Below are 55,889 nucleotides of genomic sequence, written 5' to 3'. Positions count from 1 at the left end.
AAAAATCATGTAATCTCTCGCTAATTTTCATTTTCCAGAAGCAATAGACTGAAATTTCAAGGTTTTTTTATATCTTTTTACTCCTAGCCGCAATTATTGTATTTGTTTTCCATTTCTGTTTCGGGTACCAGAAAAAAAAAATAAAAGAATTGATTTTGAATTTTTTCGAATAATAACAATAAATGTTTCGTTTTAGTTTTGAATAAATAATAAATAAAAAAACACTCTTTTTAGTTCGAAATAAAATCACCCAAGCCGTTTTCACAGTAAAGATACAAATAAAAAAAGAGAAGGGGTTAGATATGTTTACTTTTGAGTCGAAAGGAGGCTTCGACGGGTCGTTGGAGTCTAGGGAAGTCGAGCGGTTTCGGTTAGTTTAGGGGTATTTTTAGGTGTTTTTAGCCCCCCTAAAAGGAATCTAGGCTAGTAGATCTAGGATTTTCGGGTGTTTTGGGTTTTCCAACCGCCGTGTGCGTTGGCCAGAGTGGTGCGAGGCGGCCTGCAGTGGGTCGACTGACGAGAGAGGGGAGAGCTCTCTCTATTTTTTCCTGTGATTTTTGTTTCAAATGAAAAAAAAGAGGAAAATGTGTTATATACAGAAATAATTTAGGGGGAAATCACGCTAAGGTCCCCACTTTTAGCGTGTATTTGCATTTTGGTCATGTGTAGGGACCAAAACTGTTATTTCTCCTTTTCTTTGCATGCTATATATTTTTTTGGTAAATTTATTGTTTAGTCTCTGTAAGTTAATCGTGTTTTTATACTTTAGTCATGTGTAGTGACATTTTAATTTTATTTTAATTTGTATGGACTGATTTTTTTCTTTCCTTTTTTTAGTTAAACAAGTTATTTTAGGCTTAAATAAAATGGATAATTATCTTTAGATCCCTGTAGTTTCTGCGTGTTTTTGCATTTTAGTCTCTAAACTATTTTTTTTATTTTGTTTAGATTTAGCCATTTAATTTCAATTTTTTTTTAATTTAGCCCCTATTATATGTCTAATTTATTTTTTAGCTTGGTAATTTAATGTTTATGCAATTTAGTCCTTGTATTTATGCTTATTTTTATGTTGTGTTTTTTTTGTGTTTTTATTATTTTAATTAGGTTTAAAATGATTCATTATTTCATAGTTTTAATTTTTAGATTTAACTCTTAGATTAGGTTAACACTCAAATCTAACTTAGAAATTAGGACGACACCCTAGTTATTAATTAGGGAGCAATTCAAGTTGAATTTTCGCATAAAATGCCCGATTACTCTAATCGATTGCTCGAATGTTTAAAATTTATTAATTATCAATATTAAAAAAACACTTTAGGCTTAGTCCCTTTTTAATAGGTTAATTTAGATAATATTTAGGATTTTGGTTTATTAATTAGTTCGAAACTTTAGAAATTATTGATTTAGGTCCTTAAACTTTTAGTTTCTTAGAACTCGGTATTTTAAATCTTTGACATTTTACTCCCCGAACTTCCATTAGACCTTTAAGATTGACATAATCAAATAGGTTAAATAGAACCTCCATTTCTAGCTAGATTTCAATATAGTCCTCTTAATTTAGGGAATAATTCGAGTCGGCCATCGCCTAAATGCTCAAGGGACCATCTCGATTATTCGATTCAATAATTGATTAAAAATCATATAGGGTTAATATTAGAACCTACATTTTAGGCTTGAGCTTCTAGGTTCCTTAATTTTCATAATTTGACACTTTACGCTAGAAAAAGCCTTAATTTACCCTTAGCTTAATTAGGATGAATAAAAATTTGTTTGATTACATTTTATTTTCAAACTTAAGGTAGTGTTCACTTATTAGGGAATCTTCAGCAAGTATGCTTAGGGGGTGACTACTGGTGATTCTCGAAGTAGGTCGACATCTTTTTCAAGACCGCATCATGATTTCTAAAACTAAGGCAATATCCGGTTATTAGGAACAATAGTTGATCTCCTACATTTATGCTAGGGGGCAAATGCTATATGCCTTAATGAATGAATACCCTTCTCAACTTTGCATCCATAATGATTTTTAAATTAAATAAAGTTCGAATTCAAAATTTCTAATTCTAAATATAGGGTAATCAAATAGGTACCATATTTTGGGCGCTTGTGGGGGTACTAATCCTTCCCCACGCGTAACCGACTCCCGAACTTGATTTCTGGATATTCACAGACCTCAAAACTTGGTATTTTGATAAAAATAAAATGTTTTATTAAAATCACCCGGTTTTTATGGTGTCTCAATCGCACCTTAAATGATTGGTGGCAACTCCCCACATTTCAAAATTCTTTTCAAAGAAAACCCCCAAGTCGGTACTGGTCTTTCCTCGCCCGGGCGAAAAACGGTGTCAACAATTTCATGTTGATCAAACGATAGAGATTGTAGATCAAAGTTGTTGTTTTTTTTTCTGGATTTTGGATTGAGTTTTGAGATTTTAAAGAGATTTTAGAAAAATCTAAACTGATAGAGTGTTAGGGGACGAAGAGGTGAGTTCATCGGTATCTTGAGTGTTCGAAAAAAAGATAATGAAGAACGACGATTTCAACGTCTATGTGACATAGAAATGAAACTCTTAAAGTTTCACCTTGGTGGGGGGAAGAAGATGAAACCAAAAAAAAAGGAAAATGAGTTGAACAACACATGGCTTTCACGTCAGCATAAAATTGTCCATGTCATCTTGTTGTTTCTAATTTAACACTAGAATGATAAAAATAAGAGTAATTTAAAATCTTAATAATCAAATTTAAATTTTTTAAAGTTGAGTTACCAAAATAGGAACACGAGAAAATTTGAGTTATAATAATGTAATTTACTCACTAACTTATGAGTTAATTGAACCAGAATACCCAAACCAATATCCTACACGAACCAAGCGATCTTATTAGTTCATTGATTGTTGTTTTCTTTTGAGATCTCGGGTTCCAGCACCACGTATGCAAGACTGTATGAGTGCTCATTATCAAATTGTTAAGAGAGTCATTGAACATATGCTACTTTATATTCACCTCAAATTAATATAAAAAAACCTATCACCCTTATTACAAATTGATTTATAAAATTTAAAACGTTGCTTAGTGGTTGGGGTCATGTTTTTAAAGACTTGTGAAGAGCATTTTGTATTTTGCATTTTCTCTAAACGAAAAGAGTTTTAGTACATTTTGGACATCAAAAAAATGATATTAAAACATCATTTTGATTTAACGGCCACGATGAAAACTTTCAACCACCATTGTGTTATTACTGAGTTAACAGTTTAATGATATAATTAAAAACGAAAATTAAAATTCAATGTTATAATTAAAAGAATTAAAAATTTAATATTGTAAATGATATATCACCCAACCTTACCGATTTCCATAACATGATAAACTCACTCGCATAAACAAAAATAGCATATCAACACTACGCCTAGCCTATATTAGAATCTGCATTTTTTGTCTCAAATTGAACACGATGTAGGAAAAAAAATAATGAAACATATGGTAAAATATACAATTAGTCATTAATTAGATTGAAATGATCTTTTTAGCTGTTGAATTTTTAAAAATTATAAAATGGTTATTAAATTTGGATAAAGCACACAAATGGTCCTTTGACTATATGGTAATGTTTTGTTGAGTCCCTCGATTAAAAGTTACAAAATGGTCCCCCGACTATAGGATGTTGATTTGTTAAGTCTTCTGACTATTAGAAGTTATAAATGGTCGTCTGATTATTTATATGATTCAAACTCATCATTTTCCGTTAACAATTGATGTCTGTCTGAGCTGGATGTTAATGTCCAGCTTAGACGACTACCAATTTTGTAATGAAAAAAGATGAGTTTAGAACATATTAATAGTCGGGTGACCATTTTGTAACTTTTAATAGTTGGGGGCTCATAAAATCAACATCCTATAGTTGATGGATCATTTTGTAACTTTTAATAGTTGACGAACTCAACAAAGCATTATCATATAGTTAGGTGACCATTTGTGTATTTTACCCTTAAAGTTTATATTCGATTATAAAATAGACATCAAAGTGTTAGATGCCATTGACTGTTATTAAGTGATGACATGACATATTAAATTAATAGATCATATTGAATTCGATTTCTCAATAATAATTAAAATTTTATTTTAATATTTCTCAGTAATAATTAAAACTTTATTTTAATACTTTTTAATGTTTCTGTAATAATTCTTAAACCATAATACACTAAAAACAATGCTTAAAGTCTGTCTATAGATGGTAGTTTTCACTGGAAATGATGAAAAGAGTTGTGTTGTAATTAATACAACGTTATTACCATAAATATCACAACCTGCAACAAGCATATGTAGCACATTAAATTCGAAATGCTGCTACTTCTTTGATCTGTTATTACCATAAACGGTCTAATAAATATCACAACCTGCATCAACTCTAGTTTTCACACAAAGATTTGATCTATCTACTTCATTTGTGCTTATGTCCATTTATATTTGCCACTTCTTTTATGCTTAACTAAGCTGTCAAACTCAAATAAAGGATTGCAATTGTGGGATGAATTGCAGTAAATGATCCTATGGATATAATTAAAAACACGGACCGACACATAATTTTATATTAAATGTACACATTTAGAAAATTATGTTAAAAATTTGAGGTTGTAAAATTATAAAAATTACCATGATACTGCACTATACGAGTATAAGACTTGCCGAGCTTTAAAAGCCTAATCTAGATTGATAAGAAAAAAATTTAAACTATATGATATGTTATGGTGTTTATTACGATGCTTTGATTATGATAAATAATGATATCGAATATGTTTAATAAAATTCGTTAGATATAATTGACATATCATATAGTTTCAAACATTCTATGATTATTTTAGACATTTTTATTTTCTTTCATTGAATAGATTGTTTAAAGAAAAAAAATCTTAGGGAATAATTACTAACCATATATTCTAGAACACTTCACAAAAGGGTGGAAAAAGAACTCATGGACAAGATGTCAAGATATAGTCAAACTCAAGAACTCATGAACATTAGATTTTACGTTAATTAGAAGGATAAATTTATAAAATTTTATGAACAAAAACAAATTATCAATACAAAATATAAAGAAAATATTTAGAATACATAAATATTTCAAATTTTCAGGGGGCGACCGACGTGCCTAACTTACAATTCATCTTTGACCACAACCTCAAACTCATGGACTTAAAAGTCTCTAAACTCCATGGTATCTTCCAAGGTCAACTCTTTCTCAATTTGCAATGCTATTGGTCTATTCTGATTTTGACTTTTGGTTCATTTCATTGCATTTTGCTAAATAAGACCTCTTCGATTTCCATTCGGGACAGCCGTGGAAAGAATATATTGATTCACAACTCGCAATCCCAGATGGACCCTTTATATTAGACACATATTTCCTTCAAAAGCAAGGATGCATCAATGTCAACTGATCAAGTGATATATGCTTCTCGATAAATGTCGACTTAAGACTCTTTATATTTAGACAAACGTCTAGCACGTACCCTATTGAATATTCATCAAATCAAGAATATATATTGTGAATGTAATAAATTAAGTTTCAAGATTTACATCGTTATTATTATTATACAAAATATAATCAAAGAAAATAAACAGTAAAATAATAATAATAATAATAAATTGATGTTATCATTGAATCGAACAAATTAAAATAAATATAAAATTAAAATAAACGATCACAACGATAAGTACAACAGTAGTGATCAGTCGAACACAATTTTATCTTTCTCTATCACTATAAAAAAACGAATTTAGAAGGAAGTTTTCTAAGTTCTAACTTGTAGTTTGTCTAAGATTTATCTTAACTAGACTATATATAGCGAGGAGAAATAAATTGAAAGATTAAGACCTTTTGATAAAGAAACTTACCTTTCATAAAAAGAATTATTGAAAAGTTAATAGATATAATTGAATGGATGCAATTTTAAATTAAAAAATAAGTTCATTCATCAAGTGACATAACTTATTACTTAATACTTTGCAATTATTCATAATACAAAGTACCCACTTTCAAAAAAATACTTATTATAAATAGCATCAATATCATTCGACTAATTCATTATTTTGCAACAATTATAGACCATTATAATATATAGTCTAGATGAGTCAGTTGATAAATCAAATATTTTAAAAAATAAATATATAAATTAATCGTGATAAAATGTGACTATCTTGATAGTAGAGAACTATCATCCAAGATGGCAATCCATGGCTCTAAGGGAACTTCGATTAAAAAAAATCATTATCAGGATGATAATAGTTTTGGGATTCTATTTTTATATTTAATTTGGAGGGATTCCTAATAGGAGAAAAGATCATTACCAACAATACTAATTTTTTTGTCAAAACGGTGAGAATTCAATTCCCATAAACTTTGTAGGTATTTGTCAATTTTGATTAAACTGATAAATATTACCTTTGAAATAATGATCTTTTTTCATATTGGTTTATTTGTTGCATATTTCATAACTAAACTACTAATTATTTGGTGTGTAAATTTATTAAATATTTTTATTTCATGATTTTAATATTTAAATTGTATTATTGTCGAAACGTATTTAAAAATGGGAGGTGAATCATCTTTTAAAGTTTTTCTTTGAATAAATATCAAATCATTGTTCGAGGGAGTCACTACCAATCATTTGTTTGTCCCTTGAACGATGATTTACTAGTCATTCAAAGCAAAACTTTTTAAAAGATGATTCACCTCTCATTTTTAAAATACGTTTTGACAGTAATACAATTTAAATATTGAAATAATGAAATAAAAATAAATTAAAATTAATAAAAGACTAAATTGAAAAGAAAGAAAATATTAACGGTGGAATAAGAAAACAGTAGAAATAAATGCAAAAATAAATAAATTAAATTAAATTAAATTCAAAACAAACAAAATTAAAATAAATGAAAAATCGTAGGTCTTTGTCGGAAGAAAACTAAAAACAAGCAAACAAAAGAAAAATACTTTAATTGGAATAAAAATATAAATTAAAGGCCTAAATAAAAATTAAAATAAATAACAAAACAAAAGGAAAGGATAAAAATAAATCAAATAACCAAATTAAGGAAATAAGGACTAGTGACATAATTTTACCATCTTTCTTTATCTTCTAAATAAAAGTCTAAAAAGAGAGTATTGGTTGTCGAGAGGACTAGAATAATTTAAACGAATATATTGACAAATATATAAATGAACAAGTTGACGAACATTAAATGAACATGTTCGCACTACTAAACGAACCGAACATGAACATCTTCAAAAATAAACAAATGAATACGAAGACTATATTAAGAATTTTTTTAATATATATTAAACATTTAAATGGACACAAATGAAACATAGATACTTGTAAAAAATAAACAAACGAATACGCACACAACCTTATTCATTTAAGTTAGATTTATTTACGCTGATAATTTGTTTCTTATAAGGGAAGAGAATACTAATTAATCGAAGAGAATACTAATAATAATAATTAACACACATGTACGGACACATGCTTCAAAAAAGCACATGTCAAGAACATGACCAGAAAATAAAATACATGTTTACTACATTAATGCTCCTCCTTTTATTAGGAACATCTCATACATAAACATGCACGCTGCCTTTGTCTTTGCTCGTTTAAGCAACTCTACTAATCACAGAAAAGAGGAACCTTTGAATTTCAAAAGAAAACGATTCAGATTTTTAAGACAATGATATCCAATAATTTAAACCTTTAACGTTTAAGTCTTTGTTAATTTAATCTTTATTTTTTAATAATTTTGATCTTTAATTTCTTTTAAATAATATGGAGTGATCACAAGGTAGTACAAGTTTGTAATCTTTATTAATCATTGATAATGTACACACATCCTGCAGACGTTAGGGGTGCGCATTTTCAAATATCGATATTATCTTATCCAAAAAAAAGTTGAATATTTGATTTTTCGAATATATAATTTTTTAGATTTAATATTCGGATATCTAAATTCGAGCATAAAAAATATTTTAATAAAAAGTTCATATTTAAATTTTATATTTTAAGATTTTATGCAACATCATCTATACATCTACTTATTATGTATACAACATCATCTATACTATACATACAGGAGCAAGATCCAATAACACACAATGTAAACACTTTTTTAGGACAGTTGGATGAGGGAAATCAAAGTATGAGTTTAAACAATAAAAAACGAGGATATATTTACTGGGAAAAATAATGAGTTATTCTCAGCCTTTGATTTTACTCATCTAAAGGTCCTAAAAAGATATAAAAGTAAGAGTTTTACACTGGGTGTAAGTAGAGCCTAACCTATTGTAAAACTAAATTCAATCGATAAAATTTTATTATCAAGTTATAGTACAATTATAGTCTATCTAAATTTTAAAGGCCCAATTCTTATCAATTTTTTGAATAATTCGAAATTAGAATTTAGTTGATCTGTATCTGACCTGATTATTTGTCTTTCCCATATATCTAACCTAAATTATTAAAAAAAATCTAATCAGATCAATTGAACCAAATTTTTTTACACACCCCTAACATACACAAATATTAAAACTCAATACCTATAAGGAAAATGACGTTTCTAATAACCACTGAGTCCATTTGAGTGGTTCTAATATTTAGTTTTTAAAATTAATAAAAAATTATAAATTAATAGCTAAATTTAACATTATGATTAACGTATGCATAGATTTTGTGTTTGATTCTCTACTTATTTGATTATTAATAATGGCCATGAAATGACAAGTCGAGCACGTGAAGACTATTATGGAAATGCTTTGTATTGTTCATCAATTTAATTACCAATTTAGTACAGTTCTTAAAATTTTCTTTTTCCTAAGATAACTTCAGACTAGTATAACAAAACGTATATATAGAATAATAGTTAAATTTCTTATTAAATTTGATGTCATTGGATTAATTGTACTATAACTTGATAATAAAATTTTACCGATTAAATTTAGTTCAGTTGATATTAATAATGCAATATATAAAAGAGAAAATCGCCTCAGTGACCAAAAAAAAGTTATAATATACGATTTTAACCAACTTTTTTTGGATTTGCCAAAATGACCAACAAAATCGCAACGCGAAATAAAAATCGCAACGCGATCCCCAGAATCGCAAATCAGTTTCCAAAATCGCAACGCGATTCTTGAAAATCGCGATGCGATAGTACAAATTCGCATTGCGATTTTCAATAATCGCAACGCGAATATGAAAATCGCAACGCGAACACATAAATCGCAACGCGTATCCGTAAATCGCAACGTGTATCCGTAAAATCGCAACGCGTATGGGTAAATCGCAATGCGTATCCGTATATCGCAACGCGTATCCGTAAATCGCAACGATAATACATAAAATCGCAACGCGTATCCGTAAATCGCAACGCGATATTTAAAGCGCCATTATAATCGCTACGCGTATTTTATTTTCAAATTACAAAAAGAATATTAAGACAAAATCCCGTAATCGCAACTCATAACCTAAAACCTAAAATCACAACTCAGTCCCATCTCCATCTCTCACTCTCTACGGCGAAGAAATCCGTCCCCATCTCCGAAGATTTCCGTCCCCATCTCCGGCGAAATCCCTCACAACCATTCACGGTCAGAAATCCCTCACAATATTCAGAAATGGAAAATCAACCTCCGAGGGTTAGTTTTTTTAATTATTTTTATTTTGAAATGTTTGCATTATTGTAGGTTTTTCATATTGAAACTGATGATAAGTTTACTGGTCATTTCAATAATAGATTAAGCATTTCACTTAGATTTCATTTCGCGTTAAGATTCTCTCGTTGCGATTTTCATTTCGCGTTGCTATTCTCTCGTTGCGATTTTCAAGTTAGTATTTGTCTTTGTCTTTGTTCTGTCTTTTGGTTGAAGTAATGCAATCCATTCAAGTTTCAATTTGCAGAAGAGTCGCAACGAGATAAATGAAAATCGCAACGAGAGAATGACTGTCGCAACGAGAGAATCGCAACGCGAAATGAAAATCGCAACGAGAGAATCGCAACGCGAAACCAAAATCGCATTGCGATTTTCATTTCGCGTTGCGATTCTCTCGTTGCGATTTTCATTTCGCATTGCGATTCTCTCGTTGCGATTGTCATCTCGCGTTGCGATTCTCTCGTTGCGATTTTCATTTCAACCAAAAGACAAAACAGTGTTGCAAATTTTAGTTTCAAGAATAAACTACTACTTTTTATGTTTATTGTTTTTGGTATATCTTCACAGTGTAGTTTTTGGTATATCTAACTTGGTATGTTTATTGTTTTTGTAGAAATTTTTTTCGGCTCAATTGACCTTGAGAAATAAAGTCAGCCTTGAGAAATGTTTTTGATATAGGAACGGATGTCGCCGGAGAGAGTGATAGATGGAGATGGAATGAGTTGCGATTTAGGGATTTAGTTTATGATTTCAGTGTTATATACCCAAAATTTCAGTGTTGTGATTTACAGATTCTCGTTGCGATTTACGGATTATCGTTGCGATTTACAGATTCTCGTTGCGATTTACGGATTATCGTTGCGATTTACGGATACGCGTTGCGATTTACGGATTATCGTTGCGATTTACGGATACGCGTTGCGATTTACGGATACGCATTGCGATTTACGGATACGCGTTGCGATTTACGGATACACGTTGCGATTTACGGATACGCGTTGCGATTTTATGTATTATCGTTGCGATTTACGGATACGCGTTGCGATATACGGATACGCATTGCGATTTACCCATACGCGTTGCGATTTTACGGATACACGTTGCGATTTACGGATACGCGTTGCGATTTATGTGTTCGCGTTGCGATTTTCATATTCGCGTTGCGATTATTGAAAATCGCAATGCGAATTTGTACTATCGCATCGCGATTTTCAAGAATCGCGTTGCGATTTTGGAAACTGATTTGCGATTCTGGGGATCGCGTTGCGATTTTTATTTCGCGTTGCGATTTTGTTGGTCATTTTGGCAAATCCAAAAAAAGTTGGTTAAAATCGTATATTATAACTTTTTTTTGGTCACTGAGGCGATTTTCTCTATATAAAATGTGAGATCAAACATACTTAAACATTTAATATTTTTTTATTTATAAGGAAAAAGTTTTGAATAATAACGACCAATTAGACACGCTTTTATTTTAGATGATCGATCAAAATATTATCTTTAAGATTAATATTGTTTGGATGTTATTTTTATAATTACATTTTAAATAGGTACTACAACCGGCAAAAAGTGCCCAAATAATGATGTGAGAATATTTAATTCCCAATTTAATGCACTCATCTGATTAATTTCTGATCGAGGGTGTTTTTTTATATGGTTTTGGGATCTCTCGGCGTCTTCAGTGGTGTTGGGATCTCTAGGCGTCTTCAATTGAAATCCATGAAAAAAATTTGGCGTTTTTACACAAATATTACCTTAATATAAATTAATTACTTGCTAGATACTGTTTAAGAATATTTTACGGATCTAGCAAATTTTTAAATATTTTCTATAAAATTATTATTGCATTAAATTACACAATACAATTATGTCTATCAATTACCACTTGACACTTTTTGATGCATTTTTTACCCTTTCAAAATCATATACGTATAGTATTTTTTAGGAAAACTTTGAGAGTAAGTAATTTAAAATATAAATAATTGAGAGTAAGTAATTTAAAATATAAATAATTTTATAAAATATTACGGATCATTATCATTATCATTTTGAAAATAATTTTGTAGAAACGTGTGGTACATGCACCGCATAAGATTTTGAAAAATATTTATAAAAGTTTTATAACTAATATTTATTTTTCAAAATCCTATGCGGTGAATGTGTCGCGCCTTTCTGCAAAATTATTTTTCAAAATCCTAGAATATAGTATACGTATAGGATTTTGAAATGGTAAAAAACGCATCAGAAAGTGTCAAGTGGTAATTGGTAGACATAATTGTATTGTGTAATTTAATGCAGGAATAATTTTATAGAAAATAATTAAAAATTTGTTAGATCCATAAAATATCTTTAAATATTTACGTTTCAAACACCCTTTGAGATAATATTATCGATCTAACACCCTTTGTAGAAAGGCTCGACCCATGCACCTTCCATCCCACCGACCCAACTGATTGTTCACACCATTCATCCCATCCTATAAATATCCCACTCTCAACTATTTTCACCACACCAAATCCTCTCAAATTCTCTCAAATCCTCTTAAAAACCAAACCTCGTTCAAATTTTATTTATAAGGTATATTTTGTTATATTTAACATTTTGTTAGTATTTTATTTAATTATTTTATTTAAATATTTTATTTTTTTGCAGTTATAAAATGGAAAACGGTATGCTTCGTTTGGATGGAAATCTGTATAAGTTAACGGAAACAATGATGTTGGATATATGTACTGAAGCAACGACATTCTTCTAGTTGAGAGGATTGCTGTGAATGTTTACGAGTTGAGAGCGTATTTATAGTCCAGAAAAAAGTTAAAAAGCGGTGCATGGGCCGTGCCTTTCTGCAAAGGGTGTTAGATCAGGAATATTTTTTCAAAGGGTGTCTAAAACGTAAATATTTAAGGAAAATGTGATTTTTTGGTAAAATCTTCAAAAATGCACCGTAAGTAGAAAAAAATTAACTAAAGATGTCGAGTAATTTATATATGAAAATTTTAGCCTAAAGACGCCGAGATATCCTGAGATCTTTAGGTGATTATTGTAAAAAATACGTTAGATGAAGAAATAATGTTGAAAGCATGTTAGTTTAGGAATTAAACACTCCGTATATCATTATTTCGACACTTTTACCTACTACAACCCTACATTAGCCTCCTCCCATAGTGTGTTTTTTTAAAAAGAAAAAACATATCGCATTAATATCTCTCAACTTTTTATTCTTCTTTCCACCTAGGGAATGTGTATGGCCATAACATAATAAAGATAAAATAATTTTCAAATAATATAATAAAGGGTAAAGTATACAAATGGTCATCGATTATAAGATGTTGTTTTTGTTGAATCTCATATTATTAAAAGTTACAAAATGGTCTTCTAACTATATGATGTTACTTTGTTGAGTCCCTCAATTATTAAAAGTTACAAAATGTTCACTTGACTATTCATATGTTCCAAACTCGCCATTTTTCTTTAAAAAATTAACTATGGTCTGAGTTAGACGTTAACATGTTGATTGAAATATGCTAAAATCTGATCCTAAAATCTCAAATGATTATCATATATCAGTCAACATGTTAATGTCAAGCTCAGACAACAGTCATTTTTTTTACCCAAAAATGATTATTTTAGAACATATAAATAGTCGGGTGATCATGTTGTAACTTGTAATAATCGAGGGACTTAACAAAATAATGTTATATGGTCAAAGAATTATTTTGTAATTTTTAATAGTTTAGAGACTCAACAAAGGAGCACCGTATAGTTGAGGGGTTATTTGTGTACTTTATCCTATAATAAATAAATCCGGTCTCAATAGTAAAATGAAATATTGATCTCTCCAGATTCTGGATTCTAGCAAAGACGTCAGTAGGGTGTGTGTACGCGTTGTCACTAGGTTATAAAAAATCTAAACAAAAATTATATTTTATTCCCCTCATATTATTAAAATAATAATAATAATAATAATATAAATAGAGATTAATGGGCAAAATTTACTATTCATATTTTAAAAAAAAACTAATCCGTTCCTCAACTTTATATGTCTTTTCTGTTGATGGCTTCCGATTAACGTTTGTTTTGAACCAAATGGGAAGGTACAGTGTGTGTGGTGGTGGGGCTTCATGACTTGTTTTTATAATAAATTATAGATATCCAATCAACTGTCGGGTACTTAGAATCACCATCTCTGCATGCTGCCTTTCGTGTTCCTTCAGTGGCTCAGTGGCACGTTAACCATGACCTTTGCATTTCTACGACACAAATCCTAGCGATGGATCGGGGGATGATTGAGACAGCCATTTTTTATTTTAAATTATTCTTTATTTTAGATATTTTCTTTATATTTTTTATTAATAATTCATATTTTGTCATCTAGAAAATTTTAGAAATTTGTACTGAATATAAAATTTTATGTCATTCCCTATACAACAATTCCTGCACGTGCCAAGAGTAAAGGAATCCTCCACGTTTACGAAAGCGACATCTAGTGGGAATTCCACTGGATCTTAATCATGATAACGGTTCCATATGCTAATTGCTAAGTAATTATGATGTTTCCTTAGACCTTTGTCCTCAACCTTCAACAACAGCCAAGAAACTGAAAACCCCCTCTCATTCTCCTATAAATACTGCCATCGCAGTTTGATTTCATGTCGTGGAAACGAAAGGAAATGAGTAGACATGGCGTGATATTGCTTCGGCTCATCTTCTCTCTCGATAATCCGTCCTAATGTTTCAAGACGAGCCGAATCAATATCACTCTTGTATGCTTTCTTTTTATACTTGGTGGATGTGTGGAATCTTAGAATTTTATTATACCTCCGGAGGTAATTTTCAAAAACCGTCAATTCTCTATCGGTCGAGATTTTAGGATAAGTTTTTTTACTTACCAGAGCTTTCAAGAAATCCATATCCTCCGCACACGTGAGTATTATAACCTTCGAATCAGCTAGAGTACATAGACAAGACCTCCAAATTAGATCTAAATAGTCTGTTGACTTACTAGTAGTAATAGTTATCTTATGTCTAATATCATAAATTAGAATCACTATAACCACAATTGAGAAAGGATTCTCACCACTTTTTTCCTTTCTTGACTTTCATCTTCTTCATCATGCATTCTTCTCTCTCATAGATAAATACTAATCAATGATTATTATCTCACCGATTGTAATTTTTCATCTCAATCAATAAAAATGAACCAACAGCGGTTGATAATACAAACTTGTTCCATCAATAGGTTTCAACCCAATCTCTGCCAAAGAAACTGGACAACCACTGTGCTGCAAATCATTGTAACATCGTAAGTTTCTTCCATAAATAAATAACAAGTATAATTGTAAAGTGCATGCCTAGGATCATCCAATAACGTCAAAATCCTTTGCATGTTATATGTACATATATAGCTAGTATTATAATAGCATAAAGTAAATTAACTATAGATTTGCCGCCCCAGCCAGGCATCTGTTTTGGCCGTCCATTTGTATGTTCTGATTAAATTAATTGGATTTTACTCTTATAATCATAAATTTATTATATGTTTTACAAAGTACTAGGTTGGTATGTCACTCAAATTTGTCTTCACATATTGAGAAATATTCATCGCTAATTTTTAAGATTCTTTGTTTTTCGGTTCGTTTGTTTAGGGACAAAAGCGGAATTAAGATGAAATTATGGGAGGGACCAAGTTGCTTATTTTTGAAACTAACAAGGTTCTAAAAAGTAATTAAATAAAAAAATCAGAAGATTGGGGTTTAATTTCACTAATTTCAAATTTGTCATGTGTCCTGAAAAATAATTAAACCATAAAATTTTAGGGGGGTCGGGACTTAATTTTAATGGTTTTAAAACTTTTAAGAGCTTAAAATAAAATTAAACCATAAAAGTTGTGGTGGTGGTTTTCCCTTCCGCCACTGTTTAGGGAGTTTGGCTTCAAGTTTAATTGAGTCATTCAATGAGTTCCTAGTCGAGATAGTTCGATCAAGTGTTGTCTGGTTTCTCAAGTTGTCTTGCCAGCTTGCATTTTATATTTTCAGAGAAACTGTGGTCGTTCTTTTTCCAGATTGGAGGATGCTTCGAATATAGTTTTTGCTTGGCTATAGTAGGGTTTGGTTGGTTGTTTTTCATGTTTGAGTATTGTTGTATTGTCTTTGACGATATGCTTATATCATGTGTATGGTGTTCCATTTATTTTAGGCCTTATTTTGCTTGGGGTGTAATCGATGGATTGTTCTTGCATTTTTGCTTCTTTGAAGTTACAATCTGTATATTTTGGCATTTGACCATTATTGTTTTCTTAAATAAAATTTTTTTTTGCTGTGCCAAAAAAAAGTAAGATTAAACCGAGGGGAGCTGGTAGAGGTAGTCATCTCTTGAAAATTTTAAATTATCATATATTTTAGATATTTTCTTTGTATTTTTATTGATAATCTCAATCTATCTTTATTCTCTATACTTTTATCAATAGTTGTTCACGGCGTGGGTGGTCGTCAGATAGAGGACGGTCAGGGTAGGTTCAGTGACGCCAACTGTAACGGTAAAAGGTGGCGGTCGACTTGGGTATATGGATTATATTTAGGGTTTTCAAACTTTGGGGTAAAGAATTTCAAATTTTTTTGGGTTTTTTAAATATAGTTTTAATTTTTTTATTTTAAATAAAATTTTTAAAATTATCTGATTGCGACACGTATCACTTAACTGTGAAATTTAACGTCCGCTATCGATCAAACACCTAAAGTGATAATATTTATAACACTAAGCACCTTAATTGTCCCGAAAAAAATTAGACAATACTTTAAGAAAAATGGTATAATTTAGACACTTATGTATCAAGCCATAAAATTTCTATGAGATATTGACTTATGGGCTCTCCGTCTCTACATCACTATGCTACATGTGAGTAAATATGGTAACTTTTTATTAAATCCTAATAAGAATTGAGAATTATGTATGGTTTTTCTTTAATCTTGATTTTGAAATAACAATAAAAAAATATTATTCATCATTTTGGGTTACGTATAATCAAACACTTATAAAATCATCTTTTAAAAAAAATTGAAAACAAATCGTTTTTAAAGATAATTTTCAAATTTGTGCTTAGAAATCAAAAAATATAAAATAAGTTCGGAATTCAATTACATGTGAGTAAAGATTATCACTGTCACAACACCCAAACTTAATACATAATTGATCGCATGTTGTTTTAATTGAAGATTTACGATTCGGGCTTAAATATAATTTACGACCATTTATCTATGAAAATTTTAAAAGAGGCAGAATCTCATCTTCAATAGACAATACGACTTTAATCATACGTACTAAAGAGAAAGGTGTTACTTTTGTAGAAGTCCATATTGATATTCGATAAGAACACAAAGCGAATGACAATTTCTCGTGTCAATCCTTATAATTTTCAACCATCTTCTCAATGATCTTTTTCATGTTTTAATTCGATAAGAATTCCATGCAATTTTCAAAATAATAGCAAGAAAGGACCTACCCTTAAGTCGAGAAATCGCTCACGCAATCTCCCAACTTCAATTCCTAACATCCTACTGCAAACAACAAATTTAAAGAACACCGACCAAACGGTACTTTTGAAAAAAAATAGTAACATTCACTTATGAAATAGCTTCCACTCATTTAGTGAAGTTATCTTAAACTGCCCATTAAAGGCTTACGGTATAATTGGTCTAATGACGTTCATGTCTACATGAAAAATGACCACGAATCAAATATTATATGGAGAAGTGAAAGTAGAACATGAATTCTATCCTCGTAAATTTAGTATTTACGAAGTTTTCGTATATAATTGATACAATCTCTTTTTATAAGAGACCAGTAATATCCGGATGACGATGACCAAGAAGAGGAAGATGTAACTCTAGGGTTCGTGGAAAAGCCTGAGCATAACTGGTCACTTTTCCGTCTAACAGTTTCCATCTAAAGCCAGAAATCAAATTTCTCCCTTTCTTTGATACGAGTTAACACATGCTCTTAGCAACTACTTGTGGTGTCATCATGTTCTTCAAATAGTTTGCCATTCCACCATTAGCAATGGGTAAAACCGCTGTTGAAAATTAAACTTAATTCTAGAAGTTTGACAAGTAAAAAATGATGGCTAAAAGAATATGCTTAATTATTAAGCAACGTGCATGCTTAATAAATTAAGGGGGAAAACACGTGACAACACCAAATGTTGAATTAGCAGCAAGCAATTCTTATCAAATAAGAATGGACTTTGAAAAGTCAAAATTATATGGAATTTAATCAAGGCAAGCAAATATTAAGGCGACAGAGAGAAATTGAGAAACATCCACAGAACTGAAAATAAGTTGGTTACTACACCTATAAATATGTATGTAGATTAGTTTTAAAATCTATGCAAAGTGAATGAGAAGGAATATGAGAAAAGGGTCAAAAAAGCCAGAATGAGAAATAACTTAACAAAGCTATTAGAGAATGAAAAAGCTTAGCAAAGCAAGGACGAGAAAAAACTTAGCAAAGCAAGGATGAGAAATAGCTTAACAAAGCTATAAGAGAAAAGGTGAAGCTTAGCAAAGTTTATTGAGGTTGTGTTTGTAAACTAGCTGCAACTAGTGTTGTAGTATTGTAATATTGGGGTAATATCGTTGTAACGTATTTTATCTCATATTAATAATATTTCGAGTTATATAAATTACCCGAGAGCCCACCTACGCTTCCAACAACCGCGAACCCAGTGCCTTTAGCAATAATGTATATTACAGAACCAGGATTTGTTTAACTTCAAAACAAATAAAAAGCTTATGATTAATTTTAGCAAAGTTGCAGAGCTGGACCCGACGAAGCAGAGATGAGATTTGAAAAACAAACAAAAAACTGACCACAGTGGGAGTCGAACCCACGACCTTCTGATCCGAAGTCAGACGCGCTAATCCACTGCGCTATGCGGTCCTATGTTATTTTAACTTAATATACTTATTAATATCGGATATGCTAAGTTCTTGCATGATGATTATAATGCTTCAGAAGTGTAGTAAACAGCGATATCCAGAAACAAAACAAACAGTGAAGACTGCAAGAACACTGGGTAGAGATATCATATACTTAATTAACATAAACCTCAAGAATTTATTGAAATATAGCAATTCAATTAAATTTTCTTAACCAATTGACATCGCACATACACCCTTATATATATATATATGTAGTTGCACGAATCAAAGATTTCTAAAGAGAATAACATTTCCTTTTACTACTGAGACCACTTGATGGATTCATCATTGAGCTTCCAATCATATTTTTTTCATATTTATCCAAATGAACCTACAATGCATTTCATGATTATCAAGCATATATTAATCAGCATACTTATCATATCAAACATATATCATATAAGAGTATGTACATATTACCACCAAAAGTCATTCAACCACGTGCTTCCCAAGCAGATTCATCTACCCAATGGTCAAACGATCAATGCAATGCTCCCTTGACCTTTAACTATGTAAGGATGCATTAAAAATATAATTATAATATAAAAGACATACATACTTGATAAATAAAAACCTTAGTTTTTACACACCAAAGGGACTCCACACTATAACCCTAACTGCATTCATACTACTCTAAAAAGAAAGATAGTAAATGTATACTTCTGAATTGATACATAATGAGTCACAGTTTGATGTGAGGCTCAAAATAACCTTGTCTAACACTTGGAACATGTACTAGGTAACACCATGTGAGCTAAGCTTCGAGCTCAGTGAGGCAAAACATATATAAAGCATGGTCATATTATACAAACACATAAAAAATATCATAATCACATATTCATAAACAAACATGATCAAGTTCATTATATAAGCATCATGGCCATCATATTCAAGATCATGTCATATATATATATATATATACCATTAAGTTCATCATATAACCCTTAAGACATTAACCATATACCTCTGTAAACAACATGAATGATAAGTTAGGTATGCGAGTAAACAATATGATGCTTAAAGTGCAAGAGCAGTATGGTGCTTAAGCAAAATAAAAATATTATGCACAAAGCAAAATGTTGATCGCTATGGTGCCCGAAGCTCAAGGTTGATCACAAAATATACGGTACTCTACGGCATACCAATTATACCTAATAAATTTCACTAGTTTACAAGGTCGAATATATGTTTTCATTGATTCTTCATTTAGAATGTTCATAGTCATCATCTCAAGAATTCATACCATGTACATGATATATTCATATGATCATTTAGCCTGGTATCATATCATATATCCATTTGGTCATATAAGTGATAAAGTAGGCCTGTAAAACTTTATACTAAACTAGTGGACTCACCTCAATTCCAAGCTCAAAACTGTTAGGTATGACTCATAAATATACCAGTAAAGAGGACAGGAGATGGAGCGGAGTGAGCGAAGCGAACGCAGCGAACATCAACTGTCCTTACAAAGAAAGTCTCGTTGTGGGGTTACGAATTATGTGGGTTGGGGGTGCGGGGGCGCAACCCCCGCGGTACGGTACAGGGTTAATTTTGTAATTATGTACCAGGGTTTTCTATTATAAATAGAGATGTAACCTAGACCTAAAATATCATTGAATAAAAACTTCTAGCGCCGCCTAGGCACCGAGGACGTAAGCACATTGCCGAACCTCGTAAAATTCTCGTGTTCTTTTGTTTTCTTTACCCGTTTTCGTCAACAATTGGTATCAGATGTCAGGAGCAAAATTCGAAGTCGCGAAATTCGATGGTCAGGGTAACTTCAGATTATGGCAAACGAGGGTGAAGGATCTATTGGCGCAGCAAGGGATCTTGAAGGCTTTGCGATCTACAAAGCCGGCGTCGATGGATGAGGAAGATTGAGAAGAATTGCAGCAGCGAGCGGCAGGAACCATACGATTATGCTTGGCGGACGAGGTCATGTATCACGTCATGCATCTATCGTCTCCAGACGAAATTTGGAGGAAGTTGGAAAGTCAGTTTATGTCCAAATCCTTAACGACAAAACTGTATCTGAAGCAGCGGCTGTATGGGCTGAAGATGCAGGACGATCACGATTTGGCGCAACACGTGAATGTCTTCAATCAAATCGTTTCTGATCTGGCTCGGCTTGATGTGAAAATTGAGGATGAAGACAGAGCGATGATTCTGTTGTGTTCGTTGCCTCCCTCTTACGAACACATGGTGACTACTCTTACATATGGGAAAGAGACTATCAATGTTGAGGAGATTACTGCAGCCTTGTTGGCTCACAACCAGCGGAAGCAAAATGCAGGGGAAAGCTCTCAAGCCGATAGCTTATATGTCAAGGGTAATCGAGATCGTGGACGGAAGCCAGAGAAGGCAGGGTCCGGGAAGCGGAATTCCAGATCCAAATCCAGGGATAAGAAGACGATTCACTGTTACAAGTGCAAGGAGGCGGGACATATGAAGCAAGACTGTCCGAAGTTGAAAAAGAAGACTGATGAGAAGCGTGATGGCTCATCCAAGTCTGTGAACGTGGTCGAGGATGATAATTCCTATTGCAGTGAGGGTGATATGCTTTCTATTTCAACGACACAATTGACGGATGCTTGGATTCTTGATTCTGGATGTTCTTATCACATCACGCCAAATAGGGAATGGTTTTCGACATACAGGCCGGTTAATTCTGGTTCGGTTTATTTGGGTGATGATCGATGTTGCAATATTGTTGGTATTGGTGATGTCAGAATTAAGATGCACGATGGCTCCGTTCGGACGTTGAGTGGTGTTCGACATATCCCAGACTTGAAGAAGAATTTGATTTCCTTGGGCACTTTGCACAAGAATGGTTTTATCCCTAAGGCTGACGAGGATAGGGAAACCATTCGGATTGTTAAAGGAGCATTGACTGTGATGAAAGGCAAGATGACTGCAGGGAATATCTACAGATTGTTAGGGAGTACCGTTGCAGGTGGAGTTCACTCTGTTGAGTCCTGTGATGATACGACAAAATTGTGGCATATGCGCCTTGCTCATCTTAGTGAACGTGGTATGGCAGAATTACACAAGAGAAACTTGTTGCATGGTGTCAAAAGCTGTAAGCTCGACTTTTGCAAGTATTGTGTTCTTGGTAAACAGACTAAAGTCCGTTTCAAGACTGCGAAGCACACAACTCAAGGGATTCTTGATTATGTGCATTCTGATGTATGGGGGCTTTCCACGACATCGTCTTTGGGTGGATCTAGGTACTATGTTACTTTTATTGATGATTTTTCACGGAAAGTTTGGGTGTATTTTTTGAAACAGAAATCTGAAGTTTTTGAGAAGTTCAAGCTGTGGAAAGCTGAGGTAGAAAACCAAACAGGACGAAAAATCAAGTGTTTGCGGTCTGACAATGGTACGGAGTACACAGATTCACAGTTCCTACAATTCTGTAAGGAGCATGGGATTCAGAGGCATTTTACAGTGCGCAAGACACCACAACAGAATGGTGTTGCGGAACGAATGAACAGGTCGTTGAATGAAAGAGCCAGATGTTTGCGGTTGAATGCGGGGATTCCCAAACACTTCTGGGCTGAGGCTGTTAACATGGCGTGTTACCTTATCAACAGATCGCCAAGGGCATCGCTGGCTGGGAAAGTTGCAGAAGAGGTATGGACTGGTCATGATGTTAGTTTTGATAACTTACGGATTTTTGGTTGTCCTGCTTATGTGCATGTACCTGCTGATGAGAGATCCAAACTTGATGCAAAATCGAAGGAGTGCATTTTTCTGGGTTACAAGAAAGGTGTCAAAGGATTCAAGTTCTGGGATCCAGTTGCGAAGAAAGTTGTGATTAGTAGAGATGTCGTTTTTGATGAACAATCCATGTTGCAGCAGAAGCAAGACACGACAGTGGTGGATTTCGAGCAGTTTCCAGTTGAGAAACCAGAAACTTCTCAACCGACTTCTGGTGGTTCCACTACGGATGATTTGCAGGATTATAGTCTCGCCAGAGACAGGGTGAGACGGACGAATATAAAGCCTCCGAACAGATTGGGTTTTGAAGACTTGGTATCTTTTGCACTTATTGTTAGCAGTGATGATCCGGTTACTTTTCATGATGCCGTTACTAGTCAGGAAAACGACAAGTGGATGGCAGCCATGGTTGAGGAGATGGAGTCTTTGAATCACAATCGCACATGGGAGTTAGTTCCCCTTCCTGAGGGTAAGAAGCCGATTGGTTGCAAATGGGTGTATAAGAAGAAACCAGTAGTAACAGAAAAAGAGGGGAGAAGTTCAAGGCTCGTTGGTAGCGAAGGGTTTTTCACAGCAGAAAGGAGTTGATTATGATGAAATCTTTTCTCCTGTGGTCAGGCACACTTCAATCCGAGCAGTACTTGCATTGGTGGCTAGTTGGGATTTGCATTTAGAGCAGATGGATGTTAAAACTGCTTTTTTGCATGGTGATTTAGAGGAGCAGATCTACATGCGACAACCTGAAGGTTTCACTCAACCTGGAAACGAGCATTTAGTTTGCAGATTGAAGAAATCTTTGTACGGGTTGAAACAGTCTCCGAGACAGTGGTATAAACGGTTTGACTCATATATGATCAAGATTGGCTAAAACCGATGTGAGTATGATTGTTGTGTCTATGTTAAGAGCCTTGATGATGGTTCTTTTATTTTTCTATTACTGTATGTTGATGATATGTTGATTGCTGCGAAGAACATGGATGATGTTATCGGTTTGAAAACTTTATTGAGTCAGGAATTTGATATGAAAGATTTAGGTGCTGCAAAGAAAATTCTTGGAATGGAAATTTGCAGGGACAGAGACTCAAGGAAACTGCGGCTATCTCAACGGGGTTATGTTGAGAAAATGCTAGAAAGGTTTGCGATGAGCAGCGCAAAACCAGTTAGCACTCCATTGGCGAATCACTTTAAGCTCTCATCAGAACAGTGCCCCAAGACAGATAAGGAAGCTGAAGATATGGCAAAGGTTCCGTATTCTAATGCTGTTGGCTGCTTGATGTATGCGATGGTATGTACTCGTCCTGATTTAGCTCATGCTGTTAGTCAAGTTTGTAAGTACATGTCTAAACCTGGTAAGCACATTGGGAAGCAGTCAAGTGGATCTTTCGGTACTTAAAGGGTACTGTGGGACATGGAATTGTTTTTGAGAGTCAGCGGGATAATCCTTTGGTTGTAGGATATGTGGATTCAGACTATGCAGGTGACTTGGATAATAGAAGATCTACGACAGGGTATGTCTTTACTCTTGGTGGAGGGCCTATTTGTTGGAAGTCTATTGTTCAATCTATTGTGGCTCTATCTACAACTGAAGCTGAGTACATGGCAACGGCTGAAGCTGCAAAAGAAGCTTTATGGCTTACTGGTTTAGTGAAGGAGTTGGGTGTTCAACAAGGTGGAGTTCAGTTGCTTTGTGATAATCAAAGTGCTATTCACTTGGCTAAGAATCAGGTGTATCGTGCTAGAACTAAACATATTGATGTAAGGTTCCACAAGATCAGAGAGTTGGTTGCATCTGGAGAGGTTTTGTTTCAGAAGGTACATACTGATGAAAATGCCGCTGATATGTTCACTAAGCCAGTTACGACAGACAAGTTCAAGCATTGCTTGGACTTGTTGAATGTTTCGAGTTGTTAAAGAATCAAGGTAACCCAACCCACATTGAATTTTCAAGAGGCAGGATATTCGCCAAGGTGGAGATTTGTTAGGTATGGCTCATAAATATACCAGTAAAGAGGACAGGAGATGGAGCGGAGTGAGCGAAGCGAACGCAGCGAACATCAACTGTCCTTACAAAGAAAGTCTCGTTGTGGGGTTATGAATTATGTGGGTTGGGGGTGCGGGGGCGCAACCCCCGCGGTACGGTACAGGGTTAATTTTGTAATTATGTACCAGGGTTTTCTATTATAAATAAAGATGTAACCTAGACCTAAAATATCATTGAATAAAAACTTCTAGCGCCGCCTAGGCACCGAGGACGTAAGCACATTGCCGAACCTCGTAAAATTCTCGTGTTCTTTTGTTTTCTTTACCCGTTTTCGTCAACAAAAACGTGTAGTCAAGCCTTCAAAGGATTCAATCTACAAGTTTAGCCTTCCCTTTTGAGGTTCCGCCATCAACCTCTTCCTTGAAACCTTCAAACAAAAACATGAATACAAATATTACTATACATCATATTTAAGCTTCCTTATAACCAAAATTCTTAAGAATTAAACATGTAAAATAAACTTTCTTACCCTTTCACCTTTTAGCTGTAACATCCTCAATATCGGGTTAGTGATTTAAGTGTAAGATTTTTTTTAAAATTCAATGACTAAATTAAATAAATTAAAAAGTGAAGGAATTAATTGAAAGATGTTGGTGTAGGATGATTTAGCGAATGAAGGAAAAGTAAAAGGGTAAATGGGTCTTTGAACAAGGAAAATAATTAAAAATTTGATGGTGGGTATTATAATACCCATGTGGAGCATATGTTGGGAAATTAAGTTTCCAGACATTTCTCCCATCTTCATCTTCTTCTCTTCTCCAAAGTGAAGCCAAAGCTAAGATAAGGTGAGTTTGATTTCTTTGGTTAATCCTTCAAATTCAAGCATGAGTTTGATTCATGAAGCTTTAGGAAACATGATGGAAGGAAAAGAGACTTAGAAACTCAAAGAGTTTTGAGTTATAGAAGATTAAAGAGAATGGGTTTCAAAGTGAAAATTTGAATAAGAGGGTTTAAATGAATTTGGAAGTTGGATTTGACTTGTCATCAATCTAGTTAAGGCATAAGAAGTGCTAGAATTGAATTTAGAACATGTTGAAATTTGAGTATGATTCTTGAATTTCATAAAGAGGAGAGGATATTGAGGTTAAAGATGGGATAAATGAATATTAGTGAGGCTAAGCATGTGTATGCATGTTAGGATTATTAAAGGGGAGGAAATATGAAGAATTGAGCTGAAATGAAATAATTTTCGTGCTGAAAACGTGAATTCTGGGCCAGGGGTATCGATACCATTCAACAGGTACCAATACCTACTTTAAATAAGCAATGAAACTACCTTTCCTTTGGTTTAAGAAATGAAAGTTTAGGATATGTTATTAGTATACTGATATGTATCAATGTATTATTATGTAGATATAGAACGTAATTCTGTTCCGGAACAATCGAAGGATTAGAATCGAGTCAAAGTAAGCAAGGCTAAGGTGAGTGCACATACTAGATAGAATTGTATGGAGATAAGACTTGCGATAAGTCTATCTCTTATAGTTGAATTCATGATTTCATATTCATGTACATGCATCTATATATATATTGGATACATTGATTTCATGCATAATTCATTTATGCTTTAATATGATATTATATGAAAGAATGCAATTGTGAGAGAATCAATTCAGGAATGTGAATTAATGGAAATGATCATATGTGTACATGTGAAGTGAAATATGTGTTTATATGAAAAGTGATGAAAAAGATATGAAAATGAGAAATGTATTCATATTTAAGCCCATGTTATTTAATATGAGAGTTGTAGGTATAATTGGCATGCCAAGAGTCGAGGGATATAGTGGTCTTTGGGACATAGTGGTCCTTCGTGACATATACAGTGGTCCTTCGGGACATAGTGGTCTTTCGGGACAAATATTCAGTGCCCCTAGTGGGAATTTATACGAGCTGTGGTGACAGCATATGTGCACAACCTCAGTGTACTCGCGTACTTTCTGTTCTCAATAATGTACATGGGCAATACAAAGATAAAGTGAAGTGAAATGTGCATAAGAAGATAAATTTCATATATGCATGACATGATCATATGTTGTAGTGTAATGGATACATGTAGGTATAATGTTACGATTGAACGGTAAGAGTGCATGTTTCATGAATTCATTGTTATATATTTAATTATGCCTCACAAAGACTATGACTTAGCGTGTAAGTGATTTACACGTAGGTACCAAGAAACAAGAAGAACAGAAATAGAAGTGGAAAAGACAACACCATTACTAGAAGATCATATCAGAAGTAAACAACAAAGTATGTATTTTGTTGTATAAAGTGTGTCGACATGTAATAAGTTGTTAGTTATGAATGCTCTGATCGACTTTTCTAATGTTTTAAACTATATATGTAAATGGTAATTTGTATAACGATGAAAGGTTAAATTTTAAGAGTTTATGTATGTTTTACGTAAGTACTGTAGCAGAATATCGGTACCCTGGCAACAATCTGAAAAATTTTAGTTCACGGTACTGTTCATGATATTGTTCACGGTATTGTTCATAAATACGGTTTGCCTCAAAATTTTATAACAAACATTATTTAATACTATATTATCATATTTTCTTAAAATAAGTTCAAATATTTTGTTATTTGATAAGAATATTGTTTTAAAAAGTCAATGTGACATCTCGGACTCGTATTCGGGTTGGGTACGGGTTGGAGGTGTTACATTAACCCTAGCCATTAGCTTATCACTTGACAATTCTTCTTTAAAAAACTAAATTTATAATTGGAATTTATTATACTAATTCAAATAATTGAATTTGCTTCTTCAATCTTCAATGAAATTTGAACTATTTGCAGTCTCTATTTTGTTCTTTGGTGGATAGTAGGCAATGAGAAGATGAAGACATTAAATTTGCAATAAGAAGATAAAAATGATTCATCATTTTTTTTATCTGATATGATAGGTGTCCTAAACTTAAAAGGAAAGGGAGTTTGGGTAATCACTTTCTATTATAATTATATATTTGATTAATTTCCTTTTAACAACTCCACTTCTGAACCCTTTTTATCAACCACTTATAGATGCCAATTGTTTGCTAATTTCTCATTTTTAGACTCTTTAGACCTGTTACTACATGCGTCCGATCCTTCATATAAGCCAACATACTATTCGTAGAATCTAATAGTGAAAATTTTATTTAGATAAAATGATTTTATTATTTTGAAAGCCAAAAGAAAAAAGTAGTAACAAGAAATGTGAATTTGAGAAAGAAAGGAAAAAAGTTGCAACCGAAATAACTGCCTAATAGAAGGGGCCCACAAGTATCCGAAAGCGTCTCTCTCTCTCTCTCTCTCCAAATCTCAAATTTCCAATTTCCAAACAAAGCAGAAGCCTTTAAATCATAGGTTGACGAAGAGTAAGCTTCGCCCCTCGAATTCTGATAACCAAATAGCCGTAGTTTTTAATCCTTTTTGAATTGTGAATTCCATTTCCTCCCGTTCCAGTATTAGCAATGCTGAATCCATTTCCTCGAATTCCCAATTACCTTGTCCCGCCGTTGTTACCGCCACCGTCGCCGATTGAGCCGGAGCCGGAGCCTGAGCCACCGCCACTGTCTCCACCATCCACCAAGCCCGACCACTTTCTGCCTTCGCTATCCTCCCTCAGAGTGACTTCGGAGTTCGACAGTGATAGCCGCGTATTCTTCCACAAGCTGTCTTGTAAGCTGTTCGACAACCTTGCCAAGCTCAAGCTCTCCTTCATCAACAACAGCAAACGCGAGATCACGGAGCCCCAGTTGGCGTTGTTCTCGAAGCACTTGTCCGTCTACTACGACCCTGAAGAAAAGAATGCCGTCTTACAGGGCTCCTACGATGTGAATCCTACCTGGCATTTGAAAGCCGCCCTTGATATCAAGGTTGGTTTTCTCCCCGGACACTTTTGCCAATGTCAATGAAAATTGTATAGAATTAAAAGGGACCCTTAGTATTTATCCTTTTCTCTGTGCATTGGAGATATAAGAGATTGCTTATTTGGTTTTTAAGAAAAAAATCCAAGTGCCTGCTTTGTTTCTGGTGCTGCGGTTTGAGTATATAATGAAATCCATAACTGGGTTTCACGTGACTCTGTTTTCATAAAATGGTCGAGTTGGTATTCTTACTTTGAGGCTTGAAGATCTCAAACTGATAATGATGTACTTTTGGGAAGGGGAAGCCAACATTATCGCAATTGTTGTTCAAATGCTCAAATATATAGCTAGCTTTGTTTATTTACGGTGTATATGCTTCCTATTGCTCGATCAAATGCGATGTTATATGCTTTTTTTTGAAAAGTTAAAGGTAATCAATGAAATAGAGAGCTTTTATTGAACTATTATACGGTTTAATGGTCTGTTTTAGTGAGTTATTTATGCATATTAGTAAATAAATCTTTAATTTTAAAAAGTGCACCTCACTTCAATAAGGCACGCACCTCACGTCTCCACCTTGCGATTAGGCTATAGGACCCCTATCGCCTTAGTGCGCCTTGTGCCATTTTTTCCATTGTGCTGAATGAATATTTCCTGCTGCCCCTGAGTATCTCCCATATATGTTCTCAGGCACAACAAGGTGAAGTGGCAGTAATTGCAAAGTTTGCTGATCCCAGCTATGCTGTTGAAGTGTCGTCACCTATTCCAGATATTTCGTTGGTGAGCACCGTTTATCCTAGTGTTTTACTAGTGCAAATAAATCACTTAACATGTAGTTCAGGACAATTGAGGGCCATTTATCAGTCAATGAAGTATTTGGTAATTATCTTTCAGCCAATTTTTGTGGTTTTGAATTGCACTATCTGTGTAATTTTCCTTTTGCATCGGTCAACTTATGCTATACCCACTTTTGCATCACTTAAAACACTTGATTGATGGCAATGTTGTTGCATTACGCTTCCACTCCAATATATTTAAACGTGGGTCATAGTTGTTTTTTCTCTCTAATCATCTGAACTTTCCTGTTGCTGTATAGCCCAAAGCGACATTTAGATTTCCCATGGGAGAACTTTCATTAGAGGAGAGGGAAGAGGATGATGTTCCCAAGTTGTCATTAAATGGAATTGTTAAAGGTCCAATTTTGAAAGGAGTGGGCACTGCACGTTACAAGGATGAAGAACTGAAACTAAGATACTCATATAAGGTGGTTTTTCCCTGAATGTTATAATTTTGCGCTTTCAATCTTGTTTATTTACTTGTTCTGCGATAGGCTATACTTTGCCTTCCATGGGAGATCCACTGGTACAGTTAATGTTGAACAACTTAGATGGCTAGGTTTCAAAATTGACTATGGTGAAAATGCGGGATTGGAAAGATTATGGATAGTTTTGACGGTTCTATAATTGCAGGATGGATCAATGTCATTTACTCCTAGCATTTCACTACCAACAAATAGCGCATCGTTTGCGTTCAAGCGACGTTTCAGTCCATCGGATAAATTGAGGTTAGTACATAGCACTCCTTTATAAATACTGGTTGGAATCTGTCATGGAATTATTTGTGCACAAGGGCTAGATGTACAGTTCCTTTTGTTTTGCATGATAGAGTTTCATGAGATATAGAGATGATTGAAGCAGTGAAATGTACTTATGTGCAGCTACTGGTACAATATTGATACAAACTATTGGAGTGCCGTGTACAAGCACACGTATGACAAAGACATGAAATTCAAAGCAGGCTATGATTCAGAGGTTCGTCTTTGCTGGGCTTCTCTATGGGTAAGTTTATTCTATTCTGTCAAGCTTTTTGTTTGCTTGAGGTTCATTCCAATTAAAAAGATGATGATGACAAGTCTTAATGTTTCATTTCAGGTTGGTAATGAAAAAAGAAAGGGTAAGTCATCACCGGTGAAGATGAAAATCCAGTTCATGCTACAGGGATCGCAGGATGACATCAATTCAACGGTGATATTGTTCCGTGTTAAAAAGAGGTGGGATACTGTTATATTGCCCCGATTGCCATAGTTTCAGGGACACCTTCATTAATAAATTTACTGTAAACATAAACTAACTGATTGTTTCATTGATTTCAGATTTCAGTTTCCATCTCTGACAAACAGCTCCAGTGGTGCTTCATCTGAATACTGTTTCTCTGCCTTTGATCTCTGAGTCTGATATTGATTCAGGTTTTCTTAACCAAATCACGCACGACACAAATAGCCCCTCGGTTGCATCATCTTCGAGACTCCACCACCCAAATAACTCATCCATTCTTAAATGCTGGAGGTTCTGGTGGATGATAATGATATTGGTAAGTATTCCTCTTAATCCCCAGTTATGGGTCTGTGGTTGGTCTCAGAGATGTATGGCAAAGCAGCTTTAGCTTTGGGGACAATACGTTTGGTTATTACGAAACAATCAAGAGGAGTGGGGTTGGATGGAACAAGTGGTGCCCTGTGCCATATGAGCAACTCTCGGATCTCACACATTTTGCTGCAGAGATCATGCACTATTATTTCACAAATTTTGACTCACAGAATACTGGATTGATTGATGCTATTTATGGACCATTGTTTCTTTCTTTGTTTAGATTATTTAGATTTGTTTGTATATTACTATTCTTTAATGGTTCGATTATATATTTATAAAATATCTTCAGCTTTGATTCTTTTCTCTCGGAAAATAAGTATTTATTTTAGAATTCATCAAGTGAATTCAATTGTAAAAGGTGTTGTTCTTCCTAGAATAACTTTTTAATTATAAAAGGTGTAATTATTAACTAATAATTATAGTTTTTTAATATTGATCCAAAATGTATCAACAATCAAATTCAGCAACTTTTTACTCAATTCCTCAATAAATCAAATGCTTATCAACTACTTTTTTTTTTTAATAATATGAGGCGATTACAATATAATATATGTTTAGAACTTTCTTAACCTATCAACACACAACCTACAGACGCCACTATTCGAACCCGGAATTTTTAGGAAGATCAACATTCCATTTTACCATTGAGACTACTTGATGGATTCAACTACTTGTTTTTTTTTAACCAAATGAACTAAACAATGAAATGTAACATTTGATGTAAAATCTTATTTATAAAGATAATCTATCATTTCATAAACCAAACGCACCCTTGGAACAAACCTATTAATAGATTAATATATATCAATATATGTGCAAAGCTTAAAAAAATATACACAAACATGGTTAGAAGGTTGTGCATTAAAAGCCCAATTTGTTTACATCCCTAACAATGGACTAGCCATGAAGTGAGATGATCCTCCATGAAGAAGAAAAAAAGAGCTCTACCATGCTTTTTAATTATGATGATTCCAATTTTTCTTGGGAATTCATTTTGCCTCCCTTAATTAGTTTACAAATGTTTATGTCCTGTAATTAATTTACAATTGCTTCAGCAGCAGCAGCAGCCATCTGCCTAAAAAAATACCGAGAAGCAGCACAACAATGTAATGTCCACTCTATTTTAGAATGCTGTAAAATACAGATACAAAAAGGAAGCACAACAAGAGAAATTCTAAACTGCAATGTTTCAATTGGATAGGTTCTATTTTTAAGTCTCAACTATAATTTTTTTCAGAGATGTTATAATAGTATACAAGTTTCAATAACTTCAAAATAATAATAATAATAATAATGCATTTGGGATCACAAACACAAAGCTAGTATGAGTTTGAGTTGTTCTATAAAAAGCATAGCCTAGGAAAAATATTATCTATATCCTCTAACCGATGAATCAATCACAAAAAATTCCATTAGGAGTCTTGGATTGTTGTGCTGTAAGTGAAGCATGGTGAATAATCAAAAAGGAAGTAAAACCAAGGGAGGAAAGTTACCTGTAAACTTCTGGGTTAGGAATGTTAGCTATCATCACCACCACCACCATCATCTTCATCATCATTTGAGTAATTATCACTAAATTGCTCGTATATTTGATATTCCCCATCACTACCGTCTGCTGCCTGTATTGCATCAGCAGCACCAGATACGGTCGATGGAAAGCTGCCAAAAAGCTCTTGCAAGTATGTCCTAGAGTTGTTCTCCATATCTATATCTATGTAATATATAGGAAATTTCAAGCGGACAAGGAACATGAAGACGGCAACAAACCAAATAATAAACACATATAGGTTCATATTAACATGTATCTATATGCATGTGCTTGCACTCTTGTCTGTGTTAGTACATCTATGCATGTGTGAAAAGCTTAGATACTTTGAGGTTGAAACTGAAGATCTATAATAGTTTAAAATTCAAATGCTTTATTAGAAATGAAGAGTCACCTCCCACAATAAAAATATTCGTATATACTAACAAGTTAGAATATATTTCATTTCTAGCTCGTTACAAGATTTTTATGGAAGTATGGCTTAAGAGATCTGCAATCACATTTTTTCATTCTAAGAGCTACCACAAGAGAACTAATTTTAACATAAAGAGCCTAGCTTATGTCAACGCAGGCTCACTCTTATATACAAATAAAATAGCCTAATATGGTAAGTGACCATTGCAAAAAGAAGTGGCCCCGTCAGCCTGCATTGTATAAAAGAGTAAGTGGTAACGAATCTTTAAGCCTGCAGACAAGACAAACCTAAATCAACTTAATACGTAGCAAATGCCCCTAGATGTGCTTTTCCTACACATGCACGAAAGCACACTAACTGCCAAATCACTACTCTATTTAAAAGATGCAAGCTTCGCACAGACTGCCTTGATTCAAGGATACATGTATCTGGTTGCAAAGAGATTCCATCATCCTCATCATTCTCATCACCCTACAAATGAAAAAAGAAATCAATAAAGTTCCTTTTTGGTTTTTTCTTATTCTGAGAACAAAACCATGAAATAAGGAAAATATACAGTAACATCATGATCGGTTGAGTGTTAACAACAATGTTAAAACTAGGACAAATAATAAACAAGTGACTTACAAGATTAAGTGCCTCATACATATCCAATTCCTCTTCATCATCAGCATGAACTTCATCTTCCTCATTATCAGAATTTTTGGGTCTCTCTTTATGTTCATCACCTATAAGCTCCAAATGTAGTATTTGTCAACTTAAATGATTACTCTAGTGCAGCTTGTGAAACCAGTCTGATATATGAAGAATGCAATCTAGTTTTGATTGAAAGGTCATAAGAATTCACTAGGAAAATTGAAAAATGAATATAAGTAATATTGGCAAGGGAGAAAACCAGTGATAACATGGAAAACCAAACTTTGCAACAAAAAAGGAGGAATGTGGCAAATAAATAGATTCAAGAAAAAAGATGCATGAGTCAACAACATAGAGTGAATATATTAAAATCACATTCAATGACAATAATTTCAATATTGCTTTGCTAGATTAAGGATGATTGTCATCAATATTGAGTGACAGAAAAATCAAAGTAGGGCAGTTAAATGAACCACAAAATGGATAAGAATATTATTAAGGCAGGGGCAGATGCACTAAGCCCCCTAGGGGGGCAAGTCCATCCCCATTATTTTGGAAAAATGGTTAAATTTAGTTTAATGTGTTACAGAAAAAGGGGGGAAATTTTGCATACCCATTATTTTTAAGAAAAAAATATTAAAATTTTGGACCCCTATTCTTAAATTTCTGGATCAGCCACAGTATTAAGGTGATCATATTCAGTAGTCTTTTCGCAGTAAGTTGAAAATATAGCATCAACTATTTCCTATTGCAATCAATATAAAATATCAACGTAAATAGTATTTTAACTAAACTTAAAGAGTGCTTTTATGGCACTCATTACCAAAATCCAATTAAAAAAACAACCGAATAAAAGATGAGATGTCAAGAAACTTAAAGAAAGGGTTGCTTATTTGAACCTTTATTAATTTGCCGGTGCTCTTCTTGATGAGAGTTGAAGACATTCTTGTACATGCATGATCTCTTTAACTTCTCAAATTCATCAGAGTAAGATTTCAGTATGCTTTCTGCACCAGCTTCAGGATATATTGATAAGAACCTCACTGCTACACGAAGTCTCAGGCAATCAAGCATACACTCTGAGAACCATCCTGTTTTAGAATGCAAAGTTTCTACATAAAATAAGCCTTAAATATTTTCTCTAGAATTGCAAAATGAATTACAATTTGACTTTTTTTTTATAGAAGATTAGGCCTCATTAAAAACCCCCCTTCATATCCTACATGTTACATTAGTAACATGAAGGACATAGGAAGGAGGAAAAGAGAATTACAATTTGGCTTATATGCAAGAAACATGAGGATATCACTCCCAAAAAAAATTTAAAATCATCTAAGACTCACATACTGCCGTCGTATAAACATCTGTTCTATGGGAAAAGGGAAGGAAAAAATAAAATCAAAAACAAATTTGGATGACACCAGAGATAAACTAACCAACACATCTGCTCAACACTGAAGATAATAGACTCACATTGCGTGTAACTAGTTTTGGCAGCTTTCTTATCTCTTGTTGAATGTAATCATTATCCAGTTCAAATAGTTGAAATAATGTATGGCATTTGTAAGGAAATACTTGGAAAGAACATAAATCTTCCCACTTATGCTTCAAGCTGTGTCATAAAAGAAGATATTAGAAAAATAATCTTCAAACAAACCATTAAAACTCAGCACAAGCATTTGAACGGAAAGGAATATCAAGCAACTGATGTCAATTGGTGTTGTTAAGGTGCATCTAAGCACTACGACACAGCCATGGAAGAGGATAGCGCTTCACACTGTCCCAGGCAAGTCGGTTTTAAAGAGGGGAGCACCCTTGACAACACTGATGTAAATGCTAAGTATTAAATTCAATGAACATAAACCTTCCTTTTATTACAGTATATTGTGCTATAAATTATGTACATAAAATTCTCTAATTCTAGACCTAAAAGGATTCTATAAAAACCAAACTATCGGATATTCAGATCTTGTATATTCAAAAACACGAGTATCAACTTACTTATTAGCTGCATTAGCTTCTGCATAGCTCCGCAATGGTTCAGGTACACGAAATTCAGTTCTCTGATATCTGATAAAAGAAAATACAGAAGCACCCTGAAATTGACTTAATGGAAGCCATGAAGCATAAGATATAACAAAGGAGACTCCTGTAAGAAGAACTCTTACATGCGAGAGTCAGAATCTTTGCGAGGATCATATCCTTTTTTGATCCAGAATCTTTGAAATGGTCCATTTGAAAAGTAGTAAGCAAACCCAAGTAGAAGCCTGAAAGGAGAGACAGATAAGATCAACTGACGTCAACTGTTCCAGGGAAAACTTTTTAATAAATAGGAGCACAAGGTTTCAGACAAGACCTTTTAAGGACCAAATGGCTAAATTTTAGACCTTTCTCAAGCAAGCGCTCAGTTATAGATTCCTTGGGCTATATAGGCCGTTCATCAAACAGCTTAGATACAGTCATCTGCCACTCCCACTGCTCTGAGCCTTGGGTTATAAGTTCCTCCCAGTTCACAGTCTTAGGAACCTGTGCGAACGCTAAGTCCAACAGGAAGATGGTGAATAAATCTGTTCATTGTTCATGTTTGAGTCTCTCCTTTAAGTTAAATTTTTCCATCTATATTTGCAAAATATATATATATATATATATATGCATGTATTAATAGAGAACAAAAATTTTCTTACTGAATCATCATAAAAGATTTTCTTCAATAAAAAAACTAAAGGTTAGATCCAAGGAAAGACGCAGGATTTTATATTAGGAGGGCGAATTTATAAAATTTTAGGGTATGATAAACTTCTAAAATTTGGGGGGTGAAATCAGAAAAATATATAAGAATTTGAAATTTGGGGGGGACTGGTCCATCCCTGGTTAGATCCAAAAGAATTTAAATCTAATATGATATAGAGAGAGACATTATAAGCATATTCTGACATTAGTTATTGGAAAAAAATATATAAAATCCAGCGGAAATATAAAATGCAGTCAGCAGGATATCTTTAATGTTGAAATCAATTGCAAGGCCTGGCTCTAGGTTAACCTGCATGAAAGGAAATAAAATTAGCAGTTCAAACATCTCTCCTTGCTAAAATAAGATGTTGTTGAAAAGAAAGCAGATATTAACTGCAGCCAAGCATGCACATGTTGTTTTAATGACACAGACAATGCAAAGCTTAACAAGTAGCATTATTAAAAAGAAAGGAAAGAGTATTGAAGTCCACCACAAACATAGATCAGCAACAGAGCTTCATTTGTTCCATATTCTTGCTCAGTGTTATCATAACATGAGAAAAGCAAGCTGTCATGAACTTTTGACTGGGTAGATGCAAGTCATAGTGTGAAAAAACTAAAACTAAAAATTAAAAAGACAATTGTATCTCATATGTTCTTGATCAAACCACCTAGTGAGACTAATGTGTTCATAAAAACTATACAACAAAAGATAACCTGCCTTTTCTACTAATCATTTTCATACCAGTAGTAGTTACTACAAATGTGCTAACACCTAGATAAACCCCTCATAGATATATTATTAAAGACTTAAATCATAGCTCATAGGCATGTATATGGTTGATCATGTATATGTGCATTTGTTTGTTGTAGAGGCTAGAAGACATGTTAATGTTTACTGTGGTTCAGTGCATATGTATGCAGAAAGAAAATAGTTTAGTCAATAGCTCCGCACTAAACTGTACAACTCCCTCTTGTTTCTTTTTTGAACTTAAGATGGTTGATGGTCTTAACCTGAAATAGAAAGTATTTCCAAAGTTAGTCCAAAGAGCAAAGCATGTCAAACCAACATTTCCAAGTAATCTAGAATTAGATAACATAAATCAAACACGATGTTTCAAAGACAAGTTCTGCTCATAACTATGCCTCCATTCTTTTGAGATTTCTTAAAAGAAATAGAACCAAGTTCACCATTAACTTCTTAATTACAACCTGCACATGGATTGATAAGTCAAACACCGCAAACAACATTTAACTTTCATATAAACATTAACATAATAAAATTCTACATCTTTTGAAAAACTTAATCTTCCAGAAATAAATATATGTGGTTATTAGAAATACAAATTAGAATTGTTCATTTTAACCCTTTTACAAAAATAAGAGATTATGGATCAGTACATTTAACAATGACCCTCACCATATTAATAGTAAAAATGCTTTAGGTTACTCTCACGCCTTTCCAGAACTAAGAATATGAACTTCAACTAAGAATCTTCAGTCAAAACAGAAATGGCAAAAATAAGTATAAGATAAAAGAGAAACAAAATGCCAGAGATTTCTTACACAACATTCTCTGCAATATCTTTGGGTGAAAAGAGCGGGGGCAATATCATCATCACATCCTCCTGATCCACATCCATGAACCCACCTTTTTCTGCCAAACCATTAACAGAACTTAATTTAATTTGCATTACATGTTGAAGCTTTAACCAGAAAGAACTCACCAAGGGATGGCTCCTCTGCTTCCTCCCAATTTCTCATTCTTTTCCTGGCAACATCGGCATGAACAGGGAGAACATGCTGATAATCAGCCATTCCTTCACCAAAAACGTAAAATTCAAACTTCAAAGCAAACACTAATCACCTTTGCTCCATTTCTAAAACAATAATAACCCTTACTTTGTTCTTAAAACAAACAGAAAATGAATTCTAACCATCAAAATTATACGCTTCCGAGACACGTGAAACGATATCAGCTCAAAGCTCCGTTCCTTCTTCTTCTTCTGGTCTCTGCACTTCATCTTGAGGAGGCTGTTCCGGATTTCCCGAATCAGTTACTCCTGCTGTTGAACATTCTTGTAATTTACCAGAAGCTTCGGTAGTTTGTTCATTAGAACACTTCTTTATCGATATTCTAAGCAGCAAACTGTTACAGGGACGAATGTCGCCAAATGCGGGATACGAGAAAGGATCTTCGGGACGAAAATGGAGCTCCAATCTGTTTGCCAGCAAGGTACGAGCCTGTTAAGAGGGAACAAAAATATAATTCACAAGTTCCTCCAAGAGTCTGGATGGCGCGAGCCGTCGTCTTAGGATATCCCGGATAGTGAACGGCAAAACGCCTCACTGTTTGGCAACGTGCCCGAGACTCTACCCTCTTTAATCACTCTCATTGCACCTCACTTGCAGATTGGGAATTTAGGTCTTCGGTTCAACCTTAAATCAGGTAATTTCTTTCGGATTAGGGATTGAAACCCCAACTTTGGGTTCAACAAAAATTTATGATCACTGTATTTTAGCATTTGAGTTTCACTGAATTTAATATAACATCCAAATAATAACAACTCAAAATTATGAATTTTGATTACCTATATTATAGCTTTAAATTGGCCAAAATAAAATGGTAAAGTTTCATATTAGCGCCCCATAATAAATTAACATTTAATTTAAGTCCTTTATATCCCTTTATAAAATATTTTTTTATATTTTTATCCCTTTTAAAATTAATGATTTCAATTAATCATTTATTTATTTTAGATTTAGAATATTTATGTATTTTGTGTTGTTCGATATTGTTTTTAATGCATTCTTGATAGTATAGTTTTTATGTTTAAATTATTATAACATTTATCTTTATATATTAATAATTATTATACATAAATTTTAGCTTATATGTATTGTACTTGTAATATTTTGACTTGGTATTTTTTCGGGTCAATTCTATAATATCTGCATCATTCAAGATCAAAATGAATGAAATAAGAATAATAGATTAAAATATTTAAAAATTTGTACAATTCATATTAAAAACATGTATTTGTATAATTCAAACGACATCGACGCATGTGTATAATTTTTTTCTTCAATCATTTAATGAGTGTATGTTTGGAAGAATATATTTAGACACCTAAGAAAAAAACTCGTATAAATGATATGAGATTTGAGAATCTCATTATCAAATTTGTTAATTTTGAGTTGTCAAAGATAGGTCTTGAACTTCATCAAACTCATTAAAATATGAAAGTTAAAGACAATTTTAAATAATGAGATCCCGTATATACATGTATAATCAAGTTCAAGATCGGGATTTGACATCTTAAAATCAACAAATTTGGCATGAGATCCCTAAATCTCATAATGTTTATATATAAATGTTTTAGGGTCTATCAGTCATCGATGATGGCGACCAATAGTGACTGATCACGATAATCGATGATGACTAATGACAATGATGAGTGGCAGTCAATGACGAAAATTTTGATTGAATTTAGAGGGTTAAATTAATATTTTATCTAAACTTTAAAGGTTAATTTAGTATTTTATATAAGATCAAACTAATATTTTATCTAAAATTTAGAGTCAAGTTAAAAGTATAACCTTTTTACTAATATCTCCAATAACCAAAATACAACGGATCGAAAGTAAAAGAGATCAAAATGTAAAATTTTCAAAATGATTATCAAAATAAGTTAAATAAAAGGGATCGTAAGTGGAGTTTACTCATTTTGTTTTTTTATAATAAATCCATTTTTAAAGAAGAAAAAACGTGCCCATATTTTCTCCAGTTTAATTTTCCGTTTATGCGGAGCACAATATTTTATTTTCTTTTCCCCAGATTTCCTTCAAACCAAAAGGAAAGTTTGAGATTTTCAAATCCAATAGAAAACAGGTTAATAGAGATGAATTTGAAAGAAGCATTATGGAGCAAGACAATAGATTCAAACGAACCTCCGTCTCCACCGTCGTCATCGCCGAGAGACCCAGAATCAGAAGCAGCAGGGGCTGCTGCAACGAGTGCCGTTGAAGAACTAGTTAACTCTCTTAAAAAGAAACGAATCTACAGAGAAGTCACCCTCGCTCTCCGCACCGGCCTCCGTGACGCCCGCGCCGAGTTCTCTTTCCTCCGAGTCCGTGGCCTCCGCTTCCTCCTCAAATCCCTTCGATCTATAGCTCAATCTGACTCCTCCATCGGTCTCTTTTCACAAACTCAGTCCATCCCCGAGCTCCAAGGTTCACGATTTCAAATATTTCCCCCTAAAGAATCCGTTGTTTTTTTTTTCTTTTTTCTTAACTTTTATTTGTGAATATGACTCTGTTGATGGCAGTGGTTCCGGTGTTGTTTGAGCACTCTTTGAAAGAAACAGTGGATGAAAAGGTCGGAAGCTTGGATCACACATTCAGCGTGGAACCAATGAAGGTTAAAAGTCCTTCCACGGATTTAGAAGTTGCTCTTGCGCTTAGAGTCTTGGAAGGTTGCTGTCTACTTCAACCTGAAAGCACTCATTTGGCCCATCAACATAAAGCCATCCCGGTAATTCTATATTTACTTCTAAGAAACTGTATGGTATACCAGAATTTGGATTTACAATTGTACTTTCTATAAAATGATTTCTTGCTTGAATGACTGACAAATCTCTTGTTCATGAGAAATGTGAATTGGGATTGAAAAGTGAACATTAATATCATTCTAGTATCTAGTATTGAGCATGTCAAATTATGTTATTTTATTTATTTTGATAGATGTCAAATTATGTTAAAACATACGAGAAGGGTCTCGTTTCGCATCTGCAATTTGCCTACATTTAACCGCTTATTTTTTAGGAATATAAATATCAACAGGCAGCATTTCCTCGCCTGTTGCTGATGATAATATGCTCATGAATAAAAAATTCTCTAAACATTTATTAAATAACTAATTCTGCTCATTATATTTGTTTTTCATTATTTTGGTGTGGTTTGTAATAGGTAATGAATAATTTTACCAATTATTTTTGAATTGATACAATTTGTTTCTGGATTATTGTAGTTATAATTTAGAATTAATACATGCAACCATAAATTTGATCTTTTGGAAAAAAGAGACATGCTATGTTTAAATTTTAGCTTTTACTTGAAGAACAAAAGCAAGTTAAACTGTAAAATTTAAATTTGTATCCCTAAATAAACAACATTACTCTTTTGAAATAAACTAAACTCGACTTAGAGGTTGTTACGCATGATTTGAAGAAAGAAAACATGGAATTAGAATCTTCTATGCTTAATAATACTCTTTTTTCTTTTTCTCTTTTTATTAAAGCTTAACAATACTCTTGAAATGTAAGATAGTGGATTTTTATTGTTTATATATATACATATAATGTGAAAGAGGGAGGAATTGAACCAACACCATAGTCGTGTGGAGTATTAATGATGTGGTATAGGGAGAAAAGAACAGTGAACCAAAAGAAATAAGGCTGAAAAACCAGTTCGAAAGAAGTTGGAACTCAAGAAAACATAGGGTTATAAAACCTCTTGTTTTTCTGTTAGTTCAAAGATAGTAATAATAACAATTAATTTTGGCTGTAAAGCCTACAACTTATTTATATAGGCTTTCTTTTTTGCAAGCAAAGTTACTCGACTTTCTTGCAAATGAAGTTTTATTTTTATCTCTAGTCTTAAACCTCAAGAAAACTAATAACATTAGCTGTCCAAAACAAACTGAAATAATAAAATAAAATATTATAAATTAAGCTCCTGCGCCATTGGGTCGATTGGAGGAGCTGTTTTTTTTTCATGCCCTTAATCAAACGGGGTGAAATTAATGTTGAACTATTTTGATGGGAAGATGCACATGGAAGAGCAAGATTATGATATGTTAGAACCGATCTAGGGTGGATATCCCGAGGAAAGTGAAGTCGGTGCGCATCATGAAAAGAGTTTTCTTTAAAACCAAAATTAGATTCATCAGTAAGACTACCTTCCAGTATTTTCAAACTGGCTGTGGGCACCTTTTGCCTTCAGAATCTCCATCTGGGCTCTCACTTGTTCCAATCAAAACCAAGCATGAACTACACGCCTCAGTTCTTCAACCGCTCATCATAGTGCATCCAAATCTGTTTCTTGATAATGATTTCTAATGCATCCAATCATGGCTTAACAGCAAACTACTTTAAACCTTAGGATCTAATTAGGCTTTGATTGCCAAAATTGATGTAGTATAGGGAGAAAATAGCAATGAACAAAAAGAACTAAGGCTGAAAAACATGTTCGAAAAAGGTTGGAACCCAAGAATACTTGGGGTTATAAATATCTTCTAGATTTTCTATTAATTCAAAGAAAGTAATGATAACAATTAATTTTGCCTGTAAAGCCTACAACTTATTTATATAGGCCTTCTTTCTTACAAGCAAAGTTATTAGACTTTCTTGCAAATAAAGTTTTATTCTTAACCCTAGATTTAACCTTCAAGAAAATTAATAAAGTAAATATTTAAAAATAAAACTCAAATAATAAAATAAAATATTAAACATTAAGCTCCTGAATCAATTAATTCTTAGATACCATGATATATCTTTTCATTTTTGTTGGAATTTGAGTTTTTTCTTTTATATCAAACCATAAATCACTCATCACGATGGATTTTTTTCTTTATAATTAATTAAATAAGTCTATATAATTAGACAATTTAAATTTTAAACAATTTAGTAAATGATTGATTTCAATAAACACCAAAAACAAGACCATTATAGTTTCAGCATTAACTTTCTAAATATTAATTGACCATTATTTTTTGAGATCAACTTGACCATATTTATATGTCAATTATTTAAATGTTAACCTAGTCTTTCCAAATAGATTATTTAAATTATTAAGTTAACAAACTTTTAGTTACTAATATGATCAAATCAAATTATTTTACATATTTTAATTCCACATTGTTTGTGCCAAAGGGTAAATATTGACATCATACAGTTATAAAATTAGCTATAAAATTGGAAAAAAAAAGGAAACAGACAATTGAAGTATGATATGAAGAGTAAACTATTTTGTCAAAAGTGCTAGGTTTAGAAAGTTGTGGTACTTAAAAAAGGGAAGAGTTAGAAGAGGGTCGAGTATTAAAAACGTCCACTACATAAAAAATCTGGTTAAAACATCAAGTTATCATATGTGCTGGTGATGAACCTTTTCTCCTTCCTCTTACCTGAGAAGATTGAATAAAGAGAAAATAATCTCAGTGACCGAAAATGTCTTATAATATACGATTTTAACCAAATTTTTTTTAGATTTGCCAAAATGACCAACAAATTCGCAACGCAAATTCAATTTCGCAACGCGAAAGTCGAAATTCGCAACGCGATACTCCAAAATCGCAATGCATTTGTTTCTTAAGAATTTTCTTTAAAAGATAGTATTTTCGCTGACGTGTCAAAGACACGCATTATCATTACCACGACCGCGACGGGACGGGACGGACGGCGACGGCGGTGCGCGAGAGTCCCCCTTGTTCTCTTTCACTCAACAAGGAAGTTGGAAATCCAAGCCTTAAATACTCATTCCCAATAGTGTTTCCAATACTATGTGGGATTGAGTATTACCAACACTTGTTTCCAATGCTAAGTTGAAACATTTAACATTTGGAAGTTGGAACACATTTAATCAAGTGAACATTCTTTCGGTGGCCAAGATAATTAAGTGATATTTGTAATCGAGTTGGGAAAACTTGGTTTGTTTTGCAATATTTAAGTGATATTTGTTTTTAACATAAGATCATATTCCATTATTACGTGCCAGGATGTACACAACACATTGGGGTTAATCAAATGTCTTTTGTGTTGGCTACATGGTATGATAGCGACATCGTCGGAGGAACACGACGAAGTGCTTACTCTTGCTTCACATCATCTCTTTTATCTTCTCTTAACCCAACTTTCGTCAAGTACATTGCCTTCTCAAGCATTAATTAAATGTGTTCCAACTTAATTATCTTGGCCACCGAAAGGATGTTCACTTGGTTAAATGTGTTCTAACTTCCAAATGTTAAATGTTAAATGTTTCAACTTAGCATTGGAAACAAGTGTTGGTAATACTCAATCCCACATAGTATTGGAAACACTATTGGGAATGGGTATTTAAGGCTTGGATTTTCCACTTCCTTGTTGAGTGAAAGATAACAAGGGGGACTCTCGTGCACCGCCGCCGCCCGTCCCGTCGTGGTCGTGGTCGTGGTAATACGTGTCTTCGACACGTCCGCGCGAATACTATCTTTTTAGAGAAAATTCTTAAGAAACAAATGCATTGTGATTTTGGAGTATCGCGTTGCGAATTTCGACTATCGCGTTGCGAATTTGGAACCTAGGTTGCGAAACTTGAATTCGCGTTGCGAATTTGTTGGTCATTTGGCAAATCCAAAAAAATTGGTTAAAATCGTATATTATAAGGCATTTTCGGTCACTGAAGTTATTTTCTTTTGAATAAAATATGCAAATTCACTGTTTTGTAAACACGTATGAGGACAAAATGTTTCAAGAATGGTGCAAGTCTTCAGTTTCAGTTATATAGAATACCATGTAATCTGAACTTTGAGTGCTTGATATGGTACAGGTTTTGATGAATGTCTTGTCAACTCGAGGAGTTCTTGAGCAAGGTGCATGTCTGGATGCTTTAATCTCAATAATGTTGGATTCCTCAGCCAATCAAATGGTATTTTATCCTTTTTGGGCTATGGAATGTGTTGCATATCTAAATTCACTAATGCTTTAGTTTATACTTATGGTCCATTAGTTTCGTTTCAATTTTGGCTGCCAATTTTTATTAACAGCTCTCAGTATTATAATGCTAATGCTACTGTATCACAGACCTATTCCTGCATCATCATGATCGGATAAACTTGATATGTGTTTTAGCTTGGACAATTAAACTTCTTTCGTGACATTCATAAAGCTTTTCCCTCTTAATCCTTAAAAATGTTAGGTTGTCAAGGATTGGTAGCCCCGTCAGTATTAGTAAATAATAGCAAAGGTGTTGTTCTGCAGCCTTTTCCTTTTGACTAGGAGAAAGAAAAAAAATAGTCCAACTTTACTTGGGGCCCCCTTACAAGGACAGGGATTGGTTACGTCCAACCATTCAACTAAATTAACAGTATATGCTTGTAGGAAGCTAATGATTAATATTTCATCAAAATGGTCTCCTGTTAGCTAGCCAAAAGCCTCTTGATATAGATTCTTTGATTTGGACCAGTCTCTCCACCATTTACATCTTATATGTCTTCCCAGGAACTTAGTTTCGTTGAATCATAGTTTGCCACTAAAACAGAAAAATTTAATGAGGATTGGAAACACTCAAGTAAGAGCCGTGAAAATGCATCTTCTTTGATGTTTAGCTGAAGTTTTATTCTAAGCTTTGTAACCAAAGTAAGGCTTATGGTTGATGATATCTTTCATATGTTCATTCATTCCTTGCACATCTGCTTGACGTTTCTGCTATTGCTTCCCAGGATTTTGAAGCATGTAATGGCATCGAGGAAGTTGCAGAGCTCATACTAGACAAGCAAGTGGACGAAAATCTCAGGTACTAACTGGGATTATTTTTTGAATTGTGGTTGGGATATTAATTCAAGTCTTGTTCTCTCGAACCCATTAATCGGTCTCAGTGGTAAAAGGGTGTTGATCTCCCTAGAGGTCTCAGGTTCGAGCAGTTGCGTCTGTAGTGTATGTTTGCATTCATTATTGTCAATTGACTAAGAAAAGTCTGAACAAATACTATCTTGTGATCACCCACAGTAATCAAAAAAGAAAAAAGTCCCTGTTCTCTTTTTCAGATGCTCCGGTTTAAAAAACCTGTTTGTTTTTCTATTATATCACATGTGGTAAACCAGTGAAAATAAATTAGGAATAGTTTCTTGCTTGTTCCTGTAGATGATCTCCGGATGCTTTTTTCTCTTCTTAATGCTAAGCAATGTCTCACTAATTCAGTTTAAAACAAATATCATTCTGCTGATCAGATTGAGATGTGGAGAGTTCTTGCTTCTACTCATTGGGCATTTAAATGGAAGGGAAGGGTCTCCCATGGCAACCATTCATGAAGAGGTAAGACGACTTTTAGGTGAAAAATCTGCTTCGTTGATATGGGCTGCAAGTCAGTTCGGCTCAACCCTTGATCCAGACCAGAGACTAACAGCTCTTCACATCCAGGCTCGTCGGGTTCTAGAATCCCTAGATTTGTACTGAGTTTTAATTTCTGTTGCTTCTCTCTATATTGCTTGTAGTTTCATGGAAAATCATTGTTGATTTTAGAAGAATGCAAAGATGTTACTGTATCGGACCAGCACTCTGGTGGTTGTTAGCGACTGCTAGGTAAGTTAGGGGAGAATATTGCAGAAATTCTGATCCTATGATTCATTCTATACTTGTACAAAAGAACGATACAAAGCAGAAAGAATCATATGCATTTACCAATCAATTATTTTCGTGTTATGGTTTAGTTTGTCTACACTAGAATACATCAGACATCATTCATGTCTTATGTTCTGTTATGAGACATGCAAGGCATACATGAATATCGTCACTTCTGTCATAGTTCCGACTATGTTCGGGAATTTTACACATTATACGAATTCTGATTTTTTTTTTCTTGTTAGGTCACGCGTGCGCACTCAGGAACACGAATAAGATAGCAACCAAAGTAGGGCACGACTTATTAAATCAACCATACATGTATGGTGCTTTATGGTGGGTTTGACATTATAGTACTGCATATCCGGCTCAACATGAACACATTAAAGAAGATCATTACCAACATAAACATTAGAGACAAGCTGATATTTTAATTAAATTTCCATGTAAGTTGTGTCTTTCTTATTTCCATGTTACCGAGACCGCTACGAATTTTAATACAACAGGAATAAATATTATTGCACACTAAAAGAAATATAGTCGTATGTTATAAATTGTATATTCGTTTGAGATTTTGAGATCAAATATTTCATGGAAATAATACAATTCAAATGAACTTTTAATCCCAAAATTTGGCGTTAATCTGCACGCTAAGATATGATAAAATATGATCCCATAATCGTTTGAATTGTATAGTAATTTAAGATTTTGAGATCAGATGTTATCATATTAACGTCCAACTCATACGACATTCAATTTTTTAACAAAAAATGACAAGTTTGAAACATATGAATAATCGGATAATCGTTTTATAACTTTTAATTGCACACTAAAAGAAATATAGTCGTATGTTATGAATTGTATAGTCGTTTGAGATTTTGGTATCAAATATTTCATGGAATAATACAATTCAAATGAATTTTTAATCCCAAAATTTGATGTTAACCTGCACACTAAGATATGACAAAATCTGATCCCATAATCGTTTGAATTGTCTAGTCATTTGAGATTTTAAGATAAGATGTTATCATATACGATTAATAGGTTAACGTTCAGCTCATACGATCTTCAATTTTTAACAAAAAATGATAAGTTTGAAACATATGAATAATCATTTTTTTATAACTTTTAATAGTTGAGGGACTCAATAAAGCAACCGATAGATAATTTTATAACTTTTAATAGCTGAGAGACTCAATAAAATAATATCATATAATTTAGGGACCATTTTGTACTTTACCCAGAAAAATAATAAATTAACTATTAAGAGCAAAAATTTTTAGTCTATTGTCAATCTATTTTAAAAGTTGAATAAGAAGTATACAAAATTTACCATTGTGTAGTTTCAATGCAATTACATCTTTTAAATTTGACACGGCCTGCAATGCATGCTGGCGTTCCCTTGGCGTTTCTCCTATTTGTCGTCGTTTTATCTTCTTTGCTCGTCCGTACAACTCGAACAAAGTATATAATTATTAAGCTTAATAAAAAAATTAAATTATACGTCTTTTCCTGTGTAGGTACTTAAATTTTTTTCAGTCAACTTATTCATTTAATATTATAAATATTATTATTTTAAGTGTATTGATTATAACGATTATTAAAAATCTATTAAATGATATATATTACGTTTCTATTTTTTTGAATTTTTTTTAATTTTTTTTTAAAATTACAAGAAAAACACCAAATTTCTTTAAAATTAAAAAAAAAACTCTCAAAAACCTAAATCCTTAATTTCAAACCATATTTCCAGCCATCATTGGCCATTTCTAGTCATCTTCGACCATTGCCTCTGTTGTCGAAAACCCATTGACCAGCTATCACCTTTATTATCATCCCAAGCCCTTAAATATATAAACTCCTAAATTCCTAACCTTAAGTTTAATGGGTGAAGGATTTAAGTTTATTCATACGTGAGGGAGCGGACGAGGGGAGAAGGAGACGAGGGGAAAGAGAGCGTGGGAGGGGGGAGTGAGTGTAAGCGAATTTGCATTCACTACAGCAGGAGAGGGAGAGGTGCAGTAGGGAGAGATAGGGGACGGCACGACGAGAGGGAGGGGAGGGCATCTTTTTTTTAAAAAAAAAACATAATACTTTTATTTTTAAAAATTAAAATTTTAAAAATCTAAATATGACATGTATCATTTAATGGATTTTTTTAACACTTGTTATGATCGAGATATTTAAAATATAACTTTTATAACGTTAGATATTTATATTGACTGAAAAAGTTTTATGCACCTAAATTATGAAAAATATATATATAGTTTAAGCATTTTTTACAGGCCCGGCCTAATATATGTGTCAGATAGACATTAGTTCAGGACAACATGTTTGAGGGGCATCAGTTTTCTAGTGCTTATAGTATGTATGTATATATATATATTTGTCTCAAAAAAATAGCCCAAAACACCTGATCGGTCGATGAAAAGCTTAAGGTAGGCAACGAAGATCCAAAAAAATTAATTCTCCCTTGGAAGTGTAGATACTAGACGGTGTTTAATCAATTTTCCCTTCGAAAATTATACGGACAAGTATAGGGGCATAAAATTATTATCTCGCCCAGGCATTAAAACTCATTGGACCGGCCCTGATTTTTTATATTAAATCTAATTATTAATTTAAATTTATGTTTATATTAATAATATTTAAATCAAAAAATCTAAATTACGTTATCATACTTTAAAAATAATATATATTATTAATATATTTTTATAAATTTAAAATTTTAAGATGATAAAACACCCCCTCAATAAACTAACTCCACCAATGAACCACTTGGCTTAAATTTTAATAAAAGAATAGTTGAGAGATTTATTAATTGACTGAGTGGTTAAAGATGTTTAAGTTGTCTCACTTTATGTGAGTTCGAATTTTGATATTTATCTTAAAAATATAATATTATCTACTTAATAAAAAACAATTATGGAACTAAAGATAGACTACAAGGGTTCTAATTCTCACTAAATTTCTTTCTATTAGTTATTTAATTTATTGATTGTGCTCTCTCTATAGTTTTATTTACGTCCACACACACACATATATATATATATAATTATGTTATATATATATATATATATATATATACACAAAAAATATTTTTAAATATGTTACTTATCGTTGAATTGATTCATGCCCTCATCGTAAAGAGATCGAGAGTGAACACTGGCCAACCCACTCATATGTTGAACCATCACAGCAAACCACATGGAAATGTTTGGTTTTATAGGATCCTCGTAGTGCAATAGCAAGACTTGAACCAAAAGTTCCCCAACACAAGTTGACTCGATTTCGAAGTTACTGAAAATGACAATGTGATATGTGTAATATTATCAAAAATAATAAATTTGTATGTGGCACGTCAATAATTAGATATATGAAGATATGTCACGTCAATAATATTGATTGATTAACAACCGTTAATCAAATAATGATTTATATCCGATATATATATTTTGATAAAAAAATTAAAATACTAAAATAAAATATTTCAAAAAAATTAAAGAACAAAATGATTATTTATACGAACATTAAAAGTAATTTTGTGATTATGCATATTTTAAAGTACAATGCCCCCAAACGCATTGACCTTTGCCCTGTACAACATAGACAATTAAGTGAACCGAAAGTCCCTTATTGAGAAACAATAGTTTGGTCAAGAAACTGTAGTGCTAAACAACTAAAAATGGCGCAATCGAGAAGCCGTCCGGTCAGAGAAGACAATTTAGGGTGGCAATACATTAATCCTTAGCCTAAAGATACGTAAAAAATCATTTTCTCTATACACAATATTGGCGGTCCCAACAAGCTTTTATATTTAAGGTAAAGCACGGAAATAATCTCTTAATTGTATAACGTTATTTTGTTGAGTTTTATGATTATTAAAAGTTATAAAATGATCTTTTGATTATAGGATACTATTTTGTTGAGTCATTCGACTATTAAAAGTTATAAAATAGTCACATGACTATTCATATATTCCAAACTTGTCATTTTTCGTTTAAAATTAAAAAAATATCTAAGTTTGACGTTAATATATTGATTGTAATATGATAAAATCATATTTTAATTATGTCTAGGGATGGACTTAGAGGGGACGAGTGGGAGTGGGAGTCCCCACTAAAAATTTTAAATTCTTATATATTTTAGATATTTTCTTTTTATTTTCTATTGAAAATATGTTTCCACTCCCTAAAATTTTATAAGTTCTACCCTACTTAAATTTTATAAGTTATACCCTACTTAAAGTTTACAAGTTCACCCCTCCTAACATAAAATCCTTCGTCCATCTCTGATGATGTCCACTGACACTATTATTGCTTTTAAGCACTGAATCGACGATATAAAGTAAATGGAGAGTTGATCCATAAAATACATATCAAATAGATCTGAGATCATATTTTATCATATCTCAATCAACATATTTACGTTCAACTCAGACGGTCGTCAATTTGTTAACGAAAAAAGACGAGTTCATAACATATGATTAATCGAGTGACCATTTTATAATTTTTAATAGTTAAATGACTCAACAAATTAACGTCATAAAATCGATAAATCATTTATAACTTTTAATAATTGGGGGACTCTATAAAATATTACCTAATAATTGAGGGATTATTTGTTTACTTTACACATATCTTTATATTGCAAAAAAAAGGGTGGATGTAGGAAAGGCCAATCTCGTATTTTGTCATTTGGAATGAGGACATTCGGCCAGTAATTGTGTGCCACTGCTTCCATCCGAAGACGTTGACATTAACACATTTTGACCACTTCTTACCACTTTACAACAAATTACAATCGGTGCATATCTGTTTCCCAAAATCTCTCTCTAGATAAAAATTAACTATCCTATCTAAATAATTAAGGATTTTTTTTTTTTGAAGTTTTAAGCTTAAGCATTATATATGTATATATGTGTAAAAGCATAAACATTCAATATTAAATAATTATTTTTTTTTTTGATTAATTTGAGATAAATATAATATAATATGTATTTAAAAATAATTTTCGATCATTTTACATTAAATATTCATATCACTAAATTCATAATACTCGAACCCAAAATCTCAAATAATAATAATAATTTCTTTATTACAAATATCGTTTAGTTGGTGCCAACAAATCTTTTATTAAATTCCTAATGTGATTGAAAATTCGGGTTACCGAAGATTTTATATAGGGAAAAAAACCAAATCATTAAATTTCGAATCTTAGTTAGCAAAGTTTTTCATTCTTTTTTAATGTTTCTGGACCTGCTGGATTGTGTCCCTCAGAAGGCCGGTCGGAACACGACATTTACAAGATTACAAAAAGGTGGGTAAAGTCAAGGGATGATCATTTTACTCATATTTAGTGGTTCTGACTCTATTTAATTTAAATACGCTGAATTTTTATTTCGAACATTTTTATTTGAGTTAGATTAATTTTTTTAAGATATTATCGAGTTGAATTTGAGTTTGAATTTAAAATAAAAAATTATTTTAAAATAATTACAATAATAACCTTTTTATTTTATTATTTTTAATTAAATTATTATTTTATTTAATAAAAATTAATTATATATATATATAAGTTGAGTCGGAACATGTTAGATCAATTGTAAAATTAAAAATATTAGATCGAGTTTCGCATCAGATAAATACCTTCTTAAATCTAAATTAAATTGGATGCAAGTAAAACATTTTAACTTTTAAGTGAAATTCAGATAGATCGAAAATTTTAACCGATCAACGTTTGTCCTCCCTTAAGTCTTGGGTTGGTGATGAAATGCTTGTTAAGTTGAAAGCCGTCCCAAAATCCACTATAAAACCCGGACACTCCCCCTTGTGCAACGCCCCCCTCCAACTCTCTCTCTCTCTCTCTCCCTCTTGCTTGGTGCATTTCATTAATACAAAAGACATGTGTCAGCTTACATCCTCTCATCACTCTTGCAAATGTAATTCAAACATTTGTGCTCCATTGATCCCCACGTCAAAACAAGAAGAAGAAGGCTACTCAACAATACAGGAACCTAGTTTTGTTCCTCTTGTAGTCAAGGAAGCCATGTCCATAGCTAAGATAGCTCTTCCCATGATACTAACAGGGCTCATGTTGTACTCCCGCTCTTTGATTTCCATGCTCTTCCTCGGCCGCCTCGGCGAGCTTCCTTTGGCCGGTGGTTCACTAGCCATTGGCTTTGCTAACATCACCGGTTACTCTATTCTTTCTGGTCTTTCCATGGGGATGGAATCCATTTGTGGACAAGCCTTTGGTGCTAGAAAATATACCCTTCTTGGAATCACGCTGCAAAGGACAGTGCTTTTGCTTTTGCTTTCTTCGTTACCCATTTCTCTTCTGTGGATGAACATGAAGAGAATACTCATGGTTTGTGGGCAGGATGAAACGATCGCCATTGTGGCGCAATCGTATCTTGTTTACTCGGTTCCTGATCTCTTAGCTCAGTCTCTTTTGCATCCATTGAGAATCTATCTCAGAGCTCAATCCATAACTCTTCCTTTGACATTTTGCGCCTTTGCATCCATTCTTCTTCACGTACCAATCAATTTCCTTCTAGTATCACACCTTAAATTAGGTATCAAGGGAGTTGCTCTCAGTGGGGTTTGGACTAACTTCAATCTTGTTTGCTCACTGATCATCTATATCATCTACTTTCAAGTCCATAAAAAGACATGGGGAGGGTTCTCAGTGGAGTCCTTTAAAGAATGGAAATCTTTACTGAATTTGGCTATTCCAAGCTGCATTTCAGTCTGCCTTGAATGGTGGTGGTATGAGATCATGATTCTTCTATGCGGATTGTTGTTCAACCCCAGAGCTACTGTTGCTTCAATGGGAATTCTCATTCAAACTACAGCACTAATCTACATATTCCCATCTTCTCTGAGCTTCAGCGTCTCGACGAGAGTCGGAAACGAACTCGGTGCAGACCAACCAAAGAAGGCCAAGCTCGCCGCCTTTATTGGACTTACCTGTGGCTTCATTTTAGGCTTTTCAGCACTTGTTTTTGCGGTCATGGTTAGGAACGTATGGGGTATTATGTTCACAAATGATGAAGAGATCATAGCACTGACGTCTCTTGTTTTGCCGATAATCGGATTATGCGAGCTTGGAAACTGCCCGCAAACTACAGGGTGTGGGGTGCTAAGGGGCACAGCCAGGCCGAAAGAAGGAGCAAACATAAATCTGGCTTGCTTTTACCTCGTTGGTATGCCGGTGGCTGTATGGCTAGCTTTCTTCGCAGGGTTTGATTTCAAGGGATTGTGGCTGGGAATGTTGGCTGCACAAGGGTCGTGTATGGTGACCATGATGGTGGTTTTGGTTCGGACAGATTGGGATTTTGAGGCTAATAGAGCTAAGCAGCTCACCGGAGCTACAACAATGGCTGCTGATGAAGCTGACAGCAAACAAGTTGAGCACGAGAAGCCATACAAAGCAGAATTCAAGGAAGATTCTTTTTCTTTATTAGACCATTCAGATCATTATTGCATCGTTTAGTCATTTATTTATTCCATTCCTTATTCAGTTTTGTCTAACCTGTTACGTGTATTGCTTGAGGCAAACTTGTCTTCTAGATTTTATGTTTTTGTTGTTTTTTTGGGTATTAAAAATACAAAGATAAATGGAAGTGTTGTATTGGAATTAATTCTACTTCAGTTTTAAGTATAAAAACCGTGATTTAAGCCGTTCTCAAATTGGATTTGTAAAGTTAATATCTATTTAAAACTTTTCTTAATCAATTGAGACAATGTGTATATACAATTTACATATATAGTTGCTCGAATTCAAGACTTACAAAGAGAACAACATTCTTTTTTATTACTAAGATCACTTGATAAATTTGATAAATTTATATACGTTTAATATTTTATAGATTTAGCATTTAGCATTAAATTGTACGTACATACCTGTTTATATTCTACTTTTGTGTTGACCATGGACTAAGGCGACAATTGGTCATTCCATGCGACAAAGACTGGAAATTAAGCTTCCGAGTGGATACCCAAAACTTAACAGCACATAGTCGTCGACTCCACTCAAATTAGGCTCTCACATAAAGGAATGAATGTGCTTAATTAACTTAAGTCCTTTGAATGCATTTCAAAAGAAGACAAATGGGAAATCTTGAGTGAGTTTGACAGGTACCAAGGCATGAACATTGGCATTGACATATAAAAATCTCACACACAGTAGACATTTAACGTGGTTCATATTGTTTATTTTCACGGATAAAAATAATAATAACCCATTATAAATTTAAAAATCATAAAGAATATAAATATATTTATATCAAAATCTGATGTATCTCAAATCAACTCCCTACAAAACTATCTCAACTTAAACTATAAAAAAATTGACAAAGAATTTTGCATGGAATTATTAATCGAACCCATATAAAAAAAACAATGATATGTGTCTCATTAAAAAAATATCTATTTACTTAAATAGAGGAAAAAGAGTGTAACGTGTCGAAGCCACTGAAAATATCGGCCCATACAAAGGAGGTGCCAACCTCAACATAACCTGCAATAACCCAACGACGAAAACAACACGCAGGGAACCACCCAACAACAAACCAAACCACCAATGGTAAAAAAAAATCTTGCCTTTCATTCAACCCATTCGGAGCGTATACATTCATAATAACCACACTGAGCCCCGACTGCACTAAGGTTCCTTCAATTGCCAAGAATAGCCTATTAGAACTGATCTTAGAAGGTTTAAAACAATTTAGATCCCGTAATGAAATCAAACCCCTGACGCTCCTTGAGATGGCGCACACGCATAACCACCCAGCTTCAAGCCTTGCAACCTTTTTATCACCCTTAAATTTGCTTCAAGTAGCTTCGTTTCTTGAAGAAAGACCGGACTTGGATTATTCAGCCCTTCCTAAGCCCCTGACTTTCCAAGAGAAAGCTATACAACCCATTTAAAAATAAACAATACACACTCGAAACAGCACAGAACGATCACACCTGATATTTCATTGTACCTCCTCCTCCAAGGATGCCGCTAGTTTCTCGCCTACGACGGACGGTGGTGCACTGAAGACGATACCCAACTTCTCGCCGACTCCCAGCGTAGCTGCTACCTCTGAAGCAGAATCCTTTTGCGACTTCTCACCCGATTCCTTAGGGTCATTGACTGGTGCGGTCTTCTCAATTTTACGACTCCCTTTCCTGCTCAATTTTTTGGTTTTCTTCTTCTTTCCACTTCGATCCCTTCTTACTCCCGGGCTGCTCGAAATATCCTGATTGTTGTCTTGATCAACAACAAAGACAGGGCTTAACAGGTCAAATCCAATCCGCTCACATTTTCCACCTCATTAATCGGTACATCCATAAGTCTTGACCCGTTTGATATTGATGGATCCAAGCCCACTGTATCCCCAAGCCCATTTTCGGATACTATCGGGACCTCTACAAGTCCAGGATTGTTTGACCACGATTCTTCCATGGGAATACACCTGA

At 33.4% G+C, this 55,889-nt stretch overlaps 3 protein-coding genes, 1 non-coding gene and 1 pseudogene across 4 annotated transcripts; 3 read left to right on the top strand and 2 right to left on the bottom strand.

Moving 5' to 3' along the window:
* Window positions 1-18,557: 18,557 nt before the first annotated feature.
* Window positions 18,558-18,631, bottom strand: TRNAR-UCG. Its single transcript has one exon. It is a non-coding gene; the product is annotated as a tRNA-Arg (tRNA).
* Window positions 18,632-27,894: 9,263 nt separating this feature from the next.
* Window positions 27,895-30,657, top strand: LOC120117341 (outer envelope pore protein 37, chloroplastic-like). Its single transcript, XM_039137630.1, has 7 exons — window positions 27,895-28,299; window positions 28,981-29,070; window positions 29,387-29,554; window positions 29,760-29,854; window positions 30,008-30,128; window positions 30,222-30,340; window positions 30,443-30,657. Exons 1-7 carry the CDS (start codon window positions 27,895-27,897, stop codon window positions 30,516-30,518), a joined length of 1,074 nt encoding a protein of 357 aa, XP_038993561.1. The 3' UTR covers window positions 30,519-30,657.
* A 1,429-nt stretch (window positions 30,658-32,086) lies between these two features.
* LOC120117343 lies at window positions 32,087-38,566 on the bottom strand (annotated as a pseudogene).
* A 1,287-nt stretch (window positions 38,567-39,853) lies between these two features.
* LOC120117342 lies at window positions 39,854-46,552 on the top strand. The gene is made up of 5 exons (XM_039137631.1): window positions 39,854-40,279; window positions 40,375-40,580; window positions 44,630-44,728; window positions 45,522-45,595; window positions 46,029-46,552. Exons 1-5 carry the CDS (start codon window positions 39,949-39,951, stop codon window positions 46,252-46,254), a joined length of 936 nt encoding a protein of 311 aa, XP_038993562.1. The 5' UTR covers window positions 39,854-39,948; the 3' UTR covers window positions 46,255-46,552.
* Window positions 46,553-52,323: 5,771 nt separating this feature from the next.
* LOC120117193 (protein DETOXIFICATION 49-like) lies at window positions 52,324-53,954 on the top strand. The gene has a single exon (XM_039137496.1). It carries the CDS (start codon window positions 52,324-52,326, stop codon window positions 53,914-53,916), a length of 1,593 nt encoding a protein of 530 aa, XP_038993427.1. The 3' UTR covers window positions 53,917-53,954.
* Window positions 53,955-55,889: the final 1,935 nt, after the last annotated feature.

Source organism: Hibiscus syriacus, unplaced genomic scaffold, assembly GCF_006381635.1.
Source record: "Hibiscus syriacus cultivar Baekdansim isolate YM2019G1 unplaced genomic scaffold, ASM638163v2 tig00110319_pilon, whole genome shotgun sequence".
Classification (NCBI taxonomy): domain Eukaryota; kingdom Viridiplantae; phylum Streptophyta; class Magnoliopsida; order Malvales; family Malvaceae; genus Hibiscus; species Hibiscus syriacus.
Note: the sequence above shows the minus strand (reverse complement) of the source record. Positions and strands in the feature narration are given on the sequence as shown.

Coding starts and splice junctions, on each gene's coding strand:
- LOC120117193 (XM_039137496.1), top strand. CDS start 52,324: ATGTGTCAGCTTACATCCTCTCATCACTCTTGCAAATGTAATTCAAAC.
- LOC120117342 (XM_039137631.1), top strand. CDS start 39,949: ATGAATTTGAAAGAAGCATTATGGAGCAAGACAATAGATTCAAACGAA. Junction 40,280..40,374: donor GTCCATCCCCGAGCTCCAAG/GTTCACGATTTC, acceptor TGTTGATGGCAG/TGGTTCCGGTGTTGTTTGAG. Junction 44,729..45,521: donor ATTCCTCAGCCAATCAAATG/GTATTTTATCCT, acceptor ATTGCTTCCCAG/GATTTTGAAGCATGTAATGG.
- LOC120117341 (XM_039137630.1), top strand. CDS start 27,895: ATGCTGAATCCATTTCCTCGAATTCCCAATTACCTTGTCCCGCCGTTG. Junction 28,300..28,980: donor AAGCCGCCCTTGATATCAAG/GTTGGTTTTCTC, acceptor ATATGTTCTCAG/GCACAACAAGGTGAAGTGGC. Junction 30,341..30,442: donor TTGTTCCGTGTTAAAAAGAG/GTGGGATACTGT, acceptor CATTGATTTCAG/ATTTCAGTTTCCATCTCTGA.